Source organism: Schistocerca nitens, chromosome 2 (genome assembly GCF_023898315.1).
Source record: "Schistocerca nitens isolate TAMUIC-IGC-003100 chromosome 2, iqSchNite1.1, whole genome shotgun sequence".
In the NCBI taxonomy this organism is placed as follows: domain Eukaryota; kingdom Metazoa; phylum Arthropoda; class Insecta; order Orthoptera; family Acrididae; genus Schistocerca; species Schistocerca nitens.
In genome coordinates this window covers 166741487-166813575 of record NC_064615.1, presented here as the reverse complement: position 1 = coordinate 166813575, position 72089 = coordinate 166741487, and positions in this window count along the sequence as shown.

Here is a 72089-nt window from a genome sequence, read left to right as displayed (position 1 = left end):
ATACAATAGGTATGAAAGGGCAGTACACTAGCAGAGGTGTTATTTGTACTCAGGTGATTCATGCGAAATGGGTTCTGACGTGATCATGACCCCACGACGGGAATTAACAGACTATGAATGCGGAATAGTAGTTGGAGCTAGACGCATGGAACATTTCATATCGGAAATCTTTAGAGACTTCAATATTCCGAGATACACAGAGACAAGAGTATGCCTGGAATACCAAATTTTAGGCATTGCCTCTCACCACAGACAACGCAGTGGCCAATGGGCTAACCGAGAGTAGTGGCGTTTAGTTTGAGTTTTCAGTGCTAATAGACAAGCAAAAATGAATGAAATAGCCGCAGAAATCAATGTGGGACATAGGATGAACGAATAGGCTACGGCAGTGCGACGTGATTTGATATTAATGGGCTGTGGCAGCAGATGACCGGCCAGACTGCCTTTGCAAACAGTACAACAACGCTTGCAGCACCTCGATTGGACCATGGACGTCTGGAAAACCGTGGCCTGCTTCAATAGGTCCCGATTTCAGTTGGTAAGAGCTGATGATGATCGCTGGTTAGTGGGACGCTCAGCTGTGCAGTCATTAGCACTCGTACAAAGTCCCAATTTTTACACAGTCCATTTTCTTTCCACAATCCAATCTAGTCACTCTCACAAATTATGATGATGAGAAGGACAACACAAACACCCAGTCCCCCGGCAGAGAAAATTCCCAACCCGGCTGGAAATCTAACCTGGGACCCTGTGATCCAGAGGCTTCAACGCTAGTCCCTAGAACACGAGCTGTGTGCGGTTGGTAAGAGCTGATGGCAGATTTCGAGTATGGCGCAGACACCACGAAGCCATTAAGCCAATGACCCAAGTAGTCAACAAGGCACTGTGTAAGCTGGTGGTAGCTTCATGATAGAGTAGGCTGCATTCACATGGAACTGATTGGGTACTCTGATCCAGATGAACCGACAATTGAAATGGTTCCAGAATGAGATTTTCACTTTGCAGCGGAGTGTGCGCTGATATGAAACTTCCTGGCACATTAAAACTGTGTGCCCGACCGAGACTCGAACTCGGGACCTTTGCCTTTCGCGCGCAAGTGCTCTACCATCTGAGCTACCGAAGCACGACTAACGAACGGTACTCACAGCTTTACTTCAGCCAGTATCTCGTCTCCTACCTTCCAAACTTGACAGAAGCTCTCCAGCGAACCTAACAGAACTAGCACTCCTGAAATAAAGGATATAGCGAAGACATGGCTTAGCCACAGCCTGGGGGATGTTTCCAGAATGAGATTTTCACTCTGCAGGAGAGCTTCTGTAAAGTTTGGAAGGTAGGAGACGAGATACTGGCAGAAGTAAAGCTGTGAGTACCGGGCGTGAGTCGTGCTTCGGTAGCTCAGATGGTAGGGCACTTGCGCGCGAAAGGCAAAGGTCCCGAGTTCGAGTCTCGGTCGGGCACACAATTGAAATGGTTATTTTAGCTGCTTGGAGACCATTTGCAGCCATTCATGGACTTCATGTTCCCTAACAACGATGCAGTTTTTATGGATGACAGTGCGCCATATCGCCAGGTCACAATCGTTCGCGATTGGTTTGAAAAACATTCAGGACAGTTAGAGCGAATGATGTGGCCATCCAGATCGACGTGAATCCCATCAAAAAGTTATGGGACATACTCGAGAGTCAGTTTGTGCACAAAATCCTGCACGAGCAACACTTTCGCGATTATGGACGCCTATAGATGCACCATGGCTCAATAGTTCTGCAACGACTTGTTGAACCCATGCCACGTTGAGCTGCTGCACTACGTGGGGCAGAAGGAGGCCCGACACCATATTAGGAGGTATCGGATGACTTTTGCTATCTCAGGCGGAACGGATTTAGAGTGCAGGGTGGGAGTTCAGTACCGCCAGCACCTCCACCTCCATGACCATGGGGCTGAGCTGCATGATCGTGGTGGTGAGGGTTGTAGGATGGTGATGTGGTTTGGGCTGGAGGGGAGAGAAGGGGAAGGAAGGGTGCAAGAATAGGGCGAGGGCCAAAGGTCAGACAAATCTTTTTGAGAAGGTCAGTATGCAGGGGGATATTTAGGGATTTGATAAGGATGGATCCCTTCCGGGGAATGAGTTGAGAAATGGGTGCATTGGAGAAGTATTTGTAGATTTGTAAGGCAAGGTCCCTGGCATCAAGGAACTTGGTTGGTTCAAATGGCTCTGAGCACTATGGGACTCAACTGCCGTGGTCATAAGTCCCTAGAACTTAGAACTACTTAAACCTAACTAACCTAAGGACATCACACACATCCATGCCCGAGGCAGGATTCGAACCTGCGACCGTAGCAGTCGCACGGTTCCGGACTGCGCGCCTAGAACCGCAAGACCACCGCGGCCGGCTCAAGGAACTTGGGGTCAGGGCAGGGGAAGATGAAGGTGTGCTTGTTAGGGGGCTAGGATGATGGAACAGGGGTTGTATCCAAGGGGGGATCAGAAGGGGTGGGGATGGGTGTTAGTTTCTTGGTGGAAAGGGCAGGACTGGGGACAAAAGCAGGTCAATTAGAGGATTTTTGGTGAGGACAGCCTGGGGATAGGGTTGAGGGATAGGTTGGAGTGGGAGCTGACTGGAGGCAGGCCCCACCTGCAGTGTGGAGGCGCCAACAAGAGGTGGTGTCATTGAATGACTTGGAGTGGCGACTGTGATACAGCGAGCAATGATTCAGGCAGATGAAGGAGGTGCTGATGAAGGGTGACTGGGGAGGGGCGAAAACTTATGAACATGGGTGGCAGGGGCAGGAGCAATAGCAGGAGCAGGACTGGACTGATAAATATGAGGATACAATATGCAGGACAAGGTGGAGGGGGAGGAAACAGCAACGAGCCCAGGCTGAGCATAAGGAGGGGGCCCAGTGGAAGTACTCCATGAAGTGATGGTGGTGGCAGGGAAGGGGAGGGTTAGATGATGGTGGTGACTGGAGTGACGATGTGTAAATGGTGATGAGCCTACCAGATACTGGTGTCGCTAAGATAGGATACGAAAACAACGAGCAGGGAGAAAACATGGAGCAGGTGAAGACGATAACGAAGACAAAGACGAAGACCAATCAATAAGCTGACAGCACATCGACGGCTACAGTGACGGCGACGGTGACAGCAACGGACAGTAGCGGCGGGCAGCCGGCAGCAGACCCTGAAGCGGTGGGCGGCGGGCGGCGGGCGGCGGGCGGCGAGAGACCAGCAGCAGCAGACCCAGAAGCGGCGCGAGACGGTGGCAACGGCGGCGGCGGGCAGTGAGACGGCGCAGAGAAGTGTCACTGAGCTTCCAGTAGGAGAATAGGTACTGAGAGTAGCCGACAGATTCTTCCGTGTGCAAGGAGGGATTCCAACCTTCTGGATGTGTTGTATGAAGTTGTAGTAGAAGGAGTAGATGGATAGGTTACAGGAGAATATGGGCTTGGGACAAGGAATGACAAAAGAGTAAGACTAACTGAATTCTGTGGTAAATTTTAGCTAGTAATAACGAATACTTTGTTCAAGAACCAATGGAGGATATACTTGGAAAACTCCGGGTAATACGGTAAGATTTCAATTGGATTACATCATGGTCAGATAGAGATTCCGAACTCTAAGGCGTACTCAACAGCAGATATAAACTCAGATCTCAATGCATTAGTGATGAGCAGTCTGGAGTTTCAGACGTTAGTAAGGAAGAATCAAAACGCAAAGAAGCGGGATACAGAAGTACTAAATAATGACGAGATAGCCTTGAAGTTCTCTAAGGATGTAGGTAAAGCAATGAAGAATACTCAAGTAGGCGGTACAGTTGAAGCGGAATGGACTTCTATGAAAAGGGTGATCTCAAAATCTAGAAAGAGAACATAGGTACAAAGAATGTAATTGTAAAGAAACTATGGGTAACAGATGATATACTTCAAGTGATCGATGAACGAAGGAAGTACAAAAATGTTAATTGAAATTCAGGTGTATAGAACTGCAAGTCGCTGAGGAATCAAATAAACAGGAAGTGCGGGGAAGCTAAGACGGAAAGGCTGCATGAGAAATGTGATGAATTCGAAAACGAAATGATGTCGGATGGCCGTACCCAGCATATAGGAAAGTCAAGGTACCCTTCGGTAAAATGAAAAACAAGGGTAGTAACATTAAGAGTGTAGTCTGAATCCCATACATCGAAGGCCTCTATGCGAGGGCAGATTCCTCTGATGTGATAGAAGAAGAAACAAGAGGCTGTTTGGAAGAGATAGGGGATCTGGTATTAGGATCGGAATTTAAGAAAGCTTTAGAGGACGTAAAATCAAATAAGGCTGAATGGACTGACAGTATTTAATCAGAATTTCTAAAATCATTACGGAAGTGGCAACAAAACGAGTATTCACGTTGATGTGCATAATGTATCAGTCTGGCGATATACTGCCAGACTTTCGGAAAAATATCATTCACAAAATTCCGAAGACTGCAAGTGCGAGAGTTATTGCGCCATCAGCATCCAAGTCACTGACAAGAATAATATACAGAAGAACGGGTAAGAAAACTGAGGACGTGTTAGATGACGATCAATGCGGCTTTAGGAAAGGTAAAGGAACCAAGAGGGAACGCTAACGTTACATTTGATAATGGAAGGAAGACATAAGAAAAATAAGAAACGTTCATAGGATATGTCGACCTAAAAAGGTGTTCGACAATGTAAAATGGTGCAAGATGTTCGAGATTCTGAGAAAAATAGGGGTAAGCTATAGGGAAAGACGGGTAATATGCAGTACGTACAAGAGCCAAGAGGGAATAGTAAGAATTGATGACCAAGAACGAAATGCTCGGATTAAAAAGACGCGGAAGTAGTCTGTAGCCCCTACTGTTCAACCTGTACATCGAAGAAATAATGATAGAAATAAGACAGGTTCAGAAGTGCGATTAAAATTCACGGTGAAATGATATGAATAATTCGATTCCCTAATGAAGTGAAAGTTGTGGTGTCACCACCAGACACCACACTTGCTAGGTGGTAGCCTTTAAATAGGCCGCAGTCCGTAGTATACGTCGGACCCGCGTGTCGCCACTATCAGTGATTGCAGACCGAGCGCCGACACACGGCAGGTCTAGAGAGACTTCCTAGCACTCGCCCCAGTTGTACAACCGACTTTGCTAGCGATGGTTCACTGACAAAATACGCTCTCATTTGCCGAGACGATAGTTTGGCATAGCCTTCAGTTACGTCATTTGCTACGACCTAGGTAAGGCGCCATTATCAGTTACTATTGATATTGTGCATCATGTACCGTCCAGACCGACGTTCACCATTAATGGATTAAATTTAAGTATTCCACCAGCTACGTCCGTTTTTCTAAATTCTAATTTCCTTGTCCTGTTTCAGACCTCACGCCAGCCTGCGTGAGCCAAAACGCGTGCCTTTCGGCCTCCTCTAGTAACACGGTGTTGGCTCTCCTGCCAACCAAAACAAAAGTGAAGAAGAATTACTTGCTTTACTGAATGGAATTGACAGGTTAATTAATATAGAATGTGGATTGAGAGTAAATCGCAGGAGAACAAAAGTAATGACAAGTAGCAGAAATGAGAGCGGCGAGAAACTTAACATCAAGACTGATGGTCACAAAGTAGGAGAAGTTCGGGAATTCTGCTCCATATCCAGCAAAATAACCAATTACGAACGGAGCAAGGAGGACATCAAAAGCAGACTAGCACTAGAAACAAGGACATTCCGGGCCAAGATAAATCTACTAGTATCAAACGTAGGCCTTAATTTGATCCAGAAATTTCAAAAAATTTACATTTGGAGCACAGCATTGTATGGTAGTGAAACATGGACTGTGAGAAAAACGAAAGAGAAGAGAATCGAAGCATTTGAGATGTGGTGCTACAGACGAATGTTGAAAAAGATGGACTGACAAGGTAACGAATGAGAAGGTTCTCAGCAGAATCGGAGAGAAAAGGAATTTGTGGAAAACACTGAGAAGGAGAAGGGACAGCATGATACGGCATTTGTTGAAACATCAGTGAATGACTTTCGTGGTATCAGAGGGAGCTGTAGAGGGGAAAAACTTTAGAGGAAGACGGAGATAGGAATACCAGATAATTGAGGACGTGGATCGCAAGTGCTATTCTGAGATGAAGAGGTTGGCACAGGACAGAAATTATGGCGGGTCGCATCAAACGAGTCAGAGGACTGATGACTCAAAAGAAAAGTCTTGTGGACGCTTTACTTTTTATCCGGCACTTTATTACGTACTATTAGCGTGCGTGGTGTCTGTTCTTTCGAAGAAATCCGAAGGAACAGACACCACGCATTCATGTAATTGATTCGCATATATGGGCAATGGATCCTCCTTCTTCATTTCGGATGCACAAAAACGGCAGACCTCCCGCGGAAATTTCAGAGAACAGGGACTATGGACAGGTGGCACTCGGTGGGAATGTAGATCGGCTAAGAGGTGTGACGAGATAGTCGGATCAGGTGCGATAACATTGTGTCCCGGACGGCGCAATGATTAACTCATCTGCCTAGTTATTTGGAGACCCCGGATCGAATTCTGATTCGGTACACATTTTCACTCGTCGCCGCTGATTCCGAGTAATGTTCCGATGTAGCTGACATCAGTAATCCCTTTCCTTTCCTCTCCTCCCATTTCATCTTCAGTTTACATAAAGTTTATTATAGGACAGCAGCTTGCATATTGCTCACCCCTAGCGATGTGCTACGGTAATGGTGGTGGTGGGTAGTGTTTAACGTCCCGTTGACAACGAGGTCATTAGAGACGGAGGGCAAGCTAGGGTTAGGGAAGGATTGGGAAGGAAATCGGCCGTGCCCTTTCAAAGAACCATCCCGGCATTTGCCTGAAACGATTTAGGGAAATCACGGAAAACCTAAATCAGGATGGCCGGAGACGGGATTGAACCGTCGTCCTCCCGAATGTGAGTTCAGTGTGCTACGGTAATCTGTATATCTTACACTAGTCGGCTTATTTCGCTGTATCGAGATATGATTAAATGATTCATGGTACATTTCAATTTCACCCTAATTTTACCATTATACGATTATTAAATACAGTTCATTGTTAAAGTTTTAAACACGGCTGCGTGGTGAGGGACAGTTTACAAAGTAAAATTGAAGCAATAACAGCCATCGCCCGCAAAAATTAAGTCTTTTGACCGGGTTCGGTACTGCTATGAGTGCCGTCATCAGAAATAAAAACATTCAAACTGGCCTATAACATAAGTACAAAAATTATGGGAAATTTCTTTTATATAAATGTAATTTGGTAACTAACAGTACAAGAAAGAAACAGTAGGTACAAGTCCCGTATAAAATAAATATCAGGTGACAAAGCTTTAGTCACAAAATTTTTAAAAAAGAATACAAGGAAGGAAAGCCATAGGTAGCAACAGACTGAGGCGCCCGCATTAGCAACTGCGGGCAGCTGAACACTACATCAAGAGTGTCATCTAGTAGCCGGAAATACAAGTAGGCTACTTAACATTCAAAATATAGACAGATGAATATTATGATGAACATTATATAGCATATGAAGTGAAAGGAAATATTTTGTGTGGTGTCACCGCCAGACACCACACTTGCTAAGTGGTAGCCTTTAAATCGGCCGCGGTCCGTTAGTATATACGTCGGACCCGCGTGTCGCCACTCAGTCATTGAAGACCGAGCGCCGCCATACGGCAGGTCTAGAGAGACTTCCTAGCACTCGTCCCAGTTGTACAACCGACTTTGCTAGCGATGGTTCACTGACAAAATACGCTCTCATTTGCCGAGACGATGGTTTAACATAGCCTTCAGCTACGTCATTTGCTACGACCTAGCAAGGCGTCATTATCAGTTACTATTGATATTGTGCATCATGTACCGTCCAGACCGACGTTCACCATTAGTGGATTAAAGTTAAGTATTCCAGCAGCTACGTCCGTTTTTCTAAATTATAATTTCCTTGTCCTGTTCCAGACCTCACGCCAGCCTGCGTGAGCTAAAACGCGTGCCTTTCGGCCTCCTCTAGTAACACGGTGTTGGCTCTCCTGCCAACCGAAACATTTTGTTTGACAGCAGCAGACAAGGTAACATTCTTTCTAGATAAGGGCTTAGAAGTACAGTATAAGCGTTACAAACGCCATTATAGAATTAGAAAGGGGGCTGAATGAGAGCATGCAGAAAAACAATATGACATGTAATTGCAGCCAATGTAAACCATTATAAAGACAAAAATTATGAGTCGACTTAGATAGAAAAAAGATTTTGGTAACTGCATGAGGGAACACGAAATCAAACATGAAGTAACTTCTTTATACCATCGAAGATGTTTTTATTACGTAATTGTAGCTGCTCATTAAGAATTAGTCCATCATTTCGAGGAAGATGTTTAAAAATTCTTAGAAAGTATCTGATCTATGCCCTTTCTTCTCGCTGTGCAAAATTGTTGATGTTGCGAACAACTTCAGGCGCCAAACCTGGTCCGCAGCTCGTGGTCATGCTGTAGCGTTCTCGCTTCCCACGCCCGGGTTCCCGTGTTCGATTCCCGGCGGGGTCAGGGATTTTCTCTGCCTCGTGATGACTGGGTGTTGTGTGATGTCCTTAGATTAGTTAGGTTTAAGTAGTTCTAAGTTCTAGGGGACTGTTGACCATAGATGTTAAGTCCCATAGTGCTCAGAGCCATTTTTTCGCCTAACCTGTAGTCAAAAGCTGCTCGGCAAAAGACGAATTTTGGACGCAAGTGCCATTTCTTCTTAAAAGATGTTCTTTGTATCTGATCGTAAAGGCACGTCCTGTCTGTCCTATGTAGTAAGAAGAGCAGGTGATGCAGAAAATCTTACAGACGCCAGAATTTTCCAAAAGGGAACGAGTCGATTTTAAATTATGAATAAAATTATTTTTCAAACTACATTACAGTTGTATTTATTACGAAGCAGGCGTTAAATCTGATAGGAGATGGACCCCAAGAAAGGAACAGAAGAAAACTGTTTTAGGTTGGATTCAGTGATAGAGGTGCTGAGTGTAGTAACTCTCAGTTTCCTTTTTAAAGTTTCATCCACTATGCCAGGTTCATATTCATTATTAATTGTTATCTTTCTGATTAAATTAATATCTTCATCGAATTTTTCATTCGAGAGTGGAACAGACGTAGCTCTATGAATAACAGAGTGAAAGAAAGCGTTTTTATGAGATTGTGGGTGCATGGAAGACGCAGGTAAGATCTGATCTGTATATGTTTCTTTCCGAAAAACATTGAATGAGATTTAATTTTCTTGTACTGTAAGCGTCAAGTCAAGAAAGTGTAATTGACGGGCTTCGTTTTCGAGTTCACTTGTGAGAGATATTTTCTCGTGAAGTTCGTTAAAGAGATTGAAAATACGGTCAGTGCTATCAGCAGGTCCTTTGCAGATAACTAAAATATGTTCAACAAACCTGAAATAAGCCTAGTGCTGTAGCTGAGAAACAGTTGAAAAACTTTTCTTCTAGAGAGTTAATGAAAATGTCAGCAAGGATTCCAGCTAACGGATTTCCGATAGCGAGACAGTCGGATTGCTGATACAGTTGTTCACTGAAATCAAAATAGCTGCATTTGACCACGGCTGTGATTAGATTCATGAAGTCACCGACTTTTTCGTCTGAAAATTCTTTTCTGAAATGACGTAATTTTTTTTTCTACGATCTTAAGCGTTTCTTGCACGGGAACGTTTGCATAAAGATTTTAGATGTCTAGTGAAAACCGCTTGGTATCTGGACTGCATTTTAAATCTTTTATTTCATGGACCAAGACGTGACTACTGGGGATAGATTAATTGTTCACGAAGGTGAATGATTTTTTTCAGAGCTTCATGCAGAAATTTGGCTATAACATGGTACGCGCTATTCATACTATTATAAACTGGGCGTATCGGGTGGTTAGGTTTGTGAAATTTTAGTTGAGGACGAAGTTTTGGGGGCTGAGGGTTCATGTTGATAAGCATTTTCTTCTGAATAATTTTGATTACAAATTTTACGTCATTGATAGCTGGCCTGGTTTCTGTTTGTACTTCCGAAGTCAGATACTCATGCCGTTTCGAAATATTATTTTCGTTAAAGAATCTAAGATTTTAGAAATATATTCAGAATTGTAGGCAATAATCAAAGAGCAACCTTTGTGAGACTTAGTTATTAAAGCATCAGCTTCTCTAAGTTTAATATTAATGGATTTAACTAGCTAACTGTCGTTATGCGCAAAAGTTTGAACACATGCTGTGTTATAGTTTGACTTGAATTATCCTCTTTTTATAATTAAGACCAATTTTTAGTTCTACAAACATCTTCTCTATTACATTTTTGTCTGCCAAGTTGGGCATAACATTGTACTTTAGGCCTCTTTCATGTAAGACAGTTTCATTCTGTGCGAAAAACCTTATTTAAAATTCTTTTATAAAATACGTGACTGCTTTTCTGGAAAGTACTTTGATAACATTTTTCAGCTGGAAACAGACAAAAAAGTTTACTAAGCCTATTTTCGTGCTTAGGCAATATGCATTGTTTACAAATTTCTAAATGTTCGTGTATTCATAAATCGTCAAAGATAAAACTATAATTAATACGGAAGATATTTGTGAGCTCTAAATATAGAAAACGTTCTTCTTCATTGAGAACATCCTTTTTAGCATATAGCTTTTTAATATGATCAGAAATGAGATTTTTAACAACAGGTTTTGAAAAACTTGGAATGTTTCTTACAATTTGTGAAGGTAATATACGCTTTCATATAATTAGGGACTAGCTCCCATTTTTCACATTGCTTATTAAACTGAATGGCCATACCTGTACTTAGCAGTTTCTTCTTCATATCCTTGTATTTAGAGATAGCCTTGAATGCTTGGGCAGAGCAGAAATCTTAAAGTTCTAAACATGACTGCGTGGTCAGCGACCGTTTACAAAGTAAAATTAAAGCAATAACAGCTCTCGGTCGCGAAAATTAAGTCTTCTGACCTGGTTTCGGCACTACTATGAGTGCCTTCATCAGAAGTAAAACATTCAGACTAGCCTATAACGTAAGTATACAAAATATAGGATTTTTTATATGAGTACTGACTAAAGGCACAAAAAAGAAGCAGTATTTACATGTCACGTATAAAATATATATCAAGCGATAAAGCTGTAGTCACAAAATTACTAAAAGAGTTTACATGGAAGGCGAGCCACTGTGGGCTTCCACAGGTAGCGAAAAACTTAATTTTTGCCACTGAGGGCTGTTATTGCTTACGTTTACAGTTCATGCTGTAGTGATAGTTTTGCCACTTAGTTACACACATACGGTTATGTAACTAAGTGGCAAAACTGTCACCACAGCATAACTGTAATAATGGTGCTTCATCCTTTTGTAAGTACAGACATATTTTCGTCAAATGCTGCCTTACCACTTACAATTGTCCCACTTGTATTTGTGTAGTCACCAGCAAATAATTTTTCTTGTATTTATACAGTGATCTCCAACAGTACAAACATGTACATGAATGTATAAACACCTGAAGATGGGCATAAGCCCGAAACCGGTCGTGTGACAAACAACCTTTTATTGTGACTGGTAGCGGATATTTTTCTACAGCCCCATAAAGGAACAGTCACGTAGTTCGGCAGCATCCACTATGGATAAAATTCATTTAAAGGAAGTTTAGTCGCTGCAGGGATGCCCGACTCATTGCCGACATGGACCGCAGTAGAACAGTGTTACCTGCGGTGTTTGAGTATAGAAGGTGTCAGCCTTATGCTAATGCATCGCAGGATGGAAGCACAGTACTGCGTTACGTCTGTGTCTCTGCAGCGTGTGCGAGTGCCGCACAAAGTTTAAAAGAGGCGTAACGTCTGTGGCGGGCATTCTGCTCCACGCACACCGCATGGGAACGAACGGAAACATCGCTGCTTATCACTAAATTAAAATCCTCCTCCTCTGGAGGCCAAACAAATAAATTTAAAAAATGCCCTCCTCATATTATAAATGAAGGACTCCCGTCGTGGGTTTTTCCTATGTGTGGAGGCTAATCCCATGAACTACCGTACGGATTTTGGTGCGTTTTTCACTAGTAGACAGACTCATTCACGAGGTTAGTTTATATATATAGTCCGCAAACAACTCCTGCAAATTCCATGAACTATGATTATGTTTGTCGATTATGTCCTGGCTCCAAAAAACTACAGTGGCGTGTGCAAATTAACTCGTTTAAGTTACCGTAGAAGCAAAATTTGGAGATAATATTAAGGTACCTAACGGTTTCTCTGAATTTTAATCACAACTCTGGATTCGCCGGTACACAAAATTACCCTTACATCCGATAAGGCGTCCAGCCATAGATAGTGGCTGGTTACTTTTAAAGTGAAGCTATTTACAGAGGTCCAACGTAATTAACGTATGGCAGCACAACTTTGGAGATATGCTAATCGCTAATCTGTAACTGCGTGCGCTGAAAAAAAAATGTTCCAATTTAGACCACCAGGTGTAGATCTGGCGCTGTGAATGCAAGAAAGATGTACAGAAATGATTCAGTATGTAAGGTATAAGGAATGGGACGTAGGCACAAAATGTCAAACAAGTGAGAAAGGCGTAATGTCTATTTTATTGTTAACCGCCGCCTAAAATTTCTTCTGCATGAGCACCGGATGATGATGATGATGATGCCGGCCGCGGTGGCCGAGAGGTTCTAGGAAATTCAGTCCGGAACCACGCTGCTGCTACGATCGCGGGTTCGAATCCTGACTCGGGCATGGATGTGTGTGATGTCCTTCGGTTGGTTAGGTTTAAGTAGTTCTAAATCTTGGGGACTGATGACCGCACATGTTAAGTCCCATAGTGCTTGGAGCCATTTGAACCATTTTTATGATGATTATGACAAGTTTGGTTTGTGGGGCGCTCAGCAACGTCGTTGCAGGCGTCGGTACAATTTCCCAATGTTTTCATGTCACAGTCTTGCTATTTTCCTGAATGATGATGAAATGTAAGGACAACACAAACACCCACTCCCGGGCCGAAGAAAATACCCGAAGCGGCCAGGAATCGAACCAGAGACCCCGTGGTCCAGATGCAACAACGCTAACTACTTGACCACAAGCTGTGGACATGAGCACTAGAGACTTCAAGGAGATGCTGCATCAGTAAAATGAGGTGATCAGCAGTTGGTCATAGCAGTTCCCGTGGAATCTCTGGCTTTCAGATTAGGTAGAGGCCGAATGTGTCCCTCGTAAACGTGTTCTTTTAGGGAATTCCCAGAGCCAAAAATCACGTTGATTCAGATGAACTGGTCTTGCAGACCATTCATCTGGAAAGCTTCTGGGGATAACACGTTCTTGCTTCTGGAGATAACACGTTCGTGGAAGGTTAGATTAAGCAGATGCTTCAATGGGCGCGTGGCATCACGCGTTCCCCATCTCGCGTGACAACAGTGGTTTCTATACAACTGCGCGCTTCCACAGCAGCAATCACATGCTGTACAGGAAGGTCTCAAGTGTAAAACGTTCCACGTCACTCCACAGATTAATACCCTGTAACACGTCATTAGTATCGGTCCATTCCAGGAAAGAAAGGGCGGATTCCAAACGTTACTGCATATCCCTAAGGTTGCTGCACTGCTTGGCTCTTTAATGGGTACCAGTGGAAAATAGACCTCAAAACGTACCGTACTGTTGACCATGGGCTGGACATTTCTCGTGACATTGCACGAGCATTAGCAAGACCTGGGGCACGTGCTGCATGGTTAGTAACAGCAGCAGCAATCTCGTCAATCCCTCTCCCAATGTAGGACGCCTTCCTCATCCAGGTGTCACACCCGTGCTTTCCAATTTCATTATCACCTTCCGTAAACCATGTGATGACCTCCGACTTCTCAAACTTTTAAGTCAGCGATACTCTCTCAAAGCAGCGAGTAACTGCTGCCATTCACATAAAACAGTTCAGTATTTTATCCATCCTGAGCAGCTGTACTTGTATACGTCGAAATAACCAGCAACAAGATGCATAAAAGAAATACAACTCCCTTAACATGTTTCAGGCACTTACTGCCCTTTTCAATAAGTTATAACTATCGCATTATTTGCAAGTGTGAACAACCTTCTCAAGAAAGGCGCTAAGTGTGTGAAACAGGTTAAGGAAATCAAATTTCCTTTACGCATCTGGTTGCTTATCATTTCGATACATAAAACAGTTTCACAAGCAATTCCCAGTATCTCTTTTCGAAACACGTGCTCTTCACTCAACCTTAACATACGGTTTGTCAAATGACAGCATGGATGTCAAATCGTCATAAAAGCAGTTTACGGCGCCAATTTCGCACCTCATGGGCAAAACTGGATATAATTTCTATTTCCAGCGTCAATTAGCTTCGCATTAACGGAATAGCAAATCTACTAAGCTTCGCTGCGAAATGATAATTATAACTTACACTGGATCTCCGTGAGTAGCTGCGCTTTAATTGTAACCACTTAGCTCCATCCTGCGAAACCGGGCCTAGTCGGCAGTAGCTACTGTTTTGTATTCTGTCCATTATGTCCTGCAACCAGTGGTAAACGACGAGGACTTCTAACTGTAGGTGTCTCGTTACAGTGCTACAATGCTCGTCTGCATACCGCCCTTTCAACCTCAGTGACAAATTAGGATATGAAATCTGAATGTCTCCAGTACGCATAATACTCACAAAACCTGTTCCCGAATGATTTTCATGTGTTCGAATGGTTCAAAGAAGCTCCGAGATGCGGAGGATAAAAATCGAATGCACCGGAGGAGGTATATCACTAAAAATGTTGTCAAGGTATGCAAGACCCTTCGGAGTAATCTGAGTCGCATTACAGAGTAGTAGGAAGGTGGTTAAAAGCTTCGAACTAGGGACGCCAAGATGTGGCGTACGTTCATCGCCCAGGTTGTTATTTGTCCCGTCAGGCAGGATTAGCACATATAACTGTGCTCCACATTTTGAAAGAACGTCTAGAATAAACAAAACTGCATGGGTTGCGCAGTGTTTGGAGCAAACTTAGAAAGGCTACGATACAATGCTACTCACACCCACTTGCGACGTTATGAAAGCTATAAAAGAGATTTTCTTAGTCTATTACGCTGGATCAGACGTGGATGAAATCATGTGTATTATGGACCACCACGATGATATCAAATTCGGCATAACTCCAGCTATATGAATGTTACTGTGATTCTAGAGTTCGACTCCGGAACCTTTATTCTAACACATACCTATCTCCAACGCGTATCATCAATGCAGTTTGGATCACAAATTACCCCAGCTTCGAAAAATAAGGTGCGACACTTTCTTCTGCTGAACCCCCACACCATTTTGTAGGATAAATCTCTGACGTACAGCGCAGGTTGTGCCATCGAATATACTCCAGGAGTAAGCCGTTGTACGAGTAATTTCAACTTGGTTCCTATCATTAACAACGCACTTTGTGACGCCCACGCAGAACCGTTACTGAGATTCTCCGGGGAATAGACAGCGCCATTTTGTTAACATGACTCGTGCTGATAAAAGTATCCTACGACTTCCGCATCGCTGTCAGCGTTTTGTACATTCCGATACCACTATTAACGTTCTATCGCTCGTATTATATTGCCTTGGACAGACAGCCGTGATGTAATGCGTTAGTCCACCCCGATACGGACCTTTCCATTTGAAGTGGTGGTCAAATTTCATTACATGCTGTTATGTTTGAACTTCACCCCAGTGCGTACAGCCATCCCATTTAATTTATACGGTAATTGCGCCTAAATAGACCATACGGAGCAAGCACCAACTGTTTTAATATGAAATTATCAGGTGCATTTAACTGACACAACGTTCCTGAGCTCTGAACAAAACGGATGCCCTATTTAACGCAACCAGACGCTTTTTTTATAATTTGGTAGCCTAAACTATATGGGAACTGCTTTGTAAAGTAATCATTACAAATTTTCTCCTCTTGTATACACATTGTTGCCTTAAAGTCGACATTACATTTTAATAACGTTGATGTGTTGTTCGTCAGTCGGAAGATTGCAATTCTTGTTTTGTTTTTGTTTCTAATCGTCCACGCTTGTTTATCCTGTGCAAGTCGCTCCTCTGCTTAACTTCTCCAACCAACATCCATTTCAACGTGTGTATTGTTTCCAGGCTTTTGTCTCCCTCAGCAGTTAGTATTTGTTTCGCTCAGTATTCAACTGAGGCGCAGTATATCTCTGTACAGCCAAGGGTTTTACTTGTATTTGCAACAAAGTCAGTGCTATGATGGGCTGCCGTGTATTTTTTCAAAAGATTTAATGGAAATTTGAAGCAATATGAAACAAAAATGCCTTTAGTTGTGTCTTTAGTTATGTACTAAATTCCTAGGATCGAAGACTCCTCAACTGACTGAGCTTACAGTGTTGGTTTTGTATCTGTAATATTCCACTCTCAAAATTAATTTAGAGCATTTCATCAGAAGTTACATCAATTAAAAAAATTTATGGTCAGGTTTGAAAGTTATCATTCCACAAAAGGTGTTTGGGGCAGAACTGCACATGCTGTAGAGGAATGGGTTATAGAATACCAGAAACTACGGAAGAACTTTAGTTTGAGAGGCGAAGTGTTATGCTTGATTAAATGGGAAATCCGGCTGGTAGTCCACATCTCACCACATGTTTGCTGTTGCCAAGCCATACTGATGTAATTGTTGTTTACAGACCTCCCTACCACCTGACAGAGGGAGGGGCCAATTGGCAATTTGGGAAGGTGTCAGCATATGTGTGGGAATGGCCTGTACCAGGGGGTGCGTGGAAACCCTGTCAACCTGTGAGTTGGAATCATGTGTTCCCCTGTCTCCTGTTACAGGCAGATGTGTGAGCGGGCCTTCAGGAGCACACAGGGAAGATAAAGAAACTCAAATGCCAAAGCAGAGAAAGGATACGAGAAGAGGAATGAATTAATAAAAAAGGAGCAAAAAACCGTGTACAGACTGTTCTGACGTCGGCTACTGAGAATTCAAAACACATTCCCAAATACATTACAGACAAATTCCCGAAGGGTGACGGGGGGGGGGGGAGGAGTGGTGGAGGGGAGCGGGGGCATAGCAGGAGGATAGACATTCAGCATGGAAGCGAAAAGATGCTGCAAAGGCTGGAGCCCCTGGAGGTCAAGCACGAACTAACCAAAAAGTGTTGAGCCCCCTGGAGGAATCGTCAAATATGAAACACTACAAAGATCTGAGAGTGTATGATGACAACTGAATCTTATATTGATTTTTGCTGAAATTTTCTTATATCTGGTGAAAAACTTAGATGCAAGGAAGAATATCTTAACTCACTTTATTAACTGTCAAAGAATAAAATGAAAATGCCACTTACACATAGCATCCACATTCAACACTACAGGGGACTGGTAAATAAAAACCATGAGTATTTCTTGAAAACTTGTTCCTAAAATATTTGTGTACGAAATAAAACGCTTACAAGCCTCATGTAGAAAAAAAATCGTTTGTCTTGCAGGTGAAGGTTGATTCAAGAAGGAAGAACAGATTTCAGATGTTTATTGCAGACAGACTGTGAATGACAGAAACAAATTGCACATACCGTTATATAGAGGAACGTTCAGTGTTTTACGTTCGCACAGACACTATACCATACACCCAACATTAGTACCATGAACTGTTCCAGAAACATCGCAAAGGTAGTCCATTTGGTTCCACACACGAATCAACAAGTCCATTTTTATTGAATCGACAGTTTCAGCAACTCGATTTTCAGCTCTTGGATAGTAGCTCCCATTGGTGGCATAAAACTCGGTCTCTTGAGTAACCCCACAGTAACAAAATCGCAAAGTGTGATGTCTGGTGATCTAGGAGGTGAAAAGCAATGAACAAGATCTTGTTGTCCACCTCTTCCACACCAACGTTGTGACGTGGTGTCGGTAAGATAACGCCGCATCTCAAGGACAACATGATCCGGAGCGCCGTCATTCAAAGAAATGAAATCATTGAAAGCTTCGTGAGGTTGAGGAAATAACCAGTTTTCCAGTATGTCCAGATATTATTTTTCTGCCATAGTTTCCTCAGAGAAAAAGAAATCTCGATAAACTTTGTGAACAGAATCGCCACAACGTTCGATTTTGATGTGTCTCTTTCACGTTCAAAGACAACGCCAGGATTTTGTGAACGCCAAATTCTTATTTTACAGCGATTTACTTTACCCAACAGTTGAATCGTAGATTCGTCCGGAAAGATGCTTCGTTCGGAAAAAAAGTGTCCTCCGGCAAATTCTGTAGAACTCAAATGCAAAATTTGTCCCTTCTGTTGTAGCCGCAAGAACCTAATTGCTGCAGTAACTGCAATTTATGAGGCTTCATATGCGGCCGTCGTTTCAGAACGCGCCACACTGTTGTAATAGGAAGTTGAAGTTCCTGGCCTGGGCCTCTTGTGGAGTTCCGAGGGCTACGTGCGAAGCCATCTCGAATATGCTGGGCATTTTCATCAGGCGTGCGTGACCGACCCTATAGTAAGCAATTTTTTGTGTGTCAGTAATATATCTACTTGTGCAGAGGCGGGTTTTCGCTTCATCAACGGTTGCACGAGAACAGCTGACTGACTTCGAGAAAATTCCAACGCACAAAATGATTTCTCTTGTAGTGTGGTTGCTATGTTCTTACAAACAAATAACAACGTAGCCTGTGAAAACTTTGTACCTACCTCTACTCAATATGCGGGCAATGTGTTTTTATCTTTTATAGGTTTGTTGGTAATAAACAACTGAAATCTGTTATTAAGTTCTGAATCACCCGATATGTCTGCTACGACTGACATCAGCGTCAGTTATAACGTTAAGTACACAATAATTCACATGAGAACTACTTCTTTTTGCATTTTTCAGTGTTATTCCTTGCTTGCAAATGTAAACATCTGCAGTGTTACCTTGTCAATGAAATATTTTGAAACAACATTCTTGCAATGTACATAAAACAGTTTTATAAATGTGGAAGCAGACACACTGACAATGTGAAGAATTTTCTGATGATATTAACGTCTGCTGCACTCCAGAAAGCGAATGAAGTGTCAGCAGAGCCATTTGAGCCATTTGACTTGTGTCAGACCTCTCCTGTTTCCTTCCTGTCTGCATCCTTTGGCCAACTATTGCTTTTTTTTAATTTATTTATTTCGACTCCAGCGGTATTAGGTTCCGAATCCCCGAGGGTATCTTCCAGTTTCCTATCTCTCTCACGCCAGTTCTGTGGGGTTTGATACAGGACCCTAGCCCAAGGTTATGGATGAAGCTACCAACGTCAGCCGCGTCGCGGAAGGAGAGCGTCCTTAAGGTGCACTTGCTTGGCGGAAGTACCGTACCATAGGCGACAATAGGGTTCAACCTGAACAAGTCGGCAACTTCTGCAACCCACTCCTGTGGAAGCAGTTGTTTGGGCCGAGAGAAGGCCACGAATACTGGGCAAGATCGCGGTTTTTAGTATGTCCTGGGCGATGCAGCGCCCGTGGAGAGGGCACTCCGTCTGCGCCAAGCAAAGGTGAGGATAACAACACGGGGAGTCGTAGTTACCCGTTTTAAGCCTTGTTCTCAAGGACGAGTGTGCAGGCGCCAGGGGTGACTCTCGTCGGTGCGACAGTTCATCGTGACTAATTGGATATATAGCTGCTCGGCAGCTTCCAGTCAGTAAAGTACTAACTTGTCCCCCATCTTCAGCTTCTATGGGTGTATAGAGTTACAAGCCCCTTACAGTGCTTGATAGAAGGTGGGTTACTGAGTCACCTGGAGAAAACAACATTAAAGTAGTTTATACGAACAAAACAAACAGTTCAGTAACACAATTTTCCACCTGGAAAGTCAGAACTGTGTTACCCGGACATTACACTCCAGCAGATGCTGCCCTGTAGTCAGAAAAACACCCATAGTCGACAGGTAACTGCTGCGTCTTCGCACTGATGTGGCCACATTACAGGAAACTCATCTCTCTGTATAGGGAGAGATTCTGGAGAAAGACGGGAGCATGGAGGTGGCTTTGCAGTAGGAAGTAGTCTTCTTATCTCCTGCGAACAACCAAAATCTTTCTCTGACGATTAACAACTTTGAGATTAAAAACAATATCAGGTCCCTGCACATTGTCTCAGCATACGCTTCCTCTATGAAAGCGCTACATGAATTCAAAGACAAGTTTCACGAAGTTCTGTGGAAATGCTTGAACAATGTTGTGTATCAGAAAAATTCATGATACTAGGAGACTTCAGTGCTAGAATTGTGAAGATATGGAACAAATGGCCTGAATGCATTGATCCACACGGGACTGTCAATATGAACGACAATGGTCAGCGACTGCTGGAATTTTGCACCTCTCTTTCTCTCTGCCTCAGTAAAACTTACTTCCGAACAGAACCATGCACAAACTTGCATGGAAAAATCCACATTCAGGCCATTGCTATTATCTCGACTTCGTCATACAGAGAAGATGTGACCTAAGTCATGTCCTTAACCCCTGTACATATCACAGTCCTGACAGTGATACTGATCGCTCTTTAGTTAGGACTGTGATACTGACCACTCTTTAGTTATGGCCAAATCACTGTTCACGCTAGAGAAGATTCACTAAAAAAATTTTTTTCAAATGGCCCTGATCACTATGGGTCTTAACATAGGAGGTCATCAGTCACCTAAAACTTTGAACTACTTAAACCTAACTAACCTTAGGACATCACACACATCCATGCCCGAGGCAGGATTAGAACCTGCGACCGTAGCAGTCGCGTGGTTCCGCACTGAAGCGCCGAGAACCGATCGGCCACCGCGGCCGGCTAGATTCACTCAGTTGAGGGCGTTTGTCAAAGAGCGAAGATCAACACCGAAGGTATCCGGGATGATGCGCGACATAAAATGTGCAGGGAAGATATTGAGATGGAACTGCTTCCTGAGCAACTGATAATGCACAGAGCGCCGAACGTATGTGGCATCTAGCAAAAGAAAATACACACATCAAAAAAAGATTCCCATCAGCCCGGTTCCTAAAACTCCTGAATATAGACGTTGACTGTGAATATTGTATCACAGACGCAGCCCCTTTGACTGTTCATAGGTGTCACTAAACCCTCCCAAAGATGTAAACAACCATGCATCAGCAGCCCCCATTAGACGGAGATGGTTCGACAGCCGAGCAGTTCAGGTCATTCCACCAGGAAGGAGGTACACTGCTCACGTTGTCTGTAGTTCATCCATGCCTAGACGGCCAACACCTCGGTACGATCGCGTCCGCGTTGTTACTTTGTGCCGGGAAGGGCTGTCAACAAGGGAAGGGTCCAGGCATCTCGGAGTGAACCAAAACGATGTTGTTCGGACATGGAGGAGATAGAGAGAGAGAGGAACTACCGATAACATGCCTCCTTCAGGCCGACAAAGGGCTACTACTACAGTGGATGATCGCTACCTACGGATTATAGCTCGGAGGAACCCTGACAACTCCACGATGTTGAGTAATGCTTTTCGCGTTACGACTCAAATTGTGCTCAATAGGCTGCATGATGAGTAACTGCACTTCCGACGTCCATGGCGAGGTCCTTCTATGGATCCACGACACCATGCAGCGCGGTACAGATGGGCCCAAAGAAAATGCCGAATGGACCGCTCAGGTTTGGCATCACGTTTTCTTCACCGATCAGTGTCACATATGCCTTCAACCAGACAATCGTCGGAGATATGTTTGGAGGCAACCTAGTCAGGATGAATGCCTTAGCAACCCTGTCCAGCGAGTGTAGCTAGGTGGAGGTTCCCTGCTGTTTTTAGGTGGCTTTATGTGGGGCCGACGTATGCCGCAGGTAGTCATGGAAGGCGCCATAATAACTGTACATACGTCAAAGCCATCCTCCGACCGATAGTGCAACCATAACGGAAGCATATTGGCGAGGCATTCGTCTTCACTGACGAGAATTTGCAGCCCCATCGTGCACGTCCTGTGAATGACGTCCTTCAGGATAACGACATCAAATGGATCAAATGGCTCTGAGCACTACGCGACTTAACTTCTGAGCTCATCAGTCACCTAGAACGTAGAACTAATTAAACCTAAATAACCTAAGGACAGCACACACATCCATGCCCGAGGCGGGATTGGAACCTGCGACAGCAGCGGTCGCTCGGTTCCAGACTGTAGCGCCTAGAACCGCACGGACTCTTCGGCCGGCATAACGAAATCACTCGACTACGATGACCAGCGTGTTCATTCAGACATGTACCCTATCGAACATGCCTGGGACAGTTTGAAAAGGGCTGTTTATGGACGACGTGACCTAACAACCACTCTGTGGGATCTACGCCGAATCGCCGTTGAGGGGTGGGACAATTTGAACCAACAGTGCCTTGATGAAGTTGTGGACAGTGTGTCACAACGAATACAGGCACGCATCAATGCAAGAGGACGTGCTACTGTGTATTAGAAGTGTCGGTGTTCAAATGGTTCAAATGGCTCTGAGCACTATGCGACTTAACTTCTGAGGTCATCAGTCGCCTAGATCTTAGAACTAATTAAACCTAACTAACCTAAGGACATCACACACATCCATGCCCGAGGCAGGATTCGAACCTGCGACCGTAGCGGTCGCTCGGTTCGAGACTGTAGCGCCCAGAACCGCACGGCCACTCCGGCCGGCAGTGTCGGTGTGTACAGCAATCTGGTCCTCCACCTCTGAAAGTCTCGGTGTATGGTGGTACAACATGCATTATGTGGTTTTCATGAGCAATAAAAAGGTCGGAAATGTTGTTTATGATGATCTCTATTCCAGTTTTCTGTACGGGTCCTGAACTCTCGAAAACGAGGTGATGCAAAGCTTTTTATGTATGTGTGTGTTATTCAAACTGCTATTAGAGCAATTGTGTAGCAGGGTATAATTCAAATCTACTACTTTCCTGAATGTGAAAGATAGTGCGCCCATAAAAAGAGAAGTAACGAAATGCTCTTATACATGTCGAGAGTAATCCTAAAGACCAACGAGCAATAGCTGATTAAGAGGTCTGCAGAGCAGGTCTGCAATGAATTTTTCGTCATTGTTCAAATAGATAGTAGATCAGCCTTAGGAAATATATTCAGATCGGCAGAGACAAGATTACCGTGGAATGGATAAAGGCATCAAAACGGCCATTGGACCAACAAGCAGGAAGTATGCTGCAATAAAAGATATTAATGGTGACCCAATCAACGATAAAAAGCAGCAGCTACAGAGATGGGTGCAGCACTTTGCTAACCTGTGCTCAGTAGGTGTCAACACTTCTTCAGAGCTTTGGGTTCTTTACCAACTTACGCTGTTATGTCTTAGCTTGACGTCCTCTTATGCTCGACGAGTTAAAGCTCCAACTTAGAAGTCTGAAGCTAGGCAACAGTTCAGGTCATAATAACCTACTGGCTGAAATCATCAAGCCTGACTGTGTTTCCCCTATATTGTATCAAATTCTACTGCAGTGATGGGAAGATTGCACAATTCCTCAAGACATGCGAGATGCAAATACAATAACAATCTATAAGGGAAAAGGCGGCAGAGGTGAATGTAACAACTATAGCGGAGTGTCTCTCTTGGGCATTGCTGGAAAGGTGTATGCGAGGATAATCCTGAAAAGACTGGAAACTTTGGCTGCTCGGATCTACCCTGAGTCACAGTGCTGATTTGGAGCTGGCAGATCCAAAAGTGACATAATATTCAGTTTGTGCCAGCTACAATAAAAGTTCCGCGAACATAGAGTGCCATTACATGTCGCTTTTTTCGATCTCAACAAAACCTTTGACACCGTCAGTAGGGAGGGACAGTACAGAATATTGGAAAAAATTGGATGTCCACCACATTTGTCGTCCTTAATGAGATCTTTTCATGATAACATGCTTAGCTCTGTAATCTTCGATGGTAGCCCTTCTAAAGCATTCGAAATGAACTGTGGCCTGAGACAAGGCTGTCTGTTAGCATGTACACTTTTCGGAATTTTCTTTTCGGCTCTGCTCCAAGTGGCTTTTGAGAATTTCAATGTTAGAATACATCTGGATACTAGGAGAGATGGAACGCTTTTCGACGTCAGTATTCTCGAGAATAAGACAAGGAGTTATGAGATATTCGCTCCTTAACTCCTATACAGTGATGACGCTGCAATTGTTGCGAACTCTACAGGAGAGCTGCTAGAGCTAGTATCAATATTTAGTCATGCATGCCACCTATTCTCGATGAGTGTAAACAGCAATAAGACCGGAATAATGGTTCAAGTTACTAATACACAGCCGGATAACACATTAGATGGAAGTCGTGGATAACGTCTCTTATCTTGGATCCACTATAGAATGAAACGTGTCTGTTGACAAGGAGATTGATGCTCGCATTCTAAGAACTGCGGCAGATTTTGGCAAGCTCTCTACACGTGTGTGGAGAAACAACAAACTCTCTGACCGCCAAAATTCTTGTACATCAAATTTACGGTTCAGCATCGGAAACAAGGGCTACTTATGCCAAACAAGAACACCGCCTTAATAGTTTCCACATGCGGTGCCTGCGATCCATCGTCGGAGTAGCGTGGAAAAACCGAGTGACCAACGAAGCAGTACAATCTATAACTGCAACAGCATTTTAGCTGCCTTGAAGCAGAGACGAATCCGCTGGATGGGACACGTCTATCGAATGGATCCTGATAGATTACCACAAGAGGTGATGTTTGGAGATACTTCTATAGCCAAAAGTCCCATAGGACATCCTGTGTTGAGGTTCAAGGACTACTGAAAACGATATATGGAGAGCTTTGGCATCCACACCAACAGGTGGGAGGCACGGGATAGCATAAGACCAGAGGGGCGTAGTAATATATCATCTGGAATTTCCAAGCATGATGAAGGCATGTTAGACAAATTAAGGTAGAAAATATCTTCCCAATGGTACCACTGCTCCTGCCTCAGCAGTTGGATATACTTAAGACAAATGCGGCAAGAGACGCTGTGCTGCCTTTGGCTTGATAAGGCGTACGAAAAAATGTAAATCATAACCACACAGCATCTGTAACAATTATTTACTAAGATGTGGTGACAAAATGTATGGCAAGACATTGTGAATACGGGGGCAGGCAGTTCTATGGGCCACAGTAAAATATTTATTCGAGGAGAAATTTCGGTATGAATACTGGAAGAAGAGTACCGTTTAGCAAGTTTAATAAGTAAACTAGTAACTGTAAGACTACATCATTTCGGACTTTTTAATGTGCAGAACACTTCGTAATCTCCAAGAATCAATTCTTGAGTAATACAGCGTTGGTGCGAACTTTATACTGACCTTCAGTTAATAACTTTCTTGTGTCGTTATTACCAACAGTAGGATCCTTTTCCTCTTGTTAAAACAACGAAGTGTCACATTATTAAGAGCAAAATAACTTCAATACGAAAATCTTGAATGAGCCAGAAAGTTAAATTTTGCTGTTCCAACTATAAGACCAACATTACTAGCTAATAGATTTTATTCCATCGTTTTTGCAGTTTAATTCATTTAGCCTAGCAATATCAAGTGGTGTGAGTACTCCACGACCTCTTTGGGAAAACATTATGATCTAGTAAGTTACTTTCAGTTTTAATACTGTGAAAAAATGTCTATTGTTTGTAGTGAATTCTCCTAGCAGATTCCATAAATGTTCAGAATTATTTAGTAAAACTTAACTTAAAATTTAATGTCTTAGCAGCACATGTCACTTCACCCAGTGAATATTAAGATCAATATATTCAGTTTCAGGACCTTACTAAACATTAGCATCTCTTTCAAACGTATGTTGTGGATAAGAGTCAACAACAGTTAAGAAAATTTGCAGTTTTAACTTTTTTGTCTTGGTCATTAATCATCCAGAGGTCACTAGTGCACGTTAATGAAAACGCGAGGATATTGCTATGAGGGTGCTAAATGATATTTTCGGGTTCTGGATCTTACTTATGCAGCGGTATCTCTTGAAAAAGTATTTCTTTTTACTTTTTAAAGTTGGGCATGAAGTACAACCCCCCCCCCCCCTCCCCCGCCCACCCATACCCTTGACACTGCTTGTAATGAAAAATGTGTTCGCATTGCTAGGGTTAAGTGTCATAATCATTTATTCTGACACATCGTATTAAAATTTTGTATTATGATGCAAAAGTGTTATGTAGTTTTATGTATTTATCAGTTTTCTACGTCGATCTTGGCTTTCATATTTTCGGCGTGGCGTTATTTAATTTGCTGCTATTTGTGACGTCATTAGAAATTAACGATCATTATGGTTTTCTGGACAATGAACTTTGATTGTTTGAAAGAAGTGACCGATAACATACACTCTTGGTGAACATCATACGAGACCACGTTTCTCATAGATTACCGCGTCACGATATACAATTTGTTATTAATGTGTCCTAATTTTTCAGTGTTATAATAATTAACTTTCTAAAATTTTATAATTCCGTGTATTTCCGATTGATTCCTTGAGCATGCAATGTCCATAGTTAACTTCATACTTTTTCTTTCAATTTTTACGTTAATTCTGCTTAAATCCTACATAATATGGTCATAGCATTTTTCTTTAAATGAACTGGCGACAGTAGTATGTAATGTAATAATTTCAGAATGAAATTTTCACTCTGATGCGGAGTGTGCGGTGACATCAAATTTCTTGGCAGATTAAAACGGTTTGCCGGACCGAGATTCGAACTCGGACCTTTTGTCTTCTGCGGGCAAGTGCTCTAAGCACGACTCACGCTTCGACCTCGCAGCTTTAATTTCGCCAGCACCTCGTCTCCTACCTTAGAAACTTCCTTCTGCCAGGAAGTTTCATATCAGCACACACTCCGCTGCAGTGTGAAAATATCATTCTGAAAACAACCCCCAGGCTGTTGCAAGCCACGTCTCCGCAATATCCTTTATTCCAGGAGTGCTAGTTCTGCAGCATCTCACGAGAGCTTCTGTGAAGTTTCGTTCATATGAGGTGCACTGTAATCACAGTGGATTGCAAATAAAGCGAACTGTGTAGGCAAGTTATACGTGCCTGTTCCACTGAAAGGATATACGTTGCAGTCGCATTCCTTTGTTTACAGGAGATCGTTTACTGGCCTCTTGAGCCCAGCAAAACTGAAATATTCCGTGTTTAGACAGCAACTTCGTTATTTATTATCGAATTAGAGCTAAATTAGTGTCGAACTGGAGAATAGAGGCCGTAGCGGTCACACCAACAAGGACCAGCCTTACTACAACCCCCTATATTTCGTTCACATAGTGATGGTGAGAATAAGATTAGAATAATTACTTCACGCACAGAGGCATTGAAACAATCATTTTTCCCGCGCTCCATACGTGAATGGATCAGGAATAAACCCTAATAACTGGTACAATGGGCCGTACCCTCTGCCATTCACCTCACGGTGGTTTGCAAAGTGTAGATTGAGATGTAGAACAAAGGAACTAGACATTATAAATTTCGCTCAGAAAATTTCGGGAGAGACAAAACTCAAATGGCTCTGAGCACTATGGGACTTAACATCTGAGGTCATCAGTCCCCTAGAACTTAGAACTACTTAAACCTAACTGACCTAAGGACATGGCACACATCCATGACCGAGGCAGGTTTCGAACCTGCGACCGTTGCAGTCGCGCGGATCCGGACTGAAGCGTCTAGAACCACTCGGCCACAGCGGCCGGCAGGGAGAGGCAGTTGCAGATTATATGGATGTGGCTGAAGCAAGCGCAGGATTGATATTGAGTAAGACATGTGACTGGGGCACAATAATGATATTTCAATTGGTGAATAATCACTTAGCAAATACTGTAACCAAACGTATGGTAAAGATAAATAGTAAAAAGACCTTTAGACAAGGTCATGGACAACAAACTTGATAACTGAGCGTTGAGCCATGACTTAAAATTGAGAATAGATTTAATGGACTTGATTAACGGACAATATCGAGAAAGTTCAAAGAAGGCAGAACGTTCCGTATTATCGAGAGGGGAGAGAGTGTCGCGGACATGATACAGAGTCCAAAGTGGCGTTTTCCTGAACGGTGGGATCTTCTCGCGATATTTCAGTCGCCAATTTTCTTCTCCGAACGCGAAAAATTTCCTGGACGCCGACCTACATAAGAAGAAACGATGATAAAATAAGGCAAATCAGAGCTCGCAGGAAAAGATAAAGGTTTTTATTTTTTCTGCGCGCTGTTCAATAGTGAAATAATAGAGCATTGTCATAAAAGTGGTTCGGTGAACCCTCTGCGAGGCACTTAAGTGTGATTAGCGTAGTATCCATGAAGATGAAGATGTGGATAACAAACTGGAGTCCTACACGAAGGTTCAAGAAACTGTTTTAAGTAACCTTAATAAGAAGTAAATCGCAAAATTTTTAGATGCTAAATGTAAAATAAGAAACTACAAGTAATGAGACTCGTTATGAACTGAATAAATGTGCAGAAATTTGAAGGGACAGATTGTGTAGTACAGAAACTCTGTTACAAGATTTTGGTGAACAGTTGATAACTAATTGGCTGAAACTTTAACGGCTATTAATACATACGTTCACGGTAGAAACCAAATCTTAGGCACTAACATGATCCAAAATATCGAAGTACTTACAGGCAAAGTCGTAAAAAGAATGAAATATGCAACATCCAAAATTAATATGCTTATTGAAGGCTCAGATAGTATTCAAAGGTGGGACATGCCATAGCCAAGTAAAGTGCTGAACTAAAGAAATTCGACCCTAGAAGAAAAACTCACCCAGCGAAATTTATGAATGCTTGTAGGAAACTGAAACCTGGAAAACTCCTTGAAAAGAACTTCGTGTTGATAGTGGAAACAAAACACATCAGAGACGAGCTCGATAATAGGGCACAAGGAAATCTGAGAATAATTGAGGCCGATTTCTGGTAGCACAGTAGGCAGATCAAAATATTTCAGAAAGTCCTGAACGCACATCCTTACTGACCTGGAGGAGAAAAGAATATGAGGTATTATTGTGAGGAACCGTGCAGCAAATTTTATAGTATCCTGCCCACTCGTCTAATATAGGATGCCTAGGAAGCTGTTTCCTCGGATTGCTAGACAACAATTCAAGCAACTCGTATTAATGGAGTTTATAACAGTAAGTTAAATAGACAGTACTTAACTTTAATCAATGTCCTTGGTAGATGCAATTTCAATGCAAGCAAAACTAAACAGTTCATAAGTCACTGCTGTGCCAGATAGAGCGGTGCTTCTATTCTCTTGGCCTGGATGCCGCTCCTCTCTTGGTGTTGTTCCAGTTAGCGTACTATTGGCTGATGTCGTCTCACACTCTACTCTCCCGTTCTTCATCGTCGTGAGGCACTTGTCGTTACGCCGGAACATTCCTCCTCTCCCCCCCCCCCTCTTCCCCCTTTCCACAAAGCGACCAACCGCCCGTAGCCGCGTAGGGAGCGCGACAACGGCGGGCAGGCAGGAGGGTGGACGCTTTGCTGGACCGGAGCTGTGACTGCAGGAGACGTCGACTTGCGGTCGTACCCCGATCTGCGCTCTGGCGGAAGTGTCCTCTGGAAAACGACCAGAAGTGTACGCGGTCACCTCCTAAGGCCCATAACCCGATGTAGAAGGCATTGGCTGATGTAGTGTGGGCGGGTCCAGCTTCATCAGTAGGACGAGAGCAGGCGGAGGAGGCGAAGGCTCCGTCTCCATGGAGCCGTCCCGCGGTGTCGTGATGACGCCCTCTGGCAGCTGCTGCGGCAGCGCTGTTCTCGGGATCTGTAAACCTGGGGGGAAGAGACACAGAAGGATCACCGTGCACATGTCAGTGGCGAAGTTGATTGACCTGAAATGAGGCACATGCAAGCGCCAAGACGACGGACGATCTCGCCTCGAGCCCACCGTCTGCTGCCGCTAAAAACACTGTAAGACACAATATCATGCGGCGTGGAGCGATACTTGCTGCCTTCCTTGGGCGCCGGATGCTGAGGAGGGTGGAGCAGGTGGAGCAGTGTCCGATGGCGGCTGCTGTGAAGCAATTCTGTCGGCGATGGTCCATCTCGCGGGTGTCAATGAAAGAACGCGAGAAACAGTTGCAATGCTTGATCCATGGCGTGTGCGGAGCGCAGGTTGGCCACCTGCTGCTTCAAGGTTCTGATAAAACGTTTCGATTATGACGTTAGATTCTGTAAGATATTGCGTTTATAGAATGTTTCAAATTGATCTGATGTGAAGTGAGGTCTGTTGTCCGACACTACTACTTCAGGTAAACCTTAGAGGCAAAAAATAGAGGACAACACCTGAGTTGTACTACGTGGCGTTGTCGAGTTCATTGCACAGAACAAGGAAACTTGCTGTTGGAGTCAACCACAGTCAACCAACGAGTGTTCCAAAACGGTCCCACAAAGATTATGTGCACACGTTGCCATTGTGATTGCGACGTAGGCCAAGGAGAGAACGTTTGTGGCGGAGCGTACTGATTTTCCGTACATGCGTGACACTGTGACCTCATCTGTCATATTTGGGTGTCCATACCCTGCCAAGTACAGTGTCGACGCGCTAACTATTTCGTACGAACAACCCCCTACTGCAACACTCCTTTTTGCCAGGCTTAGGGATCAATACACATGATGTCACTGTCATTTAGAACATGAATCACGTCTTTCTTTACAGCGAGGCTGTGCCTACGTGCAAAGTAGTAGCACACTACAATGTTCTTTATGCAGTGCAATGAACATGGCCAAGGTGTGTGAAGGTATGCTGGTAAAACAGAAACGAATCAGCTTCCGTGGCCTGTGCAGTTTTCCTATAGTTCAGCGGAGAATTTTGAAGCAATTGAAAATCCTAAGCATCGATGTGACAACGAGATGCAGCAGAAGCGTCAAAGTATGGTTCAAATGGCTCTCAGCACTATGGGACTTAACTTCTGAGATCATCAGTCCCTTAGAACTTAGAACTACTCAAACCTAACTGCCAGGATTCGAACCTGCGACCATAGCGATCGCGCGGTTCCAGACTCTAGTGCCTAGAACCGCTCGGCCACCCCGGCCGGCGTCAAAGTATGTATCAGGACCATGTTGAGCTGTCAGATGATACATAATCTCATACTGATACTGAGACAACAACAAAGCCCATCTTTGCAATATTTGGGCAGTTCGTACAAGAACCGGTTTCGTCGGATGAAACATAGACTGCAATTGCTTGTGATCCGTTACTAAGTAGAATTTTTAACATACAAATATTGGTGTAATTTGGTGACCCCATAGGCAACAGCCGAAGCCTCTTACACTGAGCTTTGGACACCACTTTTGATGCGAAAGCGATAGGACTGTCTCTATCACCAATTCTGTGCGAAAGCACTGTACCGATTCTGCAAGAGGAAGTGTCATCTTGCAGTATAACTGATTTGTCAGGATCAAAGTGAAATAAGCATCGATCACTGAGCAATGCAACTTTACGTTTCTGAACAGCTACTTAGCACTTATCTGTCCAAACAAAGGGAACATTTTTGTGAGTGGGGCGAATTCTTATGTTTGTCCAATTGCAAACATATTTATTGTACATGCCCTTTCCTACCATAAGCATAATACTGTGATTGTCAGGAGTGGCAGCCTTGGTGTTTGTGCTGTGAACAACACCAAGGGTAAGACTTAATTCTGTGCGCCAATGTAGCCGCCTGTTTAGCGAGCTGCTTACGCTGCCTGGAGAGTTGTTTACGTGGTGTGGCGAGCGCAGGCTACTTCTGCCGACTAGGCCCATTGCAAACAAGGGACTCAACCTGACAAATCGCTTGCTGCTCAAATCTATCAGGCAACAGGACACCTGAATCGTACTAATCTAATATTTGCACTACTTGCAGAAATGATGGATTAGAGTGTTTCAAAATCTGTTCTCTGAGTTCGACATCAGTTGCAATGTGCATGATTGCATCACGCAACATAACATATGAATATAAAGCCCCACAAGCACATCTGAATTTGCATTTCTTCGCCATACCCTGAAAATCTGTTACCCACCCCTGATAAGGTTATTCGGACCGCTTTTTACAAGTAAAGAATTGATATCTAGCTGCTAAGACGTTCACTTGTTGGTCATAATAGTTGGTTAGCGAATCTGCAATCTGGGCTTCGAACTGTTGCAACCACTCAAACTTTTCCTCTTCTTGCTCATGAAAATGTCGAAAAGGCAGTATAGCTCTGGAAACTGGTGTTGCCTGTGCTGCGTAAGTAGGTCAGCTCACCAGGAGCTGCTGTACTGTGTTCAGCAGCCAGGATATTTGCTGGCTCGGAAACTGAATCATCTGCATTAGCTGCACTGCATCGAATGCTAACATCTGTGGCGCATGCGTAGGTGGTGGGATAGGTACGGTGGGTATGTTGGAAGAGACAAATGCAATAAACAGACACGGCAGCAAGAAAAATAAGTACAAAAGCAAAGAAAATTTCTGCAACACCCACCTGAAAACACTGATTAGCATAAACACGATAAGAGACTTTTAAAGCAAGCAAACACATCTGCAAAGAGAAGACAAGAGAGAATTAAGGCGCCAGTAAAACATATGAGAAAATTCCGTGGCAGCTAGGCACTGGGTTTTTCTAATAACTCTTCCCCAATGTAGTATCCTGCCCCATCGTCTAATATGTGGTGCCTAGGAAGCTGTTTTCTTGGATCTCTAGGCAGCAATTCAAGCAACTCGTGTTAATGGAGTTTATTACAGTAAGTTAAATTGACAATTCTTAACTTTGCGTATTCACAAAAGAGTGTCGCAAGAAAATGGCGACGTGCAAATAATCACTGTCCTTGGTATATACAATTTCAATGAAAGCAAAACAAAACAGTTCATAAGTCATTGCTGTAGCGTTTGTATGACGACTGTTCTTCTACTCCACCCACGGCCAGGAGTAGCGGCGCTTATATTCTTTTGGCCTAGATACTGCTCCTGTCTTGGTGTCCTCCTAGTCAGCGTGCTATTGGCTGACTTCGTCTCACAGCCTTCTCTGCTGTTCCGTTCTTCATTGTCATGCCAGCGCTTGTCGTAGCGCGGGAACAAATTTTAATACATTAAAGGGTTTCTAAGAGAAGAACCTCAGAAGATTAGATTAGATTGGATTAGATTAATACTAGTTCCATGGATCATGAATACGATATTTCCAATACATGACATAATTAGGTTAATTTAACAACATACTTAAGTTAATATAACAACTTTATTTTATTGTGTTTTTTGTTTTTCTTTATTTTTTATTTCATTTTTTTTAATATTTTTTGTTTTTTTTCTCTTAATTTATATCTAAAAATTCCTCTATGGAGTAGAAGGAGTTGTCATTCAGAAATTCTTTTAATTTCTTCTTAAATACTTGTTGGTTATCTGTCAGACTTTTGATACTATTTGGTAAGTGACCAAAGACTTTAGTGCCAGTATAATTCACCCCTTTCTGTGCCAAAGTTAGATTTAATCTTGAATAGTGAAGATCATCCTTTCTCTTAGTATTGTAGTTATGCACACTGCTATTACTTTTGAATTGGGTTTGGTTGTTAATAACAAATTTCATAAGAGAGTATATATACTGAGAAGCTACTGTGAATATCCCTAGATCCTTAAATAAATGTCTGCAGGATGATCTTGGGTGGACTCCAGCTATTATTTTGATTACACGCTTTTGTGCAATAAATACTTTATTCCTCAGTGATGAATTACCCCAAAATATGATGCCATATGAAAGCAATGAGTGAAAATAGGCGTAGTAAGCTAATTTACTAAGATGTTTATCACCAAAATTTGCAATGACCCTTATTGCATAAGTAGCTGAACTCAAACGTTTCAGCAGATCATCAATGTGTTTCTTCCAATTTAATCTCTCATCAATGGACACACCTAAAAATTTGCAATATTCTACCTTAGCTATATGCTTCTGATTAAGGTCTATATTTATTAATGGCATAATACCATTCACTGTACAGAACTGTATGTACTGTGTCTTATCAAAATTCAGTGAGAGTCCGTTTACAAGGAACCACTTAGTAATTTTCTGAAAGACAGTATTGACAATTTCATCAGTTAATTCTTGTTTGTCAGGTGTGATTACTATACTTGTATCATCAGCAAAGAGAACTAACTTTGCCTCTTCATGAATATAGAATGGCAAGTCATTAATATATAACAAGAACAACAAAGGACCCAAGACTGACCCTTGTGGAACCCCATTCTTGATAGTTCCCCAGTTTGAGGAATGTGCTGATCTTTGCATGTTATGAGAACTACTTATTTCAACTTTCTGCACTCTTCCAGTTAGGTACGAATTAAACCATTTGTGCACTGTCCCACTCATGCCACAATACTTGAGCTTGCCTAGCAGAATTTCATGATTTACACAATCAAAAGCCTTTGAGAGATCACAAAAAATCCCAATGGGTGGTGTTCGGTTATTCAGATCATTCAAAATTTGACTGGTGAAAGCATATATGGCATTTTCTGTTGAAAAACCTTTCTGGAAACCAAACTGACATTTTGTTAGTACTTCATTTTTACAGATATGTGAAGCTACTCTTGAATACATTACTTTCTCAAAAATTTTGGATAAAGCTGTTAGAAGGGAGATGGGACAGTAATTGTTGACATCAGATCTATCCCCCTTTTTATGCAAAGGTATAACAATAGCATATTTCAGTCTATCAGGGAAAATGCCCTGTTCCAGAGAGCTATTACACATGTGGCCGAGAATCTTACTTATCTGTTGAGAACAAGCTTTTAGTATTTTGCTGGAAATGCCATCAATTCCATGTGAGTTTTTGCTTTTAAGCATGTTTATTATTTTCCTAATTTCAGAGGGAGAAGTGGGTGAGATTTCAATTGCATCAAATTGCATAGGTATGGCCTATTCCATTAACAGCCTAGCATCTTCTAATGAACACCTGGATCCTACTATATCCACAACATTTAGAAAATGATTATTAAAAATATTTTCAACTTCTGACTTTTTGTTCGTAAAGTTTTCATTCAATTTGATGGTAATACTGTCTTCCTCTGCTCTTGGTTGACCTGTTTCTCTTTTAATAATATTCCAAATTGTTTTAATTTTATTAACAGAGTTGCTGATTTCAGACATGATACACATACTCCTGGATTTTTTAATAACTTTTCTTAATATAACACAGTAGTTTTTATAATTTTTGATAGTTTCTGGGTCACTACTCTTTCTTGCTGTCAGATACATTTCCCTTTTCCGGTTTCAAGATATTTTTATACCCTTAGTAAGCCATGGTTTGTTACAAGGTTTCTTACGAGTTTATTTAACTATTTTCTTGGGGAAGCAGTTTTCAAATGCATTTACAAAAATGTCATGAAATAAATTATATTTTAAATTGGCATCAGGTTCTCGGTACACCTCATCCCAGTCTAACTGCTGTAGGCTTTCCCTGAAATTTGCAATTGTTAGATCGTTGACTGGACGTACTACTTTGCAGGACTGTTTAGTATTGCTGAATGGAGCTATGTCATATATTGTAACTAGCTGTGCACCATGATCAGAAAGACCATTCTCAACAGGCTGAGCATTTATCTGGTTAAACTTATCTTGGTCTATAAAGAAGTTATCTATCAGTGAGCTGCTATCCTTTACCACCCGAGTAGGAAAATCAATAACGAGTGTCAAATTGAAAGAACCGAGTAATACTTCAAGGTCATTTTTCCTATTACCCTCTTTCAGAGAATCTACATTGAAGTCCCCACAAATAATAATTTGCTTCCCCCTGTCTGACAGATAGCACAACAAGGAGTCCAAATTTTTCAGAAATAGATGAAAATTTCCTAATGGGGACCTATATACAGTTACAATTATAAATGTGCCTTTATTTAATTTAAGCTCACAGGCACATGCTTCTATATGTTTCTCTACACAAAACTTTTTTGTTTCTATACTTTTTGCACAATGATAACTTTTGACATATATGGCAACTCCTCCTTTCTCCATATTTTCTCTCATTACATGTGCAGAGAGCTTATATCCACTTACATTTACCTTATCCATATCAGTAACAATGTGATGCTCAGACAGGCATAGTATATCTATTTCATTCTCAGCTTCTAAATCTTCTAAACAAACCAGAAGCTCATCTACTTTATTCTTTAAACTCCCAATATTTTGATGAAATATACTTATAATTATTTTTAATTATACTTTTATGAGAACCTTTCCTTATTCTAACATTTGCTGTACTCTCCTGTCTGAGTTTCTCATTGTGCTTAGGCCTAGTTCCTATACCAGTGGTCACACGGTGTTCAGAGAGGCAGATTATGCCAACTGGGTTGGGTGACTTTAATTCATCAATGCAATTACCTAGGACTGAGATACAACTTGGTGGAGATAAAATTTCTGGTGATTGGTGAAAATTTATAATTGATAGCTGTGGTTGGTGATCCAATGTGCTAGAATTGTGCTGTTTAATTTCTTTCCTAAACTGAAGATTTGTTTCAATCCTGACCTCTCGTAGAACTTGACATCTTTCTGTCTTACCTATCCTAAAAAAGGTGCTGCTCCAACACCTGTAACCACTGGTATTTTACCATTCATGGCAGTGCCTCCCCCCCTTAAATTTCCTGCTATTACCCCAGCCAGTTTCCCCTTCCCTTTCCTGTTGAGATGTAGGCCGTGCCTGGTATAGTCCCACCTACTGAGATAATCAACAGGAACCACACCAATATGAGCCCCCGCACCCGACCCAAGCAGCCGTTCCAACTCCAAATTAACTCTCCCAACAGAAGAGTTCAAATGAGGCCGGTCATGGCGTCTCAGCACAGATACAAATTCAACATTGGTGTGTCTCGATGCCGACGCAATCTTTACCAGGTCACACTCTATACTGTACCCAGGATCTCTGTCGATGCTGTTCCCTGGCCCTCCCACAATAACCACGGTGTCTTCCCTGGTAAATCCTTTACAGAGTGAACCTAAATCCTCTGTCACCTGATCCAGACTAGCACTTGGTTTGAAAAAATTTGTGACCTGGTATTCTGGTCCTAATTCCTCCTGCAGAAGTTGGCCTACACCTCTGGCATGAGAACTGCCTAACAACAAAACTTTCTTCCTTTTCGATGACTTTCCTACATTCTTTTTCAATTTCCTATTGAAAGTTTGTTGTGTCCTGTCTACACCTACCTCTGCTTGAGGCTCATCAGTTTCTAACTGACTTGGAAGTTATATCAGTTTAGGAGAAGAATCGGTGAGCTCGATGTACGGCGACAAAACTCTGCAGAACTGTCTATGTCTCTCCACATTCCGATACTTCATATCAGATAATACTTTATTATGAATTCTGAATGCTGAAAATAAATAACTAACACTGAAATTTTTTTGTGATATACGTTGTGAAATATGAAACCAAGCAGCGTGCAAGATGATCAGTATTCCATGCTCGACTGCATTGCAATCGAAATGTTACACATTCGAAGTTTCCCCTTCTTCCCGCTGAGACAGCGTGGTGTGATAGGGGAAGAGGTGTGCAGTCAGGTGACAGCACTTGAGCGAGAGCACTGCATGTATGCAAAATCGTTGACGCCCTTGCATTAATCTACAAGAACAAGTGTTCACCTTATCATGCACAGGAAAAGTATTCAGAAACAAAGGAAACCTTTAACCAAAACTGACAAGTTCATTTTGCGCTTACATTGTGTACTTAATGTTCAAATGTGCGTGATTTACTAAGGGACCAAACCGCTAAGGTCATCGGTCTCTAGTCTTACACACTACTTAAACTAACTTAGATTAACATATGCTAAGGACAACGCAACACCCATGCCCGAGGGAGGACTCGAACCTCCGACGGGGCAGCCGCACGAACCGTGGCAAGACGCCCGCGACCGCGTGGCTACCCCGCGCGGCTTTGTGTACTTAAAAATTCGGATTAACAACAGGAATTTCATCGTGTAATATGTACAGATAATACTAAAAGGATTCATCAGTACCTGTACCATTCAACATATACTTGCCATGAAGGTCCAGGTTTCTCACAATGAAGAAAGAAACTTTAAACATAGCAACACGTCATATGTCGCACATTAAAATATTGACTAAAGAAACACTGAGCTTTACGATTCAGAACTTTAATGTGTAACATGTGACGTGTTACAATCTGTAATGATATCTTACGACTTGAAGATGATTGCTAGTTCAGTCCAAACCGCAAATATTTCATAAATTCGCTATTTAGACAACTAATATTTATATTAATAAATCAAGGTCGTTTTCCCACATTTTATAACAAGTCTAGCCTAATTTAATTACTCAAGGCGTTGCAAATGGTAGTGCATTATGTCACAGCTAAATAGTTTTAGCCTTAGGCTCATATGCACATATCGAAAAAGGTTTTGCATCACCTCGTTTCCTCTAGTTCCGGAACCTGTACAGACAACTGGAATAGAGATCAACATAAACGTCATTTCCATTCTTTTTATTGCTTGTGAAAACCACACAGTGCATGTTGTATCAGTATACAGCGAGACCTTCATAGGTAGTGGTCCAGATTGTTGCACACACCGGTACCCCTAATACCCAGTAGCACGTCCTCGTGCGTAGATGCATGCCTGTAGTCGTCGTGGCATACTATCCACAAGTTCATCAAGGCACTGTTGGTCCAGAATGTCCCATTCCTCAACGGCGATTAGGCTAGATCCCTCAGAGTGGGTCACGTCGTCCATAAACAGCCTTTTCAATCGCGCGCACCCTAAAATCCTTTAATCTAGCACTTGCGATCCATGTACTAGCTATACGGTTGTGACAGCTAGACGACTGCATATTCTTCTCCGAAAGCAAATTCTCTTAATTTGACCGACAGGGTTTCGCGAGAACTAGTTCGCTTCCCTCCAAAGATTCCTATTCAAATAATAGGAATTCAGATCTGCCTTTTGTAAAGACAAGTGCTGTTTATAAAATCCCAAATACACACATCAAACAAAGTTTTGCATCACCTCGATTCCGAGAGTTCCGTAACCTGTACGTAAAATTGGAGCAGAGAACGACATAAAAAATATTTTCCGCCCTTTTTATTGCTCATGGAAACCACAGATTGCATGTTGTTCCACCATAAAGCGAGACCTTCACAGATGGTGGTCCAGATTTATGTACACACTGGTGCCTCTAATACCAGTAGCGCGTCCTCGTGCATTGATGCATGCCTGTATTCGTCGTGGCATACTATCCACCAGTTCATCAAAGCACTGTTGGTCCAAATTGTCCCATTCCTCAACGACGATTCGGCGTAGATCCCTCAGAGTGGTTGGTGGGTCACGTCCTCCATAAACAGCCCTTTTCAATCTAGCCCAGGCATGTTCGATAATGTTCATGTCTGGAGAACATGCTGGCCATTATAAAAAAAAATGGTTCAAATGGCTCACAGCACTATGGGACTCAACATCTGAGGTCATCAGTCCCCTAGAACTTGGAACTACTTAAACCTAACTAACCTAAGGACATCACACACATCCATGCCCGAGGCAGGATTCGAACCTGCGACCGTAGTGGTCGCGCGGTTCCAAACTGAAGCGCCTAGAACAGCTCGGCCACACTGGCCGGCTGGCCATTATAGTCGAGCGATGTCGTTATCCTCAAGGAAGTCATTCACAAAATGTGCACGTTGGGGGCGAGAACTGTCGTCCATTAAGACGAATGCCTCGCCAATATGCTGCCGATATGGTTGGACTATCGGTCGGAAGATGGCATTCACGCATCGTACAGCCGTAATGGTGCCTTCGGTGACCACGAGCTGCGTACTTCGGCCCTACATAAAGCCACCCCAAAACAGCGGGGAACCTCCACCCTGCTGCACTCTCTGGACAGTGTGCCTAAGGCTTTCATCCTCACTGGGTTGCCTCCAAACGTGTCTCCGTCGATTGTCTGGTTGAAGGCAAATGCGACACTCGTCGGTGAAGAGAACGTGATGCCAATCCCGAGCGATCCATTCGGCATGTTGTTGGGCCGACCTGTACCGCGCTGCATGGTGTCGTCGTTGCAAAGATGGACCTCGCCATGGACGTCGGGAGTGCAGTTGCACATCATGCAGTCTATTGCGCACGGTTGGGTGTCGTAAAACGATGTCCTGTGACTGCACGATAAGCATTATTCAACATGGTGGCGTTGCTGTCAGTGCTCCTCCGAGCCCTTGAGCGGCCTGAGAGGGGCATGTCATCGATATTTCCTGTCTCTCTGTACCTCCTGCATGTCCGAACAACATTGGTTTAGTTCGAGATGCCTGGACACTTCTCTTGTTGAGAATCCTTCCTGCCACAAAGTAACAATGCGGACTGTGTCTGTGGTACAATATCGCCTGTCAACGTCTATCTTCAGGATTTCTGGTTAGCGGGGTGATAAAAACCGATTTTTGATATGTGTATTTGGTGCTTCTGTAACCTAGGTAGCCGATGCTATGGGCCTGTAATTTAGTGGATTACTCCTACTACCTTTCTTGAATACTGGTGTGACCTGTACAACTTTCCAGTCCTTGGGTACGTATTCTCTAAGTACCTCCACTATCGTTACTTGAACCACTCAGACTTTTGCAGGAAGATTGGTATAATATTGTCTTGAAAGCCATTCAGCACCTGCATATCCATTTCGATAAGCTGTTCTAAAGGCCAGCGATTTTCTTAGACCGATTAGGCACGGTAATGTGTGTGATTTTTTGGTGTTTCAATGATTTTGTACACTCCATGTATTCAATATGTATATTGAGCAAGCAATGAAGGAAATAAAGGAAAAATTCGGACTAGGTATTAAAATGCATGGAGAAGAAATGAAATCTTTGAGGTTCGACGATGACATTGTAATTCTGTCGGAGACAGCAAATGACTTAGAAGAGCAGTTGAACGGAATGGCCAGTGTCTTGAAAGGAGGATATAAGACGAACATCAACAAAAGCAAAACGAGGATAATGGAATGTAGTCGAATTAAGTCGGGTGATGCTGAGGGAATTAGATTAGGAAATGAGACACTTAAAGTAGTAAAGGAGGTTTGGTATTAGGGGAGCAAAATAACTGATGATGGTCGAAGTAGAGAGGATATAAAATGTAGGCTGGCAATGGCAAAGAAAGCGTTTCTGAAGAAGAGAAATTTGTAAACATCGAGTATAGACGTACGTGTCAGAAAGTCGTTTCTGAAAGTATTTGTATGGAGCGTAGCCATGTATGGAAGTGAAACATGGACGATAACTAGTTTGGGCAAGACGAGAATAGAAGCTTTCGAAATGTGGTGCTACAGAAGAATGCTCGAGATTAGATGGGTAGATCATATAACTAATGAGGAGGTATTGAATAGGATTGGGGAGAAGAGAAGTATGTGGCACAACTTGACTATAAGAAGGGATCGGTTGGTAGGACATGTTCTGAGGCATCAAGGGATCATCAATTTAGTATTGGAGGGAAGCGTGGAGGGTAAAAATAGTAGAGGGATACCAAGAGATGAATACACTAAACAGATTCAGAAGGATGTAGGTTGCAGTAGGTACTGGGAGATGAAGAAGCTTGCACAGGATAGAGTAGCATGGAGAGCGTCATCAAACCAGTCTCAGGACTGAAGACCACAACAACACCAACATGTACGTCACCGATGAAGAAGACGTATCGCAAGGTGTTGCAGGGCCTATTTGAGAAAACGGCAGTCGAAAGAGCAAGTTGCGTTAGAGAACAGGAACGTTGCGGTCTCTTCGCTGTGGGCGGCGCGGTCCCTGGAGAGGTGTGACAAGCAAGTGCGCGTGTGGGGTGGCGGGTCCCGCGGGCGGCGCGCCCGCCCCAGTGTCCGGCGTACAGCGGCGTGGCGGCCGTGCCGTGGGCCGTGGGCCGTGGGCCGTGGGCCGTCCCCTGATCGATAGCATTCTGCGGCGGCGGCGCCACGCCAGAGCGGGACAGCGCCCGCCAGGCCGCGCCGATTGGTAGTCGCCGGCCGGGGCGGACCCAGAGCACACCGGGGCCGCTCTGTAACGCGGCCACGTATTCACTCCGCCGGCCCGGGCAGCATTTATGGGGGGTCGTCACAAGGCCGATTCGTGGGGTGTGCTCCTTTTAACGGACTCCCGGCGGACCCCATAAAGACCGGGACGTCGGTCGCGAGGCGCCGCTGCGAGGCTGCCCCGCACGCCCGGGGGATGGGCCGAATCTCAGGCGTGTACTGCCGATTCTCTGCTGCCGAACACATTAAAATGAACTGCACTTCCTATCAATACTGTAACGTCCTGTCGCGTTCTGGGCTAATTAGAGGGCAGACGAAATCATATCAACGTAATCGATTCCTGTACTGATAGTTTTTTACATCTTTCGTTATCTCGCGTTGGAGCTGGAAAGGTTGCTTTAGCTCTTACCTTTTCCTCACCCTAATGTGCCAGAACGAATCTGTCTAGACTTACACAAGGCTTTTGAAAATTTTCTAAAATAATTGAAAAGCCACGATCGTTTAAATGCCGTTTACTAGGTGACTGGTTGTAAGAGTTCCATGATTAAGGAATTTGTTGCTAGCGCACTCGAGCAGATGTAATTTCGATGGATTGCTCACGCGCTGCCTGCGATATGTAAGCTATAAGAGAATCTCAGACCAGAGAGCAGTGTTCTCAGCAGTAAGAACTGTGTAGCAGTAGGAGTAAGTAGTAGCGAGCAGTCGTGTGTCTGGAGTTGGCTGGGCCGGTCATAGGGAGCGATGGCGGAGCCTGAGCGTTGTAGTGTAAGGTAAAAGCAGTCTCGCGTATGTAGTATTGTTATATCAAGTCCGATGTAAATGTTTAAAAAAAATCTCTTAGTAATAATCTTTCTCATAAAAAGTTACTTTTGACAATCATTCATTTCAATTAAAAGAATTTACTAATAACTCCAATCCTTGGTCATCCCGATTATTGAAAAGAAAAATCAGTTGTTTCTTTTTATACATGTCAAATCTATCGGCCAGCATTGCACTCGGCTGTGCCAGAAAAATTTCTTATAGGAGCAGATATATATGCCTTATCCGGCGACTTCATTGAGGTCAGATTTTTCAATTTATACGGAATGAATTTTCAGGACCATGACGCATCACTGCTGACGTCCAAAATTTACCCGTTCAAATTCACAGTCAGTTATTGAAAGGTTATCTATGAGTCACATTTTTTTAATTACGAGGTTAGTCTCAGTGAATTATATATTATATTTTTTACTATTGGGAGGTTATTATATAATTTTTTCTGTTGGGAGGTTACACTAAATGTGAATGCTACACATATTATTTATTAACTGCGGGGAGGTTATATGGTTTCAGCACTCTGAAGATGCCATCACCGGATCTGAAACGTGGATAAACGTTTATAAAACCATATGGACGTCATGGCACATGAGGCAGACTATCTGATAAAAATCACTGTCATCACCAATTAAAAAATTATAAAAAACTGCTCTCGTGGTCGTTCTTTCCATAAAATATGAAACTGAAGTCACCAGATGAAACTGCCACTGCTCGCATAACACCGGTCGGCACCATCTCTGCCCCATTCCCTTTTTTTTTTCCTTTTTTTAAAATAACAGGTCTGAGGGAGGGCTTACATGAGTTAACTATATACATTACAATTATTACAGAACCACATACCTGAAACGTGGATTAACGTTTATAAAACTATATGGACGTTATGGCACATGGAGCAGACTATCTGATAAAAATCACTTTCACAAATAATAAAAAATAATAAAAAAGTCCTCTCGTGGTCGTTCTTTCCATAAAATATATAACTGAATTCACCAGATGAAACTACCACTGTCGCCTAACACCGGTCGGCATCATCACTGCCCTATTCCGCGCAGGTTTACCTGCTGTGATTCTAGCGGTTCAAAACCGGCTACTATATAGCGCTGTACAAGCAGCGCACATACAGTCCCACAGTATAACCACTCACAACTACTAAAACACAACCGATGACCGTAGCAGTCTGGTCCCTTTAATCCCTCCCTTTGGTGGCGATTGTGTCTTCTGATCCAGCTAGGCTGCATGTTCCTGAAACGACATTTCATTTCACGGGAGTATAATCGGTTCCTTCGCTGCCTAATGAAGGTAACAGACTGGAAAATTATGCGTGCGTAGAAAATGCGTTCAACAGCGTTATTCTGCATCGGTGCAATTTCTCCACACGTGTGTTAGCGGAACTGACCACTGGAGCGTGCGCTTCGACTTAAGTACAACGTGGTGGGCGTATGTCTGCGGGCTGTCGACAGATTCGCGGTCATAAGACAGTCCGTGATAGCAGCGCCGCCGTTATTGCTGTGCACGCTGCCTGTGGGCGGTATTAGTGGTCCCTCTTGGTGCATGGTAGAGCTGAGCCTGTAAACAGAATGTTTACAATCAGCGCTGGGTACAAACATCGGAAGCACTAGCGAGATGCCTAACTGTTTGTTTCCGAAGTAGTAGCGCCCGCGACAGTCAGGTGCGGCAACCCGCTGCGCATAAACGTCGTGCCAGAACATCAGTAACAGGTGCCCAACCTTGTGTATAAAAATGGTTCACATGGCTCTGAGCACTATGGGACTCAACATTTGAGGTCATCAGTCCCCTAGAACTTAGAACTACTTAAACGTAACTAACCTAAGGACATCACACACATCCACGCCCGAGGAAGGATTGGAACCTGCGACCTTAGCGGTCATGCGGTTCCAAACTGAAGCGCCTAGAACCGCACGACCACACTGATCGGCCCTTGTGTATGCTCCACTCTCCGTTCCTTCCAGAACATAATTGACTCTATTCCTGCACGTCCACAGAGGTCCGTGCTCCAAGAGATGGTTATTTTGACGAGTGGTCATATTAGTGTTCAAATGGTTCAAATGGCTTTGAGCACTATGGGACTTAACATCTTAGGTCATCAGCCCCTAGAACTTAGAACTACTTAAACCTAACTAACCTAAGGAAATCACACAAATCCATGCCCAAGGCAAGATTCGAACCTGCGACCGTAGCAGTCGCGCGGTTCCTAACAGATGCGCCTAGAACCGCTCGGCCACATATTAGTGTGATTGAAGAGTATACATACAGTGTTTCTCTCCTAAGAGCAGGCAGGCGCCTTTTCTCTGATGTTTCTGCACATATTTGCAGTGTGTACTAGGGTCATCTTGAACAAATACTGTACATCACACGCCAGTGCGGCGTTCGAGTCACTCGGGAGCACTGATATTTCTTGGAGTTTTTCCGAAACTTTTAATACATGTCAATAAAACCATTATTGCACTAGATTACTTTTGGATCGCCCTCTAATGGGTACGACTTCATTTTAGTTGTAGCGGTAAACAAATCGAAACTTCCCATTGTGACTGGGCATCGCATCATTTACTTGGGCTGACTCCAGTTACACACTGCCAAAACGATTTGCAAATACGTGCTGAAATACGAGAGAAATTGTGTGAGACGACTTTTTCTCTGCGTGTGTCGTGGACATGTATAATCGAACTATTACAGATTGCGGGTCTACTTCCGAGTCAGATAAGAATAAGTCAGGTAAGAATACTAGCGTCCTGATTCTAAGCAATTATATAATAGTAGTATCACCTCATAAAAACAGAGTAGATCTCGATTTGGAGGTATCTTAGTGACACGCCCATATCTTTGTGTACTACTTCTGTAATGAGATACTCTAGGACAAAGCGAATTATTTTCAACAAGACGGAGAAATGGTTAGCTAATATACTAGAATGGTGAAATTGTAAGAGGAACTTGGGGTGGGGGGGGGGAGGGGGTGATATATAATATCCGGCTGGACATTCTAATTACAGTGTCATTTGATTTCAGTGAAGTACTCTGACTGATAACCGTATCAGTATCTTAAATACAACATCTGAGATGTGCATGTGCTCGTATCAGGACTGGCCACTCACTGAACATCTCTGCTCCTCGTTTCCTTGGAGTCCCGTGAGGATGCATCCCTGACGATCTAGTAAGCTATTTAACCGCAAACGCGGCCGCCGGCATGACCTTGTCTTTTTGGCTGTTCCGGATGTTAACAGGGATCGTTCATCGAGGATGGAAGCCACAGCCTGGTCGCCGTGCCGTGGATGGTAGTCGTTTACCGTGATAGTATGCCTACGTCGTTTTGAAGGACCATTGCTTCACTGCGGCCTGCTTCTTTTGAGTAAGCACACTCCAGATTTTGCTGTCGTGACTGGTGGATGTGGTCCTGCTAGCATTTCTTATTTCACCAAGATCCGGTGTTGAAATTCTGAGCACCTTGCTTTGATTGTGATTAAGCAGTGAATGCGATTCGTGAAAGCTTATGTTGTTTTACTGACCTGACTAAATTTTGTTTTGGTTTTTCTCCTATAGCTCTGTGTAGCTTTCTAATCGGAATATGCCAGAGTTATTCTTAAAACAGATGCAAAAGGATTGAAATTTTGCCCAGTTCTAGTTCCGTTGTTACTTGGTTAAGTGAAACTATTGTTTGTTTAGAATTCTGTGTGTGTATGCTTAGGTGTTGAAATAATTATGACACGTTTTTATCTCCAATTGTCTCTTAATTTTAAGGCACAAACTGCCTTGCTTCAAGGTTAACTTTGCAAAGGTCCAACACTCTTGTGAAATCTACATATTATTTCCATTATGTGATTATAAAGTGTATTCCATGAGTGATTCAGAGTCTGGGCAGAATAAAGTAATTGTGTGATGAGTGGCCTTGCCCGCATTCACTTGCAGCTTCCTTTGTTATGTTTTGAATCTGTGAATCAAACACATTATTTTTTGCATTTTGTGATTTATTGTTTTAAAAATTGTGAACTTTCTAACAAGAATTTTCTTTTTTAAAATAAAAGACTATCTTAATAAAAAGTTTTCAGGATATAACAGTTCCCTTTAAATGTTAATTTATTACTCATATTATTGTTATTCTAACTTCTGATTTGCAGGTAGTGAAAATAATTATTGTTCAGATCTTTCTGAGTACCTCTGGGACAACGTTTTAATTGTTTGTCAAATTTAAGAATCCATCGAAAACTGGGTTATGACTAAATAGCTAAGTGTCAATTTCATTACTGCACTTCGCTGAAACGAAATCTTCCATTACTTTGATACTATATAACGCTGTTAAGGCATAATAAACAGGTCAAAAGTTCCTATTTTATATACTCATCATCTTTTCACTCCTGGATCCATGCCCCATGCCATTTCAACAACATTTCAGTTTCCGTCAGAAGTAGTATTTCATTTACGTTATACTCAATGAGACATAAAATTTTAATTGATATGACGCATAGGCAAATGTGACCTTTAAATCCGCAATTCAGAGGACTTCACAGGGCTCCTTAAGACACCTAAGCTGCATCATTGCATACTTTGGTTAGCTTTAACGTTGTGTCTTTATTTACGACAGCACCTCTGTAAGATTCTTTAGACTCTACCGGCAACAAGTTTGAGAAGGACATTGTGACATAGTTTAAACACGCACGTACCTACTAGTAAGCAGAATTTCGAACAACTGGATGGCATCGCCATGGGAAGTCCACTGTCTCCCACGGTGGTCAACTATTTCAGGGAAGACTCTGAGGAAAAAGAAGCACCGTACTCGGCAAGTATCCAGCCTTCATGCTTATGGCAATACACCTGTTGTGTGGCCCTGAGAAATGGAGATATTACCTATGTTCCTCCGGCATTTGAACTCGCTCCATCCGAATATAAATTTCAACAAGGAAGTGAAAATAATGGCATCTTACCATTCCTGGATGTCATCATTAGAAGAAAAGTCCAAGGTACACTGGCAACAGTGTCTACTGCAAAGAAACTCACACGGAGTAATATCTGCAGGCTACAAGCTGTCATCATCCTGTTCACCGCGGTAGTGGCTTACGTTTTTTGTTACTCAGAGCGAGTATGGTCTCAGATATCGACAGCCAGCCTGGTAATCTACACTCCTGGAAATGGAAAAAAGAACACATTGACACCGGTGTGTCAGACCCACCATACTTCCTCCGGACACTGCGAGAGGGCTGTACAAGCAATGATCACACGCACGGCACAGCGGACACACCAGGAACCGCGGTGTTGGCCGTCGAATGGCGCTAGCTGCGCAGCATTTGTGCACCGCCGCCGTCAGTGTCAGCCAGTTTGCCGTGGCATACGGAGCTCCATCGCAGTCTTTAACACTGGTAGCATGCCGCGACAGCGTGGACGTGAACCGTATGTGCAGTTGACGGACTTTGAGCGAGGGCGTATAGTGGGCATGCGGGAGGCCGGGTGGACGTACCGCCGAATTGCTCAACACGTGGGGCATGAGGTCTCCACAGTACATCGATGTTGTCGCCAGTGGTCGGCGGAGGGTGCAAGTGCCCGTCGACCTGGGACCGGACCGCAGCGACGCACGGATGCACGCCAAGACCGTAGGATCCTACGCAGTGCCGTAGGGGACCGCACCGCCACTTCCCAGCAAATTAGGGACACTGTTGCTCCTGGGGTATCGGCGAGGACCATTCGCAACCGTCTCCATGAAGCTGGGCTACGGTCCCGCACACCGTTAGGCCGTCTTCCGCTCACGCCCCAACATCGTGCAGCCCGCCTCCAGTGGTGTCGCGACAGGCGTGAATGGAGGGACGAATGGAGACGTGTCGTCTTCAGCGATGAGAGTCGCTTCTGCCTTGGTGCCAATGATGGTCGTATGCGTGTTTGGCGCCGTGCAGGTGAGCGCCACAATCAGGACTGCATACGACCGAGGCACGCAGGGCCAACACCCGGCATCATGGTGTGGGGAGCGATCTCCTACACTGGCCGTACACCACTGGTGATCGTCGAGGGGACACTGAATAATGCACGGTACATCCAAACCGTCATCGAACCCATCGTTCTACCATTCCTAGACCGGCAAGGGAAGTTGCTGTTACAACAGGACAATGCACGTCCGCATGTATCCCGTGCCACCCAACGTGCTCTAGAAGGTGTAAGTCAACTACCCTGGCCAGCAAGATCTCCGGATCTGTCCCCCATTGAGCATGTTTGGGACTGGATGAAGCGTCGTCTCACGCGGTCTGCACGTCCAGCACGAACGCTGGTCCAACTGAGGCGCCAGGTGGAAATGGCATGGCAAGCCGTTCCACAGGACTACATACAGCATCTCTACGATCGTCTCCATGGGAGAATAGCAGCCTGCATTGCTGCGAAAGGTGGATATACACTGTACTAGTGCCGACATTGTGCATGCTCTGTTGCCTGTGTCTATGTGCCTGTGGTTCTGCCAGTGTGATCATGTGATGTATCTGACCCCAGGAATGTGTCAATAAAGTTTCCCCTTCCTGGGACAATGAATTCACGGTGTTCTAATTTCAATTTCCAGGAGTGTACAACAACTAAGAACTATGTTCCAACAAAACGGCTATTCTGATAGATAATCCATGCGTTCCGTTCTAAAGAACGTCAAAACAAGTATGTATATGAAGATGTGGAGGTACGCATTGCAATGGCGTTCTTCCCGTACTTTGGCGACATGTCTTCAAGAGTGGACTGAATCCTGAAGAGACAGAACAGCAATTGCGTTTTTCGGCCACCAGCAAAACTGAGGAATTTTTTGTTTTCAGGGAAATATTATCTTGAACGTGCCGTATATAAGAACCCACGCAAATGAAGGAAATCTTTTATTGAGCAGACTGTCGAACCGTGCAATATCGTCGTGTTCAACATCACTGTCGTACATACTTGAGGCAACCTTATAATCAGCGGTAGTGGAGCTCTTCCTGGTCACGTGGCCTCCCATTTTTTGCGAAAGGACTGGAGTTTTATCATCAGCCTCATCTACCTGGGACTGTGTTTTGTAAGGAGGACGTTCGTTTCTGTACAGCGAACAATCTTATTTACAGGGATCCAGGTTTTGAGTTATGCGCCGCCTGGAAACCCGCACTGGCTGCCATGAAATTAAAAAGACAGCAACAAGAACTTCCTATTAATGACCTGACACAACGAACTGCTGCAATTCAGTTCGGCTATTAAGCACATGAGCGGTATGCAGTACAGTCATTGCCCACAGTGCACCCTCGCAAGGCCTTTCTGCAGCTTCTTGCAGCGGACGTTATGAGCTTCGCTTTCATCCAACTTTGAGCGTCTTCCCGAGAGCGTATTACCTGTTCCTGGCCTGATAAATTCAGGAATCGCAGCGCGATTTTGATCAGACGGGCAGCAACACTTCACTCTGTTCATTAACACATATTCACACATGGAACGCTTAAAGCAAACACACTCTTCACAGCCGGCCGGGGTGGCCGAGCGGTTCTAGGCGCTACACTCTGGAACCGCGCGACCGCTACGATCGCAGGTTCGAATCATGCCTCGGGCATGGATGTGTGTGATGTCCTTAGGTTGGTTAGGTTTAAGTAGTTCTAAGTTCTAGGGGACTGATGAACTTAGTGCTCTGAGCCATTTGAACACTCTTCACACATACACAACATGACAATTTTTTGCTGTTCAGCATCCTTTATGAAGAACGATAGCCCAGAATTAAAGTAATATGGTTCAAATCATCGGTTTCCGAGAAAAGCTTTCGGTTGCTTTCCCTTGGTTGTAAAGCATATGCCGGAACTGGTAAGCCCCTCCCATATATTCCCAGTTGGGATCCCCAATTTGCCCCACTATCTGCTTGTCTGATAACTGGGTGAATAGAAGCACGATTATTAAAGGGCCGGATGTAGAACAGCCCTCCCCACTCCTAGGAGTGGAGAATGAAAAGATGAAAAAGAAAAAAGTATGCTCAGTCACGTCTAGTAGCAGAGACAACAGCATCTGTCATCACCTGAAGAAGTCGAACAGTTGTACCGACGAAATATTGTGGGATTTGCACACTATGATCCCACGACAAGCCCGAGAAGTGTATTTGAAAATCTGAGCTATTTAAATTACTGCGCCTGATTTAATCACAAGATTTCTAGATATAGTTTTGCTTTTCTACAATCGTACACATATCTGTTCGGAGATTCTTGTCAGAGGACATAGAACCACCTACAAATTTGGAAATTTTATGCACTGACTGTAAATTCCTTGACATCAGCTGTATCAGGTATATATCTAATACCCAGCAGTAACATAAGATAATTCTCTAGCCGAAAAAACTTCAGAAACCAAGACGGCTAACAAAATTAAAATACACATTTTATTGGATAACCAGTTTCGACAGAGCTATGGTGTCATCATCGAAACTTATGCTTTTGAAGTTTTACAACCGTTGACAATTCACAACTGTACAAAATAAGATGACACGGCATGGCTCTGTCGAAACCTAACATCCAATACAATGCTCTTTTAGCGATTCTGGCTTGTGAAGTTTTCTTCGGTTACCATACACAGCAGGTCGCCCCTCCGACTGACCACGCCAGGAATGTAATATAATACAATAAGAAAATTGGCTTCGAACTGGACTCGAAACCTGATTTCCTTATTACCGTGAGCAGTCGTCTTAACTATTGCTGCAATCCGTGAACGCTTCCCTAGCCGACCCAAACCTCCTGTCTATGTCCTTATATCGTAGTACACTAAATTCATCACTTAATGCTCACAACATTACTTGATTTCCCGCAACACGGAGAATCAGTCAATGAGGAATCTAGGCTAAACTTATTATCGTCGCTTGTCCACCATCTCTGTAATACTTACCTACATGTCTGAAAGTACAAGTAATGTTGACAATCCACAGCTGTAGAAATATTTCGAAATTGGATAGTAGCTCTATACTAATACAATTCATCCAATAATTTTTTTAAAGTTTTTCGTACGACTATGGATAATTAACAATGCTTGTTCGTTCCAGCATGCATGTAGGAACCACCGATGTGTTGACCCTGCAACTGCCATTTCTTAATACTGATCATTTTGGGAACTGGTCGAGGCAAATAACACGCGAATGAAACCGGACTTGTGATATTCATGCTTCTAATGCTTCTACTGTCTTTGATTATTAATTAAAAATCTCTAACAGATCTAAACGAAATGAATGAATCAGAATTTGTATTTGCATCCATATCTCATCATCTGTGAGTTTAGGATACCAATGTTACTCTATGTAATCTATTTCATTGCGCATTTGTATTGGTTTGAATTGCGTGATCTACTCAATGGAATGAATAGTCCAATGATTGCAGAATATGGATTGAGGGTAAATCGAAGAAAGACGAAAGTAATGAGAAGTAGCAGAAATGAGAACAGCGAGGAACTTAACATCAGGATTGATGGTCACGAAGTAGATGACGTAAAGGAATTTTACTATCTAGGGAGCAAAATAACGACTGACGGAGGGAGCAAGGAGGACATCAACAGCAGACTAGCACGGGCAAAAAGGACCCTCCTGGCCAGGAAAAGTCTGCTATTATCAAAAATAGGTCTTCATTTGAGGAAGAAATTTCTGGGAAGGTACGTTAGGAGCACAGCATTGTGTGGTAGTTAGCCATGTAAATGAAATGAAGTCCCATGCTTCTTTACAGAGAGTAGAGGAACGATGTGGGAGACCTGCACAGCTTTACTAGACAAGGTCCTAGTGGAGGTGGTTTGCCCTTGCCTTCCTCCAACCATAATGGGAATGAATGATGATGATGAAGACGACACATCAACACCCAGGCATCTCGAGGCAGGAAAAATCCCTGACCCCGCCTGGAATCGAACACGGGACCCCGTGCTCCGGAAGCGAGAACGCTACCGCGAGACCACGAGCAGCGGACAAGTTAACCATGGACTATAGGAAAACCGGAACTGAAGAGAATCGAAGCATCTGAAATGTGGTGATACAGACGAACTTTGAAAATTAGGTGAACTGAAAGGTGACGAATGAGGAGGATCTGTGCAGAATCGGAGAGGGAAAAAATATGTGGAAAACACTGACAAGGAGAAGGGATAAAAGTTGTAGAGGAAGGCAAAGATTGGAATACTTCCAGAAAGTAATTTGAGACGTATGTTGCAAGTGCTACTTTGAGATGAGGAGATTGCCACAGGAGAGGAATTCGTGGCGGGCCGCATCAAACCATTCAGAAGACTTATCACTCACCTTCCAATGGGATATAGGCTACCATCAGGCATTATCAGTACTATAACAGCTCTTAACCAAGTAGCTGCACGCAAGTGTTGAATAACATACCACAAGATCACAAATACATTCGCGAATATTCCGAAAATCCTTTTATGTAGCAGGCTATGGAAGCAGTCTTCAGCTCTATGCTTACCGTTGTGTCGGCTACTGTGGGAGTTAGCACGAACACAAAGAAGGATGGAGAAAAGCTGTAAGTGCTGGTGACAGGAATGCAAATAATTTCTGCGAAACAATAAATTTTCTAGAAATCTTTATTTCTAAGAATGAAAGAAACATAGCTTCTCAGTATGAAGTGGTTTTAATTGCTCCCTGTGCCTCATAGACGCAATTACTACTCGCAGAATGCAAGCTAAATATCATCTTCCTATTGCTCAATACAGATGCTCTCGAAATCTGCAACCAAACTGGATCCTACCAGTGACGGATGGTTGGTTACGTCAGCGGTCACAGGGGGCCCTGAGCTCTGTCTTCCTGAGGGTGTGGCGCTGACCACTCTTTCTACTGGCGCTGTGTCAGCATATTCTTCATCCAGATTCGTGGTGTTGCGCAGGTTCGTGTGCAGCCGACGATTTAGGACTGCAAACTTACAGGTAATACACTTATTAAAGTCCTCTCCGTCCAGTAAAAACATATCGTCAATTTAACACGTTTCCCACCAGAAATAAACACATTACTTTCCATTCCAGCCATTTTCCCGCCAATTCACATATGGGGATTGGGACCGGCGATGGGATAGTTTAGAGCAACACAAACACGCAATCACATGAATTGGCGGCGGGATCGCAAGGGCAGTGGAGGGCGGCAGTGTGGGGAGGTAGCTGTAGGACAGCAGTATAACACCATCTACAACACATTTTCTGCCAAACTAAATAAATAAAGACTGTATGTTGTGCAGTTCCTTTCAAGCAGCTCAGCAATGACTAACCCTTTTTCCCACCAGTTCACTAGGGGAAGGAGGAAAGTGGAGGAAAGGAGGGTAAGTCGACGAGGGGGGACTGGGGCTGATGACGCCAACAATGCTACATTCCCCCATCTACACCCCATGGAGAAGCGGATGACCACCCAAGAAGAGCCACCATGTTGAGTATATCTGGCAAAAATGCAGACTGGCATCACTTCAGTTTTATCCTGCCTCTGCCTTTCAGAAAGAGTAATACCCCGTTTCATGACCCTTATATGCTCAATTGGCGAGAGATCTGACGACGTCGCAACACCACTAGGTGGTTATGCACTGTCCTGCTGAATAATCACATTGGCTTCATGCCGAAGATATGGCAGCAGCATGGGGATAACAGCCTGCGCAATGTAATGGGCACTGCTTACATTACCCTGGTGAAACACGAAATTTCACTCACACCAAGAAGCCTGTGAAGTTACCTGTGTGTCATGAGGGGAAGCACGCCGAAGTAGGCAGCTCACCAGGTGTAAGCCACATACGCGTCCGTCCATCCATCGCATACTGACAGAACATACCATCATTACTTAGGATAACAGATCGCCATTACACTCGCCAGTCAACTATTTCACGACGCCAGAGTAGCCATGCCTAGTTTGTGTCTTGGAGTCAGTGTTAGGCCGGCTAGAGGTACACGAGTACTTAACCCTGCAGCAAGTAGACGGTTCTCAAGAGTCCTTGGTGACACAGCGAGTGTAACATGTGCCCAGATGTCGTCCTTGCATGACGTTCGGTCGGCTACCGTTGCATCAAATTTGATGTGCATCTATACTACGTGGACACCAAGAACATGCCGGAGGTGTAGGAATATTCAACAGACCACTGCTGAAATCTGTGACACACCTCCGGTACATTTTGCCCAGTATGTACAGCAACCCGTCGATACGTTCATCCTGTTTTATGCATGCCCACAATGCGAACCCGTGCAGATGGCTGAAGATGTTCAATAAGAGTACCCAATCGTCCATCGGGATTGGCTCTACCCTATAACGAATTTTGCAAATAATGGTCACCTCTGAACGCAGCATAGTTACTCGCTGTAAAATCATCGCAGAGGATGCATAGACAGGCCTGAGCGCCATCTGATTGCCGACGACCGTGAAAAATGAGAGGTGGCATAAGCCCCCTCACATATTTCTATCTTACGGTTTTCCTCTCTAATTGCATGCGGTGAAAAGTTGCTATTCCTTCACACGCGGACTTCCCACGCAGCGTCTCTCATCACCCGGGTGGTCCGGTGACAGGCGGGCTCTGCTGATCTTGAAAGGGTAAGCCGACGGGTGTGAGGGAGTCGAGTGAATGCTTTCCAGACGCTGACATTGTAGAATAGCGGCCGAGACACGCTCGCAGGGGCCTGAAGTAGCGGCTGGGCTAGAGGTTCCGTTACTTCGCAGAAACTTAGCGAAAACACTTTCTGGCGGGCTACCAGCGAGGCATGTGAATGACTTGTGTACCCAGGCAGCCTTGGCGCGCAAATTCTCGCGTTTTCGGCCGGTTTTCGAGTTGCTGATTGGAACGTTTAACCACGGCCACTGTCGTGGGGACGGGAATGTTCTGTGTTCGGTTTGTACGGGTGCTCTTGTGGTAGTCGGCTCTCGCCTTTCGGTCGGAGTAGGTTACAAGACTGAGCTCTCGCTGCTCTGGACAGCCTGCCTTCCGTCTAATATACTTTTATTTAATTGTAACTGTTTGACGAAGTTGCTGAAGTTTCGACTTCAACGTAACTTTCCGAGTACAGTTGGCAATTGAGCGTTCTGCATACAAGCGGCCTATGTTGTCTGTCTTGAGCAGTTTTGGCTAAAGTTGACTGTATCGGAGTTACAGTGTGACTTCGCTTGTTAAAATCAATCACTGTACCGTCAGTGATTGTGTGGCAAGCCGTCTTCGTCTCCCTCAGAGGCACATTTGTATTGCTAGGAAGTCTTTAGTCTGAAACAACCAAACAAGGATAATTCGTTTCGGGCTATACTTGCGACATTATCAATGCCACGACGGGACGTCGAAGCAACCAGCCATCGCCTCCGGTACGCCAGATCGTGTTATGGCAGTTAAGAAGACAGTTTGGTAATGTATGTCCGCAGCACCGGCAGATAGGGATTTTCCTAGGTGATAATCAGAGCTCAGCAGAGCCCGCCTGTTCGTCTTTTTCTATCTTTGTTCTGTCTTGGGTAGCAGCAATCAATGTTGGGTTGGCTGTGTGTTTTCTCTTAAGATTTGAGTTGCAAGGAATTGGCTCCACATACCACTTCGTCATAAATGTCACAATCTAGTTTAGGGACAACTTCACCTTCACAGCATTTATTTGAGTATCCAATTTGAGCCAATTTGATGTATTGTAAATGTTTCATGTGTTTTGTTTATTATTTGGAGTTTAGTCATAACAAATCATATTGTTATTTTGGACAGAACTTTCATTGTGTTAATCTGTAGAGCAACCCTTTCATTTCTCACTATGTTACTGAAACTTTCCTTTATTTAATTAATGTCTATCAAACTAAATTATTGCAGGTGCCAAACTCTTTTCTACTCCACTTGCAGGGTCGATTACAGTCAGTTCGCGTTTCTTTTTAATCCATGGGCAACAGCAAAAGTCTGAGTTAGAATAGGGGGGGGGGGGGCTTAGAGCATCATTTATTTATGAAGATTTTCGAAGAATTTAGTGTTACATACACTGCTAGCCCCGGCACCTCGCAAAAATAAATCGCTAAACCCGCAACGCCTCAGTAGCCACACGTTATACACATGTGACAGTAAACCGAGTCCTGGAAGGTGTTGCACCCTTTTTCTCGCAGTGTAAAGTAAAAGTGTTTCATATCGAATACATTTTTATTATTACCGAATACTCTGTCGCACTTGGCGGTCTAGTGGAAAACTGCCTGGCTGGAAACCTAAAGGTGGCGAGATCGAAGCCTGCTTCGATCACGGAATATTTCAGTATGCATGTAACCAGGATTTAATCTCTCTATAATGTGAAGCTTTGCAATGGAAGGCTAGTATTTGGATCCACGTTAAACGGTAGGCCCCTTTCCCAGGCAGTTTTACTGGGGCAGGTTTGGGGTGTCGAATAAATGACTTGCGTCTGGCCACTGAGCCAGACGGAATCGTCATTATTGTTTGTACTGAACATGATAGGACAACGGTAAAGAAACAGGACTCCTATTCCACATTGTCGCAGAATTCAGATTTACGTCCCATCAGCTTCTTCTGAACAACGTAAAGTAAATGAAAAAACGGCTTCCTCGAAAAAACGATCATTTGTTTCTTGCGGCTTCCTCGAAAAAAAAAATAGGGACTTGTTTGTTCCCCAAATGAGCACATTTATAATTGTACCACGTCTTTAAGATAATCATGTCGTCGGGACATCAGAAGACAATTATCCTTCTTTTCACTTTCCGACCCTTACACAACATGTAAACGTCATAGAAGTGGAATTATGCGTTGACAATACCAATCCAAATTTTTGAAAACAGAAGGTTCAATGCAATTTGCAGTAATACATACGTTATTTACATCAAATCGGCATATAGCCGAGAATTTCCGATTCTAACGTTACGAGAATCCGTCGGATTTAGTAGGCTCTTTGGAAACGAAATACGCATTGGCCGATATGTCGCTTGTCGAGGCGATGATCCTGAGCAACGAGAGCTCCCGTTGGTCGACGACGGGACGGCAATGCCCGTTCCACCGCCCGCTCCGCGCCTCCCACCGACGGCAATAAAGACGCGTGTGGCGCGCAGGGGTGCTATAGGGGAAACCGCTTTTACGTCGGGGGCGCCCGAGGCGGAGGCTAACACCGATTTATGAGAGTAGTTGGCACGGCGCGGCGAGTTACGTGAGAGATTAGCACAGGTCGCCGCCGGCCCCCCGTGTTCGCACAGCGCCGGCGTTTCTCCGCAAAAATACCTGCAAGTACTCGCGGCGATTCTGCATAAGAATACTTGATGATATCTGTTGTGATTTAGAGTGCTTTGCGGATTTTATACGGCGGCTTTCCGGAATATTTCCCAGCGGTCGACATACATAGAACTTCTTTCTGTCACCGTTAAAAATTCTCTGTATAAGGAAAATTCAACTTACGTATAACCTTGTACGCCGTAAACCCTTTGCCACGATATCTGCAGAACGTATTTTTTTTCGTGACCTGAGTTCTTAGTACTACCTTGGCTAAAGGGCAAATTTAAATTCCGTTTTATTTTATAATCAATAGATCACTTTAACTCTTACATCATCTTACTTCACACGGCTCTCTCGCTGTCATTTGCTTTGCTCTGTCTGTTGACTTCATTATCCATCATTAGATTATGTATTTGTTTCAACTTTCTTGGTATAACGTTCTCCCTGACAACACAGTTTTCGGTTAACCACAGTGGAGAACGTAGTATGTGTTGTAGATGTTGAGGGTTCCATTGGGCCTCGTATAAAACTACTAACTTTGAGACAGGGACGGTAGAAATTAATATTGCTGCTTGACTTTTAATTCCCAATTACCACGTACATTTAACCTTACATGATGTCTTCACTGTGGCCAGCATCAAACCTCGTCTCGCCTAGAAAAAGTTCTTGATTATTGAAACTTCCTGGCAGATTAAAACTGTGTGCCCGACCGAGACTCGAACTCGGAACCTTTGCCTTTCGCGGGCAAGTGTTCTACCATCTAAGCTCCCGAAGCACGACTCACGCCCGGTCCTCACTGCTTTACGAGTACTTCTGCCAGTATCTCGTCTCCTACCTTCCAAACTTTACAGAAGCTCTCCTGCGAAACTTGCAGAACTAGCACTCCTGAAAGAAAGGATACTGCGGAGACATGGCTTAGCCACAGCCTGGGGGATGTTTCCAGAATGAGATTTTCACTCTGCGGCGGAGTGTGCGCTGATATGAAACTTCCTGGCAGATTAAAACTGTGGTGCACTTGCCCGCGAAAGGCAAAAGTCCCGAGCTCGAGTCTCGGTCGGGCACACAGTTTTAATCTTCCAGGAAGTTTCACATCAGCGCACACTCCGCTGCAGAGTGAAAATCTCATTCTCTTCTTGATTATTATTTAGCTGGCCCTACACGAACGGGTTTCTGCGACAAACCAAGGATACTAGTATTTCAGATTTATTTTTTGATACCTCCAGCAGTCGAACCTCAGACCACTACCAACCTGGGAAATGCCAGTGCGGCCTCTCAGCAGGTACACACACGGACGGATTTCTGTGACGCGCGTCGTTTAGTCAAGTCCGTCCGTTTCCGGCGAGCCAGTTGCTGACGCACTACACTAATACAGCGACGCGGTCACGTCGGTCATTACACAGTACTTCCCAAACTATTTTAAAGAAACTATTCGGTATAAAGCATTGGTTTTTATGTTAGTTATAGCTTTATTTGTCAGTTTCATGGTGAAGTGTCTATAATTTCACTAATGGTCATGGTTATTGTGATATTTCGCTTGTAAGTAACACACTCCGTAAAATTCGAAAAGTATGCACTGAAAAGGAGTGGTAGCTATGAATTTGTGTTTGGTCCGTATTAGACCGTATACTGGCGTGCATGAAACCTAGCTAACATATTGAATTTTCCTATAGACCTGGGAGGAGGTCTCTGTCTATCACCGATCTCGAGAAAATTTAAGTTTTATATCAGACTCATACAAAATTTCGCACACCAGCAACAATGCTAGACTGAAATACTGATAACACCCCACACATCTCAGAAACAGTTGGAGATGCCGAAACGAGATTTTGGCAAATGACAGCGCACAAGGAGAAGAATATTTGCCATACAACAGACAAATGGAATTTTCATACCTACCGCGATACACGAGCAATTGTAGACTTTTGCAAAGGACTGATGCAGTTTTTTTAAGAGTCATCAGTAGTTGGTTAAATAAGCATTAATGTGGCTTTGCAACTACGTAAGTGAATAAAATACACTGTCACATTCAGATCTAAAATGTAGTGTTTAATAAGTTTTTGACCTGTATTGTACTCAATTGATCGTGTACACGTCGCTTTCTTCTGACAAAAGAAGCAAATTTTAATATGGCAACAAGAGAAAAGTAGGCGATACTCGAAATTCACCACCGATGATTGAGTGGTTTTCAGGTTACAACAGGTTTTAGGTGATGAAATATAGTGAAAAATGATCACATTGTAAGAATTATGCATCTATGTCGTGAAATATCTTGTTTGTGAGAATTGACACTTGAACATTATACAAAAAAGAAAACAAAACATATTACCTACAAGGAGATGGCTGAAACATTTCTAGACTTATTCCAACTGTAGACTAAAGTGTTATAAAAACTAAGGTCACTGCTAAAGGAACCGTTTCCCGGTGTGTGCGAAACTCTGACATAATATATCTTATGTAACAAAAAAATGGCTCTGAGCACTATGGGACTCAACTGCTGAGGTCATTAGTCCCCTAGAACTTAGAACTAGTTAAACCTAACTAACCTAAGGCCATCACAAACATCCATACCCGAGGCAGGATTCTAACCTGCGACCGTAGCGTCTTATGTAACATCAACGTCTTTTGTACTGAACCGTTTTTAGATGTAAAAAGCAGCTAGATTGTAAAAATGATTTATTGCAGTCCACTGATGACGCTTACGTCACTAAAACGACGATTTGAAAGGCCGTCAATAGCTTCTTAAACAATATCAGGATGATGTAGGGGGAGGAGACAAGCTCTATAGAGCGACACAGGAACACTACAGTGAACGCCAATGTAATTTTTCTTGTACTATGTGCATTATTGTAGACTATGACCCACAATAGTTTAAATGGTTCAAATTGCTCTGAGCACTATGTGACTTAACTCCTGAGGTCGTCAGTCCCCTAGAACTTAGAACTACTTAAACCTAACTAACCTAAGGACATTACAAACATCCATGCCCGAGGCAGGATTCGAACCTGCGACCGTAGCCCACAACAGTGCAATGTCCATTATTTTACAGGTAGTGCGAATTACTATACTCTACAAAAGTTCGAACAGCCAGAGACTGCCGAAATTTTCTTCCTAACATTTTCCTTACTTTCGCTTGAAGATATAAATTACTTTCGAAGTGCTAAAATGTAGTGCAATGAATGAAATGATTATGTAATGTTGCACTGTATAACGTACTTACGATGAGACACAGTGGAGACTCCTAACATCCGTCACCAGTGACCTCCTACCTGTCGGGCAAGCACGACTGTCCTAGGTCCGGGGACAAATCGCGAAAACCCGCGAAAACCGGCCGATTTACTCCCACACACGAACGGACCCGACCTTTGTGCAGACCGGTGAGCTGGACCGACGGGTGGGGACTGCACGTTAGTGGGAAACGACGGGCCAGACCCGTCAGAGATATGATCGGAACTGGCCCGCCTTTCTGGCCCGTCATGGAAAACACTCGTATATTGCCAGCTATTAAAGAGTTGTAGAGGTCTAGAGAGGAATTATATAGGCCAGAAGTCGGATAGGTCTGGTACAGTCTTGGATATACTTCCATAAACCAAGACATGGAAATGAGAGGCAACCTGTTGAAATGCGAGGCAGCCCTTACTCGTCCAGCACTTGATCAGAGAGACAGAGAGAGAGAGAAACAGAGAGAGAGATAGTACTGAGAAACCAACTGTAATGATTATAATGCACGCGAATGAATGGGCTAAAACACAGGGCGGGGCAGCAAAAACTATTATCGCGCAAACATGTTTACCTTTGTCGCGCCTATCGATCAGTAAGCAAACCGTTGCGTTTCTGATGGTTCACGGCCGAAATTACTCGGTTACATTAACTTTAAGGTAAAATACTAACAGGCGTTATAGGATCCATGGCTGTTACTGAGAACAGGAAGGAGCACGACGACAGCTTCTGTGCTGCTGAAGTTCATGGACCTACTTCAAGCAACAACTTAAAGCAATTGTGGACAAGAGATACTTTATCGTCTGTTTGTTACCAAGAGTATTGCAACCCAGTAAGTTTCCGACGACAGAGGGACGAGCCTGTAGCCACCCTAATCAGAGTGATAGTTACAGATTGTTCCAGCCCGAAAGGCCTGATCTCATGGCTTTTAAAATCGGATTCCCTTGAATGGCGGCCATACCGCGAGAAGGGAGAGACGGACTGGTGTCCCTCCGCCACGAAGAACCCGTGGTATACAATTCAGACTAACAGCACGAACCACCTTTGTGGCTGTTTGTCATGTTGTAGTTACTAGGAATATTTAAGCCAGGGCTCGGAAAATGACTCCGCCTCCGTTGGGTCCTCTGGATAGACAAGCCTACTGGTATATCTCACTGCCGGGGAAATTTGGTATGGTTTAATGGACAATTAATTTCACTGGATTTCTGAATATTAATCGGATCGACCTTTGTAATATAAGAAATGATTCGTAATTTAGCGTGTAGTTTCACTCTACCGACAGCAAGTTATAAATGTACACTCCTGGAAATTGAAATAAGAACACCGTGAATTCATTGTCCCAGGAAGGGGAAACTTTATTGACACATTCCTGGGGTCAGATACATCACATGATCACACTGACAGAACCACAGGCACATAGACACAGGCAACAGAGCATGCACAATGTCGGCACTAGTACAGTGTATATCCACCTTTCGCAGCAATGCAGGCTGCTTTTCTCCCATGGAGACGATCGTAGAGATGCTGGATGTAGTCCTGTGGAATGGCTTGCCATGCCATTTCCACCTGGCGCCTCAGTTGGACCAGCGTTCGTGCTGGACGTGCAGACCGCGTGAGACGACGCTTCATACAGTGCCAAACATGCTCAATGGGGGACAGGTCCGGAGATCTTGCTGGCCAGGGTAGTTGACTTACACCTTCTAGAGCACGTTGGGTGGCACGGGATACATGCGGACGTGCATTGTCCTGTTGGAACAGCAAGTTCCCTTGCCGGTCTAGGAATGGTAGAACGATGGGTTCGATGACGGTTTGGATGTACCGTGCACTATTCAGTGTCCCCTCGACGATCACCAGTGGTGTACGGCCAGTGTAGGAGATCGCTCCCCACACCATGATGACGGGTGTTGGCCCTGTGTGCCTCGGTCGTATGCAGTCCTGATTGTGGCGCTCACCTGCACGGCGCCAAACACGCATACGACCATCATTGGCACAAAGGCAGAAGCGACTCTCACCGCTGAAGACGACACGTCTCCATTCGTCCCTCCATTCACGCCTGTCGCGACACCACTGGAGGCGGGCTGCACGATGTTGGGGCGTGAGCGGAAGACGGCCTAACGGTGTGTGGCACCGTAGCCCAGCTTCATGGAGACGGTTGCGAATGGTCCTCGCCGATACCCCAGGAGCAACAGTGTCCCTAATTTGCTGGGAAGTGGCGGTGCGGTCCCCTACGGCACTGCGTAGGATCCTACGGTCTTGGCGTGCATCCGTGCGTCGCTGCGGTCCGGTCCCAGGTCGACGGGCACGTGCACCTTCCGCCGACCACTGGCGACAACATCGATGTACTGTGGAGACCTCGCGCCCCACGTGTTGAGCAATTCGGCGGTACGTCCACCCGGCCTCCCGCATGCCCACTATACGCCCTCGCTCAAAGTCCGTCAACTGCACATACGGTTCACGTCCACGCTGTCGCGGCATGCTACCAGTGTTAAAGACTGCGATGGAGCTCCGTATGCCACGGCAAACTGGCTGACACTGACGGCGGCGGTGCACAAATGCTGCGCAGCTAGCGCCATTCGACGGCCAACACCGCGGTTCCTGGTGTGTCCGCTGTGCCGTGCGTGTGATCATTGCTTGTACAGCCCTCTCGCAGTGTCCGGAGCAAGTATGGTGGTTCTGACACACCGGTGTCAATGTGTTCTTTTTTCCATTTCCAGGAGTGTATTTTGTTATGACTGTCTTTATCAGAAAGGCTGGACATGGCTGCTACTGCACACCTAGTGGGAGGTTAGAGAAAAATTTTTGCTCTGCAGAGTCATCTGCCAGCGACCCGTGTCAACGCTGTTCGCTTCACTTCACAGTCTAGTATCGTATTTTATGAGTGGATTCCCGAATTAGTCTAACCGAACGTGAAAAAGTAAATCAATCTGAGGTAGGTTGCTGGTGACAGAAATGAAGCATTTTTTTATTTCAGTTTTTCTTTCCAGTTTTTGCAGCTTTCGTTTCTTGCTCTCCAACAACGGACTTGCCAATTTTAGTTTACGCAAAGCAAATGTAAACAGCTAAACTAAAACTTTTTCTTAATGTTTGTCATGTCAGGAAACTAATTCCATCTGGGGTTAGATTAACCTACAGAACTGAAGAAACTAAATTTAATCCACTGGGAAGTTAAAGTAAAGCAGTTTTGTTTAAATCTTACAGCGTCTAATGTCGGAAGTCGTGTTGTGTTAATTGGGTCCATCCACTCGTCTCTTGTGTATTTGTGGTCCTGTACATTTGTAAAATCTCTTTTGTAGGTTGGGTATGGGTATGCTTAAAGTGTTTTGGCAGGTGCTTTTTTTAGCTCAGTTTCGATCAGAGAGTGATGTTTCGGCAGTCGTGAACTTTATAATAATATACGTGAAATGGCCAGTTCTCAACGATTAGGGGTTTCCGAGCAGGAAAATACATTAATCAGGGTTAAAAATACAGTGATATCGATTGCACATGGCACCGTATTATTTCCCTTTCCATTTCCAAATATCTTGATCTTTCTTAAGAAAACAGCGAGAGACAGATGCTATTGTATAACAGCAAACTGGGTGCAATTCTGTTGGCCAGAGAGCTTTCTGTGTTGGTCCAGATCACTGAATAATCTATTCCACGGTATATAATTGAGGGGAGATATTTCAACGCTCCAGAATAGCCTGTGAAAAAATGCCTCTGAGATTAAAACTGTGTGTCGGACCAAGACTCAAATTCGCGACCTCTAACTTCGCGGGAAATGCTCAACCAACTGAGCTACCCATGCACGACTCGGGACCCGTCCTCACAGCCTTACTTTCGCCAGTTCCTTGTCTATTAACTTCCAAACCTCACAGAATCCCACCTGCGTAACTTCCGACACTAGCACTCCTGAAAGAAAGGATACTGCGGAGACATGGAGTGGCCCTAGTCTAGAGGAACTTCCGGGAATGAGATTTTCACTGTTCAGCGGAGTGTTCGCTAGTGTGTATCTACCTTTGCCTTGGGGCGGGCAAGTGCTCTACCAACTGAGGTGAACGTCCCGAAACCGAATCTATTTCTGTCACACAGTTTTAATCTGTCACTAAGTTTCATATCAGCGCACACTCCACCGCGGAGTGAAAATCTCATTGTGGAAGCGTCTTGTTATTGTTTTCAGTCCAAAGACTGGAGTTGTGCAGCTACCTGGTTCAAAATGGTTCAAATGGCTCTGAGCACTATGGGACTTAACAGCTATGGTCATGAGTCCCCTAGAACTTAGAACTACTTAAACCTAACTAACCTAAGGACATCACACAACACTCAGCCATCACGAGGCAGAGAAAATCCCTGACCCCGCCGGGAATCGAACCCGGGAACCCGGGCGTGGGAAGCGAGAACGCTACCGCACGACCACGAGATGCGGGCTGCAGCTACCTGTACTAGCATATCCAGTGCAGGTATATTTATCTTTACTTAACTACTACAAGCTATAGCCATTTGAGCATGCTTACTATAGTCAGGTATTCTTTTCCTCTACTATTTCTACCCCCTCCATCACCAGACTGATGAGTCACTGATGTCGCGTGATGTGTCCCATCAATCAGTAACAGGCATTTATACTTCGCTCCCCATTTATGTTCAGTTTCTGCTCGTCGGTTATCATTATATTCATCAAATTTTCAACATTCTCCTGTAGTATCACATCTGAAAATCTATTTTATTCACGTCTGAACCACTGATCGTTGATATTTAACTCCCGTAGTTATGTACAATGCAAACAAAAAACCTCAAAAGATACTTCCCAGTACTTAAATTTATATTCGATAGTAACAGTTTTTTCTGGCTATGGCCCGTATGTATCTTTCACTACTTCTGCCACAGTCAATTATTTTTCCGTCTGAATGAAATTTTTTTTTTAATATTCTTAATGTCTCACCCCGTTATCATCGCCTTGTGGTAATACCTCGCACCTGTCTCCCCACTTCCTCTAACAACTGTAACGCAGAGCATGTGATGCCGTACCATATGGCCTTGCAAGCACTGACACGATCCTAGTTCCAGATCTGAATAATGCAGTCAGTTTCAACATTGGATAATCAGAGCTTATTGTGGGGATGTAGGTAAACAGGGAAAGCGGTACCAAAATCGTAACAATGTATCAAACACAATTTAATTCGTTGATTGCGATATACTATCCGTTTAATATTTAACAATAAACAGGGAAACGAATATTAACCTCTGAAATAGTGAGGATGGTGTTTGCTATTATCCAGTATCAGTCTTCACATGTGATCAAGCATTAATCAAGATAAAATCTGCAAAATGACTCAAAGAAAGTTACTGTAAGTTTGAAATGACTAGCAGAGAGGGCAGGATGACGAGCAACAGTCTGCTGGGCCCTATTTATAAACACGTTGAAGGCATCAGAATGTGACAGTAGGCGCTATTTTCTGGTACCAACTTAAACGGTGGCTCTTACAAAAAGATGTGATAGGTAATTAATTAGTTCCACATTCCACACATCTTTTGATAGATTCATTTATCAAAATGATGTGGAACTCGCCATTTTACAGGATATGTCTACGTGATTAGTGACAATCTTAATAATAATATTATTTTAGTCCTATTCATGCAACTACACTTATTGTTATTATTATTATGACTAGTATTATTACTGTTACTATTATTTTTAACTGCCTGCCACATTTCAAGTAGAAATTCGTGATTGTAATACAAGGAGTTTTCCAGGGGAAATGATTTTAGGTTAGAATTAAAAATTGCTTTGCTACATGTTAGACGTTTTATGGCATTGGGCAAGTGATGAAAAATTTTTGTTTCTACAAACTGAATTCTTTTCTGAACCAGCAACAGCTTTATTAACGGATAAAAGTGTAATAAACGCCGTTTTCCCTCTAGTGTTGCAGTTATGGATGTTCATTATTAAACTGTGATGAATTTTGCTAGCGAACTCAAAATGCTTAGCTCTTTGAAGAGGTATCTACATGACGTCCTTGGTTTTGTGCAATCAATGCTTTCTTTCTAAGTGATGGGTTAGCCCAGATAATTTTTCCACAAGACATTACTTAGCTGAATTACCCAAAACAAGTCAGAAGAATAATTCGTTTGTTTCCAAGATTACCAATTACGCGAAGAGCAATAGCAGGTGGACTTAATTGTCTGAGAAGGTCTGAAATATGCTTCTTCTAGTTCTTGTTTTGATGAATATAGACACCCAAATGTCTGAAGCATTCTACCCCATTTATTGACTCTTATACATCTGATACATCAATTGTTGGTGTGATACTATTTATTGTACATGACTGAATACAGTGTTTCGTCTTCAAAATTTAGTGTGGGTGTATTTTCTGGAACGACTTCATAATTCTCTGGAAAATATCATTTACCGTCTGTTCTGTTTTTTTTTTTTTTTCCTCTCCAACGAAATTTATTATGAAACTTGTATCAGCTGCAAAAAGTACCAAATATACTTGTTGAATGTTAGGTGGAAGGTCATTCACTTATACATCCTAATATATATGTGCAAGACCTTCCATCTAACATTCGTCGACAGGTGAATCCTCTGGGGATGCTTTTGTGATTTTTTCACAGTCACCAAAATTTTCTTCCTAAAGAACACTGCTTGAACTATTCTCCACAATCTTTGGCAGTATTGCAAGCGCGTTCTGAGAAAAGTCTCCATATCTGCAAAGTTGAGTTTGCCCAGCTGGTTCAGACCGCCAGCAACCTCCAGGAAGGTATGCTTGTGCTCCTTGCGTCCTTCTTCAGACCTAGGAACCTCTTTGTCGCCGTGTTGGTGACCATTAACAAGTAATACATTTAATTTAACCTAACACAAAATTACGTCTAATCAGAGGGAAATATGACGTACGATTTCGGTCTCACTCCAGTTTCTAGGGCATTTACACAGGCGCGATCAAAAAAGTTCCCGTTCAGAGGCCACACTAGCCCCTTGCCTATATGTCGATACTTAAATACCTGCATCGGAGTCGTGTTGGGTTGCAAATACGCTGCAGCAACCCCCTCAAACGGAAATACTTTGATCGTCTCTTGTAGAAAACAGGGAGGAAGGTTTTTTATTATAATTTATAACAATTCACAAATGTATCACAATCTCATATAGGGGAATTACCTTCAAGTAACCTTACTTTGTTGAGGTTCATCTTACAACCTAGTTTCAAGCATTATCCATTTCGTTCAATTCCTGTTTCGAATCATTTGTCGTCACTGATAAAACTGCAGTACCGGCAATCACCGAATTTAAAATTTTCTCCCTGAACTTAATTCTATTTCTAAATTTTTTCTTAGCTTATTTGAAAGCTTGCTGATTGTGTAGGTAGAGCAGACCGGGAGAAGCGTACATCACTGTCTCATTCTGCTTTCAACTACTGTTTCATTTCCTTTGACTCCTTTAATTGCAGTCTGGCTCCTATAAGAATTTTTGCTTATCTTTCACTCTCTATATTTTATCTATGTTACATTCAACATTTTAGAGAGTGCTGCGTCTCTCAACACAAAAATGCATTAAATGTAGGTTTCCCTTTTTCAGTCCACCGCGAAGGATATGGCAGTCAGAACTGAATCGCGTGTTACTACATTTTTCTTGAATCCAGATTGGTCTTTCTCGACATCAGCATCTACCGTCTTTCTGTTCCTGTGTAAGTAACTTATTGTACTGTTTAGCGCCTACAGTTGATTAAAGTAATGATTCTGAAACTTATGAATGATGAAACCATTTTAGAAAACTAACATAGACTGTCAATTGCATTCGCAAGGGAGCCTTTATTTCACCGTGTATATATAGGACATTACTGGTCATTTCCGACCTGTGAACTTTGTGTATTGCGTCAGACATGTGTGTGTGTGTGTCGGAACAATTGTCAGTTGCCAAGTAGCATGAAACAGGTTTTAAATATGACACACACTTCACAGACTTTACGTTCTTCGAAATCGGAATTCTTACATTCCACTTGGAGTCTGAGAGTATTTAACCTTTCTCATAGACCGTGCATGCCAGCTGGTTCTCCCAGTGACCTCAATAACTTTTGCTTAGACTTACACCTTTCTGTAGTAGGTCAAATTGATTTCGCAGCATCATTGACTTCAGTTCATTTCCAAGTAGTTCCCTCCCTTTTCCTGTAATATTATATGCAAGTCCGCTTCTTCTAAACAGACCATCTAAAGTTTCCGTTTAGTATTGTCATCTTTTCTTGCTAAATGAACTCTTAATATTCATCCAAATACTTTTTTATCTTCATATAGATGGAATCTGTCTCTCATCGTCATGAAGGCTTCAGCAGCTTTGCATTTCATTTCTAGTCAGTCTTTCTTTGTCATCTGGCACATTCTGCCAATCTGTGTGTTTTTTAAATTTAATTCTGTTTTTCCCTTCACTTAATGAATTACTATACTTTCTTCCTAAATTCAGTACCTCATATGTTACCCTACGATTTCCATTGGACCCCATCACTTAACATTGTTTATACTGTGGTGATTTTCCTATGCTGACTTCATTATTTAGTCACTCTGATCTACCCATTTCTCTTCTGTCGTAATAGTATGCCCTGTTTCAGTTAAAGGTTGCCTAATGCTTCCTTTGAAACTTTCAATAACGTCTGGTTCTTTCAGTCAATTAAAATCCTACCTCGTAAATGTCTCACCTTTCAGCTGTTTCTTCAGTTTTATTCTGTAGCTCATAACTAATAAATTATTGAAACTTCCTGGAAGATTAAAAATAATAAATTATTGTCAGTTTCCACCTCTATTAGCGGAAATTTTCACAGACTAAAATCTGAAACTTCCTGGCAGATTAAAACTGTGTGTCGGACAGAGATTCGAACTCTGGACCTTCCTCTTTCGCGGGCAAGTGCTCTACCATCTCAGCTACCCATCCACGCCTCGCGCTTCGTCCTCACAGCTTTACTTCCGCCAATACCTTGTCTCCTACCTTGAAAACTTCACAGAAGCTCTCCTGTGAACCTTGCAAAACTAGCGCACCTGAAAGAAGCTCTGAGGACGGGGCGTGAGCTCAGATGGCAGAGCACTTGCCGGCGAAAGGCAAAGTTCCCGAATTCGAGACTCGGTCCAGCACACTGTTTTAATCTGCCAGGAAGTTTCATATCAGCGCACATTCCGCTGCAGAGTGGAAGTCTATTTCTGGAAACACCCCGCAGTCTGTGGCTAAGCCATGTCTCAGCAATATCCTTTCTTTCAGGAGTGCTAGTTCTGCAAGGTTCGCAGGCGAGGTTCTGTAAAGTTTCAAAGGTAGGAGCCGAAGTACTGGCAGAAGTAAAGCTGTGAGGACGGAGCGTGAGTCGTGCTTGGAGAGCTCAGATGGCTGGGTGAGCCCGTGCTGTAGTGGTAACCGTTGCGAATTCTAAATTTATAGACGCGTATTCGCGTCCAACTGTATCATTGCCGGCACGGTAACTCAGCGTGTTCGGTCTGAGGGTTAGCTGCCCTCTGTAAGAAAAAAATGAGTTAATGGATCAACGACGAACTGAAACGGGTGTCTTGCGACGTCCACCCCGAGCAGATACAACGAACGAAAACGAACAAAATGAGATTTCAAAAAAATAAATAATTAAATAAAAGTAAAAACAAAGATGATGGTAGAGCACTTGCCCGCACAAGGCAAAGTTCCCGAGTTCGAGTCTGAGTCCGGCACACAGTTTTAATCTGCCAGGAAGCTTTATATCAGCGCACACTCCGCTGCAGAGTGAAAATCTCATTCTAGATTAAAATCTGTTTCTTAACATAATTCAGACGATCTGTAACTTTTCTGTGCCTTTTCGTGTTTTGCATAACTTTTTTGTGATTCTCTAATCACCTCTTCAAATTCTTCTATCTACCTACCTGGTTAACGGGTCTAACAGTCGACACTACGAGCTGTAGGAGTTCACTTTTCTTCGCCTGATAAAAATATCTTCCTGAGTAGTCCCCTCCTGCGAATCATAACGGACGAATACTGTAGCACTGATATATTTTACCCAAGAAGATACCCACACTGAAGAAGCCATGCGGAAGGCTGTATGACACTGAAAATGTAACATCTCTGATGTGGCTGCACATACGGTATCGCTATCTGTACCTCTGAGGTACGCATGCGCTCTAATGCAACTAGGTCCATGGTTCGTGAGTGCTTCTTATATTAGTTATTTTCGCTCTAATATGTTTAAATATATTGTCCCTCACTGATGAGATCATAATTTATTTCTCTAAAAGCCGAAAAAAATTTTCGTTGAATTGCCTTACCCGTGGCCTCGAGGACGATGTCATTGGTAGGTCAAGAGTATACTTTGGTGCTTGAGTGTTGTGTTAACCAAACCTGCAGGTTGCGTTGTATTTGACCACGAGCAGTACCTGTGCAATGTCCTCAATACGCTGCAAGTGACAGTCGTGGGCAGAAAAGTGCACTGTGTAGTTGTGTGTGCATTGTGTCTGAGGTAAGTGAATTCGGACGTCTCAAATTGTTGGTGCTCTTCTACATCTACATCTACATTCATACTCCGCAAGCCACCCAACGGTGTGTGGCGGAGGGCACCTTACGTGCCACTGTCATTACCTCCCTTTCCTGTTCCAGTCGCGTATGGTTCGCGGGAAGAACGACTGTCTGAATGCCTCCGTGCGCGCTCTAATCTCTCTAATTTTACATTCGTGATCTCCTCCGGAGGTATAAGTAGAGGGAAGCAATATACTCGATACCTCATCCAGAAACGCACCCTCTCGAAACCTGGCGAGCAAGCTACACCGCGATGCAGAGCGCCTCTCTTGCAGAGTCTGCGACTTGAGTTTATTAAACATCTCCGTAACGCTATCACGGTTACCAAATAACCCTGTGACGAAACGCGCCGCTCTTCTTTGGATCTTCTCTATCTCTATCTTACGGTGGATTCTTCCGGAACCATGAGAGCAGAATTGCTTAGCGTTTCAAAACGAACCATCTCGAAAATTTACACCACGCACAGGGAAAGTGGAAAAATATCATCCGCTAAGTCACGACGCTGACGAAAGTGTGTAACAGTCATTGAAGAGGATTGTGACGAAAATTGAAAGTACAACGGCTGCAAAGTCAC